The 70,841-nt window shown below is 37.0% G+C and overlaps 7 protein-coding genes, 1 long non-coding RNA gene and 2 pseudogenes across 17 annotated transcripts in view; 4 read left to right on the top strand and 6 right to left on the bottom strand.

Annotated features, from left to right (window-relative positions):
* Positions 1-5,271, bottom strand: part of LOC144552948 (uncharacterized) — a 5,982-nt gene extending 711 nt beyond the window's left edge. The window contains exons 1-6 of one of the 6 annotated variants that reach the window (XM_078300997.1): positions 4,881-5,271; positions 3,378-3,468; positions 2,611-2,984; positions 1,880-2,137; positions 1,336-1,586; positions 201-473 (exon numbers count right to left, since the gene is read on the bottom strand). In XM_078300997.1, coding sequence (XP_078157123.1) covers positions 201-473; positions 1,336-1,586; positions 1,880-2,137; positions 2,611-2,950 — 1,122 coding nt within the window. In that variant the 5' untranslated portion in view covers positions 2,951-2,984; positions 3,378-3,468; positions 4,881-5,271. Of the gene's footprint in view, positions 1-200; positions 474-1,335; positions 1,587-1,879; positions 2,138-2,610; positions 4,189-4,880 lie in introns of those variants that run through there. The other 5 variants (XM_078300996.1, XM_078300995.1, XM_078300998.1 and 2 more) reach the window with 5 other exon arrangements.
* Positions 5,272-20,302: 15,031 nt separating this feature from the next.
* LOC144552953 (uncharacterized) lies at positions 20,303-21,799 on the top strand. Its single transcript, XM_078301004.1, has 2 exons — positions 20,303-20,958; positions 21,406-21,799. Exons 1-2 carry the CDS (start codon positions 20,312-20,314, stop codon positions 21,596-21,598), a joined length of 840 nt encoding a protein of 279 aa, XP_078157130.1. The 5' UTR covers positions 20,303-20,311; the 3' UTR covers positions 21,599-21,799.
* A 138-nt stretch (positions 21,800-21,937) lies between these two features.
* On the top strand, positions 21,938-23,209 carry LOC144553211 (uncharacterized). Its single transcript, XM_078301310.1, has one exon. The coding sequence runs from the start codon at positions 21,938-21,940 to the stop codon at positions 23,207-23,209; it is 1,272 nt and encodes a 423-aa protein (XP_078157436.1).
* Positions 23,210-25,581: 2,372 nt separating this feature from the next.
* LOC144552949 (uncharacterized) lies at positions 25,582-30,748 on the bottom strand (annotated as a pseudogene). Its single transcript, XR_013511282.1, has 6 exons — positions 30,399-30,748; positions 29,625-29,993; positions 28,079-28,336; positions 27,536-27,786; positions 26,493-26,765; positions 25,582-26,200 (listed from the first exon to the last, which is right to left on the bottom strand). The product of XR_013511282.1 is annotated as an uncharacterized LOC144552949 (transcript).
* A 4,585-nt stretch (positions 30,749-35,333) lies between these two features.
* On the top strand, positions 35,334-36,151 carry LOC144552957 (uncharacterized). The gene is made up of 2 exons (XR_013511284.1): positions 35,334-35,471; positions 35,758-36,151. It is a non-coding gene; the product is annotated as an uncharacterized LOC144552957 (long non-coding RNA).
* A 942-nt stretch (positions 36,152-37,093) lies between these two features.
* LOC144552954 (ankyrin repeat-containing protein ITN1-like) lies at positions 37,094-37,691 on the bottom strand. The gene has a single exon (XM_078301005.1). It carries the CDS (start codon positions 37,654-37,656, stop codon positions 37,114-37,116), a length of 543 nt encoding a protein of 180 aa, XP_078157131.1. The 5' UTR covers positions 37,657-37,691; the 3' UTR covers positions 37,094-37,113.
* Positions 37,692-37,927: 236 nt separating this feature from the next.
* Positions 37,928-40,622, bottom strand: LOC144552952 (uncharacterized). Of its 2 annotated transcripts, none has more exons than XM_078301002.1 (4): positions 40,261-40,622; positions 39,529-39,786; positions 38,986-39,236; positions 37,928-38,217 (listed from the first exon to the last, which is right to left on the bottom strand). In XM_078301002.1, exons 1-4 carry the CDS (start codon positions 40,598-40,600, stop codon positions 37,933-37,935), a joined length of 1,134 nt encoding a protein of 377 aa, XP_078157128.1. In that variant the 5' UTR covers positions 40,601-40,622; the 3' UTR covers positions 37,928-37,932. The 2 variants fall into 2 exon arrangements, with proteins under 2 accessions (XP_078157128.1, XP_078157129.1); XM_078301003.1 differs by having other exon boundaries at positions 38,076-38,927.
* A 4,755-nt stretch (positions 40,623-45,377) lies between these two features.
* Positions 45,378-50,479, top strand: LOC144552950 (protein ACCELERATED CELL DEATH 6-like). 2 transcript variants are annotated; one of them, XM_078301000.1, is made up of 6 exons: positions 45,378-45,462; positions 45,941-46,313; positions 47,869-48,087; positions 48,403-48,629; positions 49,261-49,539; positions 49,834-50,479. In XM_078301000.1, the coding sequence occupies exons 2-6, from the start codon at positions 45,974-45,976 to the stop codon at positions 50,377-50,379; spliced, it is 1,611 nt and encodes a 536-aa protein (XP_078157126.1). In that variant the 5' UTR covers positions 45,378-45,462; positions 45,941-45,973; the 3' UTR covers positions 50,380-50,479. The 2 variants fall into 2 exon arrangements, with proteins under 2 accessions (XP_078157126.1, XP_078157127.1); XM_078301001.1 differs by lacking the exon at positions 45,378-45,462 and having other exon boundaries at positions 45,562-46,313.
* Positions 50,480-58,202: 7,723 nt separating this feature from the next.
* Positions 58,203-59,695, bottom strand: LOC144552935 (aspartic proteinase nepenthesin-1 pseudogene; annotated as a pseudogene).
* Positions 59,696-59,940: 245 nt separating this feature from the next.
* On the bottom strand, positions 59,941-63,196 carry LOC144552936 (GDT1-like protein 2, chloroplastic). Of its 2 annotated transcripts, none has more exons than XM_078300979.1 (10): positions 62,945-63,196; positions 62,716-62,854; positions 62,229-62,412; positions 62,099-62,146; positions 61,905-62,001; positions 61,609-61,772; positions 60,914-60,979; positions 60,772-60,822; positions 60,568-60,672; positions 59,941-60,228 (listed from the first exon to the last, which is right to left on the bottom strand). In XM_078300979.1, the coding sequence occupies exons 1-10, from the start codon at positions 63,075-63,077 to the stop codon at positions 60,163-60,165; spliced, it is 1,053 nt and encodes a 350-aa protein (XP_078157105.1). In that variant the 5' UTR covers positions 63,078-63,196; the 3' UTR covers positions 59,941-60,162. The 2 variants fall into 2 exon arrangements, with proteins under 2 accessions (XP_078157105.1, XP_078157106.1); XM_078300980.1 differs by having other exon boundaries at positions 60,772-60,819; positions 60,910-60,979; positions 62,945-63,153.
* Positions 63,197-70,841: the final 7,645 nt, after the last annotated feature.

Here is a 70,841-nt window from a genome sequence, read left to right as displayed (position 1 = left end):
GATTTCAGAGTGATAAATTTATATTACAACAAAGTGCAATTGAAATGTGTTGTATAATCACAAATATTTGATAAAAAAAAATCCTCTTTAGTTAAATGGCTATTGGATGAGAAGTTCCCAGTTTTTGAAAGTTTCTGTCAATTCGATATAAAGAAACGGCATGCTGAGCATATATAATGTGGTACTCACTAGAGTATTACCTCATACGTGTTTGCTTCAACCATCTCAATCACACTTCGAGCAGTTTGCCCCTTCTGGTTTAGCAAACAAGGGTTAACCCTTCTGTCCCTGAGAAGCAACAGAGATGATTGTATCCTTGATTGCTTAGCTGCAAGATGCAATGGTGTATTTCCATCAAAATCTTGATGGTTTATGATCTCCTCTGGCTGTATGAGTTTTAACAGACATTTGAGTGAACCGAATTTCCCTTTGTGGACTGCAACATGGAGTGCATTCCCACCATCCTGTCCGAACTGTTAAGCATAACGAAATGACATGTCTCTTCAATAATTAACACACTGCAGATTTTATTGTACATAGGGTAATTTGAAAGATATGTAGATAATTCCTATATAATTTGCTAGCAATTTATCTTCTCATTTTCATTTTGTTTTCATATAAACCTTACATGCAACTTTTATTTGGTAAATGAAAATCATAACAGGTGTTTTGCCTGCTACTTGAAAAAAAAAGTAAAAAAAAAAATGACATGTCAACAACCATATATTCCTACCATCGGGTCCAAATTGTGATTGATAGAGTGCATAGGCTATGAATGTTTAGCTTGTATGCGGATTTGTAGTTGTAACTAATTTGACAGCCACTGTCAAATCTTTCAAAAAAAAAAAGTCCAAATTGTGAAGTGAACTTCCCTTGTTTAGATTTGTGTTAATTTAGAAATTTAGTTTTCAAACCTCTAAAATTCTGAATTTAGTCTAGCTTGTTGTAAAATACTACTCAAATCTAGTCCCTGTGTCGACACCCCTAGTCTATACTAAATGGTAGGTCCATACGCTTGTGAATTTTCCAATAAGAGTAAAATTAGGGTTTATTTTATTAGCACTTGACCACATTCAAGGGGAAAAAGAAAAGACAAATGGAGCTCACGCAAGATTAAGTCTCAAGCTTTTGCTACTAATGACTGTGGCTTGTGAGGTACCCATACGAGATTGGGACCCAAAAGGATATCTTAAGAGTATATAGAAAACTTAATCCCATATCACCCAGACACCCAGGCTTTTTAGATATCATGCTCCAGAAACAAATTTCCAATGAATACTGTGAAGAACAAAATGTCAAAAAAAAAAAGTAATAATAATAAAATAAGCATGGTACCTGCTCTGCTGTATCAGGACAATGTTTAAGGATTGCCTTGATTGCTGATTTGGAACCATACTGGACTGCCACATGGAGTGGGGGTAGACCCCAGTAATTGTTGTCGTATGCAAGAGTTGAATCATTTGCTATTAGCATCTCCACCATTTTCGCATTGTCATTTTGCGCTGCATAGTGGAGTGCATTGCTTCCATCACAATCCACTTGCTTCACAAAGTCACTCCTCTGGGACAGCAGCATCTCCACTATTTCTGAAATCAGGTTCATCGTACAAGTTATTTTAATTCTCATAATTTTATGTAATGTAAATTATGATATAATTATGGGTAAAAATAAGATAGGTTAGGGCAGGTTGAAGTGGCATGTTGTTCTTGATTGGGTACTTTTGTCTCAAGTTCAGGTTATCTTAAGTCTCAGTTCATTTTAGTTCAGGTCATTCAGGTTTGGCAGTTTTGGTATTGAGTCCATAATTGTGAAGGCATCAAGCATTTTAGATTATTACCATTCCTCAAAGAAACTTATAAAGGCTATAATTTATACTAACTGATATGACCGCCAACCACCGCTTGGTGAAGTGGCGACCCTGTACCAGAAACAGCTGGTTGAGTTTCCTCTTCCTTCTCAACCCATGGTTGTTTCAGTATCTCTTTTACCACCATTGCCATGCCTTCCCGTGCAGCTATATGTAATGGAGACTCTTTCCTTTCATTGAGCATATGGCCCACATTAGGGTTTGCCTCTAAAATCCTCAGGGCCACTTCAGATTTTCCATGTGTCACTGCCTCATGTAACGCAGTATTACCTGTTGTTATCACCAACATATATATTTTGTAAAGTTAGAAATATATAGGTTATTCACCATAAGAGAAGTAACCAAATAGAGCCAAGTTCTGTTCCGATAACAATGTATGGTGTGCAACTTTGCATGACATATGGGCACGACACTGGGGACTGATACAGTTATACTCTTCACAGATCATGTACATGCTCATGGACTATTCTCCCACATAAGGATAATTTATAACATAGTCCTAAAATAGCATGATAGAGACATAATCTGTAGAGACTCTTGTTATTTCATACAACGGTCCTGTAAAATAGCTACAATACCAGTGGGCCTTTGCAGTATTCTCGTATACAATTGCTGCAAGGTAGTCCCTTATAGGCATAGTTAAGAAGTCTGGTAATGCGGTAGCATATATATCCACAGTTATATGATGCATTTAAAGAAAATATATGTGGGAAATAAGCAATTTCGAGGTTTTATTGCATTACCTATCTTATTTCCTGCTGTAAGTGGACCATCTTCTTCAGATTCAAGATCAATTGGCCATTCCAAGGAATAACTTATCAGCAGATCTGCAACTTCTATTTTACCAAATTTTGAAGCAATATGCAGAGGTGTGTCACCGTCTATGTTCTTTTCAAGCATAAGTGTCTCGCATTCTCTGAGGATTCTTTCAGCAATGTGTCGGTGACCAAGGCGTGCTGCAATGTGCAATGCTGTGTTTTGTTGAGGAGTTCTGGAGAGAAGGGCTTTTGGGTCAGCTGTCAGTTTATACTTCAGCAGTTCCAGATTGCCTTGTGTCACTGCCTTGTGCAGTGCCGGATCCATAATTTAGTTTCTGGAGCTTCCTTATTTAGCTTTACTAATGGAAAAAAAAAGCAACAAGTTATGTAATGGTGATTCCTGAAGAAGTTTATAGTTAGCTCACTGCATAAATAATAGTGTAACAAGCAAGATAATGATTTTTGCAAATTTGCAAGTAATATGGTTAGGTTAACAGTCATGTCCTATCAAAATGCAAGGCTTTGCAAGATGTTGAGTGCATCCAATATAATAAATAAGATGGTGATTATAAGATGCGAGAACAAGGCATTTATATGTATCTTGATCATATATATCTGATAAAAGTTAAAGAAGCTATTAGCCAAATAAATATAAAAATAAATCACACTAAAACATAAAAGAAGAAAACATTCACCTAGGAAGTTGTGGAAAGAAGCTAGTGTTTGTCTAGAGATTGTACAGGATGAGTTACCTTTTCAAGGCCTACACCACATGTGAATAATGCATTCCTTGTCATAGTCACTTGGCATCTACTTTAGCCCCATGGATGGTACATCATATTCCTTTCCAAAATGGGTTAAGTATCAGAATGTATTATTCTGATGTCAAAATTGTAGCAAGCATGTCGCATCTACATTTTCCATTTAGTTCAGACAATTGTGGTGGGTCATTACCAGTGGAATCTAGATGATTTTATTATTATTCTTTTTTTCTTTCAAACCAAATGGGGTGGTCTATAGAGGTGAAAACGGAGCGGATAATGCTGATACCAAATCTGTATCCGCCTTTCAATGAGTGGATACGAATACAGATACAGATAGTAAACGGATGTCAAAATTCAAAACCAAATCCGGCTTAAACGGATACGGATACGGAGCGGATAATCTACGAATACGGATACGAAACAAATAATTGTCAGATAATCGAGTCGTTTGAATAATCCACTAATATAATATAATACAAATATATAATCAAAACATACTTTATTTTTAATAATAATAAAAAGAAAAAGAAAAGTACCCATGAGATCTGAAAACGGAGCTGAGTTGGCATCATTCTAATAAATCAAAAGATGTGAAACTGGGAAACAAGTTTAAATTAAAAAAAAGAAAAAGAAACTGGGAAACAAGTACTGCTGTAACGGAGTTAGGAAATTTCAAAGCAAAAATCAAACATGGGAGGCAGCAACACGTGGGACTCAGTCAGTCAGACAGCGGAGAATTTAACAAAAATGAAGTCTGTTCCGGTTTTGAGATATATTGTACATTTAGTCCCACAAAGGTATTAGAATATAAGCCCATGACTTTATAACTATTTGCTTCAGCCTTGAGAAGTAATAACCCAATGAAAGCTGTACTTGAGAACTTTCTGATCCGGATAGTGCGGATATCCGCTCCGTTTCAAAATAGCTTCCGAATCGGTTTTCTGGGTTTTTGAGTTGTATTCAATAATTATCCGCATCCTATCCGTTGAGTTATCCGGATCCGATTATCCAAATTCGGATCTGGTCCAAATACGGAGCGGATTCGGTCGGAATTTGGTTTCTGAGTTGTATTCAATAATTATCCGCATCCTATCTGTTGAGTTATCCGGATCCGATTATCCAAATTCGGATCTGGTCTAAATACGGAGCAGATTCGGTCGGAAAATCCGCTCCGAATTTACCGGATCCATTTCACCCCTACTGGTCTATGTTTGTATGCTTTTAAGATTAACAAAGACAATTCAGTTAAAATCAAATTCTATTTTTTTATACTCTAACATGTATTAGAGGCCTTTGCCAATTGTAAAACTATGTTTTTAATTCCTGAAATTTTAATGACGCCCATAACCAGTAAATCCTTTTTTCTTAAAATCCCAAATTCAAATTTCACAATGTCTTGTATTTCTTTTTTCTCTATCCAAATAAAAATAATACGTACAACTGGAGTCTCAAGTCTCAATGAAATTTGGTAGGGTGCATAGCATAGATTACCTGTGACCACAGCTCTTTCCAACACTCGTCAGAGATCTGAACGCCTCCAGTCTCTTTACTGACCAATCCTCTTCCATCAACATCACAACCTACTTCCACATCTAGTGTCACCTAACCCTGACGACTCCTGGCCTTGATTCGCACAGGTACTAATTTGCCTCTCTTCTTGGCTGATCCTGATGTATCTAAAAACCGCGTGCCTTGTTTTGCTCGGCTCCGCTGCCACCACCTCATCAAAGGACTGAGATACCAAGATCTGTCGCTCACGCCGCCCCCGCATTGATCTCAGCTTTAACAACGTGCTCGCTCACATCATCTCTCACTTTCGGATCCAATTCTTTCCTTCAGCATCCGCATAACACTTTACTATCGCAAGTTCGATAAGTCTCAGATCGGAATAAAAACTAGTGGTTTGCTAACGGGTTACCCGTGACCCGTTCCGGGTAACCTGTTAGGGGTAACGGGTAGGGCGGGTAGACGGGTAGGACGGGTACGGGTACAACCCGCAACGGGTAGACGGGTAGTTTTTCCAAAACCACTACCCTACCCGTTTATTACCCGTACCCGTTGCGGGTTGACGGGTACGGTTATCCCGGGTACGGGCGGGTTTTTTTTTTTTTTTCTTTTCTGTTTTTTTCTGAATTTTTATGCTTTGAGATTCGTGCCAAGTTAAAAGACATCCCAGATGGAGTTTAGATATAGGGGTCCGTTTTGAGATTCATGCCAAATTAAAATTGATGACTCAGATCTCATTCTACAAAGTCAGGTATTGCACTGGATCTGAATTCTATAGGGTGCCGCCAAAAAAATTTTGAAATTCAAATTTGTAATGGGTCAGGTACGGGTACGGGTAGACGGGTACGGGTAGGCGGGTACAGGTTGGCGGGTAGACGGGTACGGGTTGGCGGGTAGACGGGTACGGGTACAACGGGTTTTTTTCAAAATTATGTTGTCCGGTCCGTTTATTACCCGTACCCGTCTACCCGTCTACCCGTTTGTACCCGGGCAACGGGTACGGGTACCACGGGTAACGGGTACGGGCCGGGCAAAACGGGTTCAACCCCTAACGGGTTTAGCAAACCACTAATAAAAACTAACAACGATAGAGTTCAATTCAATGGAAATAAATATTCGGAATTGAATTTTGTTTAATTTAATTTAGGGAGCACCTAGATATCCCCGTAATAATTTCTCATTTATTCTCCGATCATTAACTACTTTAATAAATATTAACAGCTTAGGAGGACTACTTACTAATTGAGGACCACCTAATATTTGAAAGATTTTACAACTGGCACGCACAAGTATTCACCTATAATGCATCAAGTATTCATCTATAACACATCAAGTATTTAAAAAAAAATAGATATATTTTTAGAGGTGAGTGTTTTTTTTCTCTGTTCAATCTAACTAATATTTCTGATAATCTGTAAGGAATTTTGCAAATCTAAAATCACAAAATTTTTTTAACACAATTTTATCTTTCAAATGAGATCCATGATGACATACTTTCGAGTTGTCCGTTGCACAAGTATTCATATCTCGTCACGCAAGTATTCATATCTAAGATATCAAGTATTCATTCATATACGTTGAAGTATTCATATCTAAGATATCAAGTACGTATTCATTCATATACATCTATTTTTTTTTCAAAATTTTTTTTTATGTCATTTCTTAGTAATAAAAAATAGTTGCCACATGTTTCATTATCAAAACAAAAATAACCTATCAAAATTTATAGATCATTGAATTGAAATGTTACAAAAAAAATAGAAACAATGTTTAAAAGAAACAAAACATACTTTATTGAAGTATTTGTTGGGTTTTTGACGGTTCAAACCCATTGATTTAGCTTAAGGTGCGGAAAAAGTAAAACAAAAATTTTTACATCTACCTTAAGCTACGGATTAAATGAATCAGGATAATCCATTTAATCCTATTTACAGATCTACTCCATAATTGATTTTCTAAAGCTTTAAATCTACTTATCAATTAAATAGATTAATATAACATGTTTATACCTTATTTCCAAATCACAGTTGGAATGCAGACCGAGCGAGAAGAGCTACACCAGGGAAGGAATCGACTCGGAGTATCACACATGTGATACCTCTATCGGTTATCCACCAGGACTAACCGGAGAGCGGTTTATTTCTTCTGCCAGAAATACTATAAACCGCGGAATTCTGCAGAAACACTATTCACCGAAATAGGGACAAATTAAATATATTTAAGACTCCAAGTTATTCCGTTTCACTTAAAAGCAAAACAAGAAATACCGCAGAGCTTGCAAAAATATATTTTTCCGAATCTCGTAATAACCGAAACTGGGGAAGAGAGAAACGAAGTAATCAGATTAACATGTGAATTAGTAAGTTTTCTCTCTACCCTCACCCCTTTATTTATAGTGTTTTGAGGAGATTCGCAAAAGACCGAAATACCTCTCAAAACAAATCTATTTACCAAAAACCCTTGACACCTCATCTTTTATTATGTGAAAAGACCAAAATACCCCTTCCACACCCTTCCACACTCTTCTCCATGCTTCTACACCCTAAGGTGTCATGCAAGGTGGCATAGGTGTGAAATGACCATTTTGCCCTTGGCCCATTAAGGCATGAATAGTAAAAGGCTTTGATTTTGGGCTTTGACTTTGGGCTTTTAATTTTAATTAAGGCTTTGATTATTTTGGGCTTTTAAACCCATAATTCAAATCCATAATTAACAAATTAAAATCCAAATTAAATATATATAATTGTCATATACAATTATATTTCTTTTCGGTTGTTGTTCGGTAACTTTTATACAACGTAACGTGTACGTTTATAAATTAACCGTTGTTTCTGCTTGTCATTCTAAATGACATTTATAATTTAATTATATCACGTATAATTAATTATAACCATCTTAATATTAATTATAATCAATTTATAATTAATCAGTAAGATTCTCCGAGTAGTTCCTATATGGTGTGACCCAATAGGATCTGTGTTATGTTGGTAAACAGAGTTAAAACTGTTTTAACTTCTATAATCATGAGTGGTATCTGGCAACACACCATGACCATCCAATTACACAGATGATGCTGTACTGTACAATATCACGATCCAGTAAACTATTTACTTGTGTCAGTTCTTTTGTCTCATAGCTATCAGATTAGTTTCAAGGTAGATGTGTGTCATCCTTGCAAACTTAATCTTTTCTTGATCTTGAGCAAATTATCAAATATAATTACTCTTGTAATTATACCGCATGCAAATAATCTAACTCTACCAAGGGGCCCAGTGATGCTATAGCTCGTATAGAGATACGAGGGACAATAATACTTTTGGTAGACTATCACTTCCTCAGCTAAGCTATACATATGGGAATGCTACCGTTATGACTGCTTTTTACGGACAGCGGTAGATAGCAATCACACATACATATTTCTCAGTGGGAACGATAAATACCTCATACTTTAGAACGTGACACTGAATGAAAACATAAATGATACGAACACAATTCTATTTAATGTCTCATTCGGGGTCTGTCAAATACCATGTTCCTAGAACATGTATCTATGTGATTAAAATGACATCTTGTGTCAGGTGGTTTGTAAAACTTAACCATCTTTTAATCCACATATTAACCTTATAGCGGTAATTAGTGTTCCTGCTAATTACCTTGGTCAGTGACTATTTAAGAGTATATATCATCTATATTATGGAGTTTCACAATTTCAGTCATGAACTCGAAATGATCCATAAATGCAATAACACTCAAGGCAACAAAATGATAAACATTCAATTCATGAACAAAGCTTTATGATAAATTATCGTATTATTGACTTCTAGATTATTACAAACTAACAGTATTCATACATATATTTTAAAGTATTCATAAATAAGATATTAAGTATTCATATCTAAGATATTAAGTATTCATATCTAAGACATCAAGTATTTATTCATATACATCTATTTTTTCAAAATTTATTTTTTCTATCATTTCTTAGTACTTAGTACACACTGCTCTAATTCATGAACCTAACTCCTAATCATAATAATTAAAGTTTTGATAACTACATCTCTAAGTATTGATATATATGCAAAAGAAATGTTATTATGTAAAAAACTAATTCTTCCTGATATAATTGTTTCACATTGCACCAGTTTTGCAAGTGTTCAAGCATTCATACATATATTTATAAACAAAAATATACATACATATAATATGTAAAATATTCACACCATCTAAATAATCACGAAAGCACTATACATTATTCAAAGTATTCAAATTAAGAACCAAAATTATTAATAACAAATAATTGTTAATTCGGTGTCATTGATACAATAGAGGCTAGTACAATCACAAAATAACAAATAACCAAAAAAAAATTAACACACGCCTTCAAATTCTAGAACAAATCATATAAAATAAACTAACATTAAAATCTTCATACGAATGAACTGGAACTTATTCTGCAATTCATTTAATATTATTTATGATATCAAATTTGACCTCTGCGAGGCGATTATGTGAAAACTCTGACGGCGGCCTCCTCTTCTTCTTTGAAGGCCGGCCTTCCACCTTTCCTCTCCCTCTTTATCTATTTCTGCTCCCTTCGCTCTCACTTCCTCCTACTTACTACAATCCCTCTCATCACCAACTTCATCACCAACCCCTCTCTACACTTGCTACCATGGCATTATACTATCCCTTCATTGAGCAAACCCCTCTCCAGACACATGCCTACTTTCTTTCTACCCCCCACCATGAATTACTACTGAACGATGTGGATCACACACTTCTAGTCTTCTTCCATAGAACAACCCCAAACAGAGACATCACCCAGGTTCAGTGTTACCTGGTTGAGATGTATGAAGGACAGCTGGTGGACTACCTAGCAATCCACCGCTCGCCCTTTGAGCTCCTTGTCTGGTTGTCGCAGTTTCTCCGTCGATACGAGGTAATTGAGGACATGCTGCTCTGGGCGGTCCAGAGATCAATGAGGGTATCCCCTGGGAAGATGATGAGTGGACGCACTCCCCAACTCCCTTTAACCTTCATCTCAGAATCCACAACTACCCACTGACCTGCTGGCACCCCCATTACTTCCATCTTCTGGTCTCAGGCTTAGGCACCCTCTCTATGTGGCTAGGGAAAACACCCGAGGAAGGGAATGAGCAACCTTACGAATAGTTGTCCAAACATATGACCCGGTTCTCTTGCCTCATTCTTTTGTTGTCAACCTCGATAACAAATGGCGTCGGTGTCTGGTTTCACTGGTTGGATGGGAGATCAGCGGTGACCCACCTAATTGTTATGATGGTCCTTGTCAGGATGAGGATAGAGCAAAGGAGGTATAGGCCGGGGGAAGATACGGCAATAAGAAGCAATGTGATTCAAGCACACCATATTTTTTGGCAAGCTGCGGTGGCCAGAGAGGCGCGGCGATACAGGTACTCCATGAAAGAGCTTCCTGGTTTACGGGAGTACCTAGTAAACCAAGTCCAAATGTTCCTCTTTCTGATTCGCTGTCGCTACCGGACACCTCTTTTCTGTTCCTAGGAAGACTCAAAGGATCCCCTATGGCGAGTTTGATGTGCCCAATTTTGTGGTCCATGTGTTTCCTAAGTATTGTTAACGCTCGTTATGATACACAAAATGCTACTTCACCATCTAAGAAACGATGGGACCCCCGAAATGTTCCCCTACTATCATCCTTTCTCCAGGCCTGCATATACATGCTCAACAGACCTCTGCAAACTGTCACGCAGACCACAAGCATGGCCTTGGACTAGATAAAACAAGCAAAAAAATGAGAAGCGAAAATCTCTTACTAACCTAAATCCTCCTGGCCCTCTTTCTCCACTACAAAAAGCCCAAAAGCCCATTAAATCTAAGAAAATATAGAATCCATCCCAACCATCCATTCTTGGACCGCCACCTATAGTTAAACCACTCCCAGTTACTCCAAATCCCTGTCTCGCAATACAAACCTTCAAATCACCACCTTCAGCTTTTCTCTCACTCTTCCTAATACCAAATACACACTCCCCTAAGCATCCAAAATCAGGACCTCTATCAAACCTTTCTATGGCTTCCTCTAGTAAGCAAAGCCCAACAATGGAGAAGAGTGATGAAGATCTCATTCGCAAATTTGCTACTATGCATATTAAAGAGGAGGCCTCTACTTCGGCTGTAATTATCCCCATTCAAGCTGTCCACAGCAGACAATGAGACCTTTGTCTGATGATAAGGGTATGCACAGATAGGTTAGTTTTTGAGTCCCAGTTTGAGAATCTCATGAGACGGCTATCGGGTCTTCAGCCAAAGGCGACCTTCACCTCAGTAGATAAGGGTGTTTTTCTGATCGAGCTCGCCAACAAAAGGGAGGTCGATACAATTCTTAAACAAGGGGCCGTGGTTTTACAGACAGGATTTGGTGGCTGTCACCACGTGCCAATCTCCAGAACAAATGACTAAGGATCATGTAAAGAAGGGGGAGTTGTGGGTCCAGTTTCACAATGCACCACTTGAAGCACTCAACGAAGATGGGATAAATCTCCTAACGGGTCCAGTTGGTGACATGATATATGATCCGATAATTATCAGATCAGGTGGGAAGGGGGTATTGAGGGTTAAGATCCAATTTAACATTGATGAACCGCTTAAGGATAAGGTTAGACTAAAGCATCCCTCCTTTGGTCTTCTTACAGCCCACGTAGTGTATGAAAGGCTGGGAAGGGTGTGTCTATTCTGTGGAGAACTTGGTCATGAGATAACGGGTTGTTCTGACAGGATCCGCTTAGCACGAATCAAAAGACAAATGGAGAATTCTGATAGGCCTGAGTTGGATAACATACTCAAGCCCACAAGAGGTATAAGTGGATTGTCAATGCTATGCAGCTGCCGACTTAGGGTGAAGAGAACTCACCTAAGCAGGCTGCAAGTCAAGGGGGTGCGGGTCTGAAAAGGAATCTTGATGAAACCATGGGAGAGACAGTAAGACAGCAAAGGCAGGAGGAGGGCTTTGGCAATGAAGTTGTTCTAGAAGAGTCTCAAGACAGGTTAGTCCTCACTTATAACAAAAAGGCAAAGGCGACAAGGCCTCACTCGTTGCTGGAACGATGAATACCATATTCTCTTGGAATTATCGTGGAAGCAGAGGGGAAGCGACAATTCCGACACTCCGGCAGTACCTTCAATGTACAGGGGCAGAATTAGCGTTCATTTCCGAGACCAAATGTTCAAAAAAACAAGTAATAAAAAGAATAGCGAAATTGCCTCTTACAAATAATGAGACTGTCGCCTCTAAGGGCCTGGGAGGCGAACTTTGGTTGTTATGGAATGACTCAATCTCTGTTAAAATCATAGAGGTCTTGGAGTTTTTTTTATAGTTGCGGTCATACAAAATGATCCAATCATTGCCCCGTGGATGTTCATCGGGGTATATGGGAATTGTGTGGATCAACAAAACAATAACATCTGGGCCTGAATTGAGTTTCATATCACTAATTCGGGATATCCAATTTGCTCGGTGGGGGATTTCAATGCCCTTCTACATCTGGATGAGAAGAAGGGGGGGGGGGATCGTTCCTTCAAAAAGAAAAATAGAAATTTCTGGGATGTTGTGCATAAGGCAGGACTAATAGATTTGGGGTATGGTGGACCAGCGTATACGTGGGCTAATAATCAGAAGGGAAAGAAGTTGATCCTTGAGAGGTTAGATAGAGGCATGACTACCCTTGCTTGGATTCACGTATTCCCTAATTCTCGTGTTATGCATCTGCCTAACTTCCAAAGTGACCATCTTCCCATTTTAATCAGAACAAGCAAAAACCAAAAAAAGAAGCAGAAACCATTTCGGGTTGAGCAGTGGTGGCTGCAAGACCCAGAATTCAAAAATGTTTGTGCTAGGGCAGTGGAGGAGGGGAGTATAGGCTGGAGCAGAACCTGTTCTAGGTTGAGAAAAGAAGTGAGGGGATGGACTGAAGGGTCAAATGACCCAAACAAATAATTGAAGATCATTGAAGAGAGACTCAATTATCTACTCAATTCTCAGCAAACTGAAGAAGTCAGGACCCAAATCGAAAAATTGCAAGCTAATCATGCGAAATACTTAGTGGCTCAGGAAACCTATTGGATGCAGAGAGCGAGACAAAACTGGGCGGTGCAAGGAGACTCAAACACTATATTTTTCCATGCGAGCACAATTATCAGAAGGAGAAGAAATAATATCGCAGCTGTTCTAAAAGAAACTGGAGACTAGGCGGTGGAGGAGAAAGAGGTGCGCCATGAATTTACTAGCCATTTAAAAGTGTTTATCTTGCAGGTAGCCCATTTGGTGTACAAGGCCCAATTGAGATCCTGTTACATATAAGGAGGGAAATAAACCCAATTGCACATGAGGCTAGAACAGGCCTGGACAGAAGGCCCACTAATGATGAAATCAAAAAGGCGGTCTTTGATCTAGGCCCTTTGAAGGCCCCTGGCCCGGATGGAGTCACGACGGTTTTAGTGCAGCAATGCTGGGATTCTTTCGGCCTTGTCATTCTAAAAGAAGTCTCTCAATTCTTCCTAACGGGGACAATGGAGGAGTCTTTTGTGCACTCAAATCTAACACTGGTGCCCAAGGTTGCGGGTGCAACAAAGGTGTCTGACTACTGCCTGATTAGCATTTGCAACGTCATCTACAAGGTGATTTCTAAGCTGATAGCGAGGAAGATGCAACCATGGATAGATTTTCTAATCTCCAAATCACAAACTGCATTTGTGTCTGGGAGGGAAATCTCCGAGAATATCATCCTTCTCCGAGAAATCCTTCACAGCTTCAAGTCGTGCAAAAATGGTGACGGAGAATTTATCCTCAAGGCAGACCTTGCAAAGGCCTTCGATAAGGTAAATTGGGAATACCTTTTCTCTTTGCTTCCAATCTATGGGTTCCCTCCAATGATGTGCAATTGGATTAAAGCATGTGTCACCTCTTCTAAATTCACAATTTTGTTTGATGGAAAAGGAGATTGATTCATTAAGCTTACAAGGGGACTACGGCAGGGATGTGCCATGTCACCCTATCTCTTCATTATCTCAATGGATCCATTATCCAGATGGTTGGATGCAAGTAGGAGATTGGGCTGCATAACAGGTGTTAGGTTGACGAGAACGGCAAGCCCTGTCACTAACTCAATGTTTGCTGATGACCTATTATTGATGGGGGCACTGTCAGGGGGTGAAATAGAGGAATTTGATAACATCTTAAAAGGTTTCTGTGAGCTATCGGTTATGGAGTTGAACCCGAATAAGTCAAAGGCATGGTTCAATAGGGATTCTAGATAACAAGATATGGATGCCTTCTTAATCAGGTTCAAAGTCAAGCTGGCAGATGAAAATGAGAGATACTTGGGCTGCCCGGTAAAAACCAATTGTGATACGGACTTTGACTACATAGTTGAGAATTTTCAGAATAGACTCAACTCATGGAAATCAAACCTCCTGTCACAGGCAAGCCATTTAGCACTCATAAAATCTGTGATGGAAGGTCTTTCAATCTATGCTATGGGTACGATTATCTTCCCGACTAAGGTGATCAAGAAATTTAATGCCATAGTACGGAATTTTTTCTGGGGGTCTACTGAAGACAAGAAACGTATGCCGTATGTGGCATGGGACAAGATTACAACTCCTAAAGGGATGGGAGGGCTTGGTCTCAGGAGTTTGAAGGAATTAAACCAAGTTCTAATGATGAAAAATGCTTGGAAAGTGGTTGTAGGAAGTCAATGCTTATGGGTCATCCTAATTCAGGCAAAGTATTATCCTAGAGGGTCTTTTTTCACTACATGTAGGAAAAATAATTGCTCAAAGCTATGGAAATAGCTCTTGGACCAAAGGGAACTATTGAGCTCACATCTGGCATGGGCAATTGGGGACGACACTAACATTCCTATTTTTTCACAACCTTGGTTTCCCCAGTGGAAGGCTTTCAAGGCTGCTGACGCAAATCAGAGAGGAATGAAGGTTAGTGAACTCATAGATCTAACTACTCACAACTGGGATTTTCAAGCTTTACAGTCCCTTTTTGGATTCTCCGTTGCACTCTCTGTGGCTACCAATGAGGTCATAAGGCCTATTCAACTGCCAGCAGAAGACCATCTCCTCTTTACCTATGCCAAGGATGGTAAATTCTCCACTAAGAAGGCATACCAAATGATAAGGGGAGATCAGCCTGTAAATGGGGAAAAGGAGTTCTGGAACTGGTTGTGGGGTCATAAAGGGCTCCTACCAAAATTCAAGCTGTTTATTTGGAAGTGTTGTTTTAAAGCGATACTGGTTCAGGCAGTTCTGGCAAGAAGGATGCCTCATCTATCCCCTCTGTGCACAATATGTAATCAGGAGGATGAAATAGTGGTGCATGCTCTATTCATATGTCAATTTGCCAGATCAGCTTGGTTGGCGTCGCCCTTGAGCATCAGGTCAGATGAACTTATTGGAGACCTACCTGACATTGTCAATGTCATGAGAAAGCAGTTAGATGATCAGTAGTTCCTAAACTTCATGGCTATAGTGTGGGCAGTATGGAGAAGCCGTAATGATTTCCTATATTTTGGTAAGCGACAATCAATACTGGTGTGCAAAGATTACTGGAATAGAGCAATGGAGGACTCTACAATCTGAAACAGGGGTGCTGATACACTGGTAAGAACTATTCAACCAGGTCAGGAGGTTGGGGACAGCATCTCCCAGGGTACACAACTGTTATGAGGAGGTCTCAGCTGCTATGTAGATGGGTCTTGGGATGAGGAAGGGAGAGCTGGTATTGGTGTATTTTTGATCAAAGATGGTGCCACTGTTGTTTGGAGGTCAACACCAATTACAGCGATTAACCCCACCCATGCTGAAGCTTAGGTTGTGCTTACAGGTCTCCACTGTATAATGCAATCAAATGAGGAAGGTGTTGTCTACTCAGATTCATTGGAGATAGTTAATGCCCTTTTTCAAAGGCTGCCCAATATACCGGATTGGAGAGCTAGTAAGGAAATTTGGGATGCTTGGAGGATTCTGATTAGTTTCCCTTCTGTTCGGATTATGCATAGATCAAGAGAGGATGATTTTATACAAATTGCTCATGGTCTAGCTAATGGGGGTAGAGTTAGAGGATTAGATAGACAGGGTATTGGTGTACCAATTTGTTTTGAAGAGTTGTAGTTTTGTAATAGGCCTATGGGCTGTAAGGAAAGCAAAAAAAAAAATCTTCATACAAACAACTCTGAGTCTAAACTGTGGAGGCACAAAAGATTCATGTTGATTTTCTTCTCCTTCGAGTTCAGAGGTCTGAATCTTACACAATCTGTTACATTTAACATTTTCACTTTCCAATTTCTTTGCAATTTAAATATATCTTGAAAAACTGAAGCGATTACTAACAAGTGCCTAAAGAGAAAATAAGGATAAAGTAACTTTACAAGTAAACTGGTTTGTACGTGAGTTTGAACTGGTACCAAATTGTAATTACCAGATTTTGTGAAGTAACTTTAGAAGGTGAAATTAGGATAATATTAAAAAACAACAAGTAATACATATGCAATTTTTCAATCAAGGCACTGCTAGCTTTAATTAGAACTCACCGCACCGAATCAGGTATACCGACCTTTTTAATTGGATGATAACATGTAATTGTCTTGATCGGACCTACTTTCGTGGATTTGAATTGGGAAGGTAGCCAGTGTAAGCTGCTGTCACGTCGATGCCTATTGTGATCTGACAGTGCCACTGGATGAGGTTGAGAAGGGAAGCTGTTTCATCGGACTGGAGGCACAGGAGCGGAGAGCCTCGATTCTGTTTGTTTTAACGCCTTTAGCTTTAGTCTTCTTTGTTTAAAGTTAATATGAACAATTACTTCTCTGAGGCGGGGGTCTGGCACTGTTTCTTGTCAAAACTTGCACCATGCGCTTTTTCCGTCATGCAGGATTGGATGTAATCTCCAACTAGCATAATACTAGAGGTTATCTGGTCCAGTATTGTACCAGTTGGATACCTACAATAGGCAGCAATGTCCAGTTTTGATTTCAGTCCATAAAATCCTAAAAGGTGAAAGCAAAAACGTATAACCACATCCAATATTTTAGCTACAAAATTAGCTAACACATGCACACTATTGGTAGCTTAATCAGATCAAAACTTAATTTTGAATAACCTGATGGGACCTCACTCATATAAAAACCAGAATCAAAGAATTAATCTAGTGAATAACACTGGTGTCTGGACTGGCGCATGAAATCAGAGAAATTTCACATGAATCTTAGTGTGAGATGAATCATTTAAGCAAACCTCATACCACAAAATAAAAAGTGTGAAATTGAAATATGGTAAATAAAAAATATTAACTTGTAGTATGATCATGAATTAAGAGAAATAAACAATAGACATCAATTATAATGTCATGAATCAGTTCTCTCTAAGTTTCTACTTTTGTAGACAAGTAAACAAGGAATACTTTGTTTGCTTTTTAAGATAAGAAACTAAGGATCTCAGGTACATTATGTTTGAAGCTATTTAAGTTGAAATAGACCCCCTGAATTTCTAATCTCAAATCAATCCAAAGTTATATAACATCAGTTAATCCTAGTAGAGCTTTGCTACATGAAAGCCAGTAATACTAATCGTCAATCGCCATAATCGCCATAATTACATCCCCCGAACTCCGTCTTTTCTTCATTTTTCTTCATTTTTTGCAATCTAACGCCGAGCAAACACAGTAACTTGATTCTAGATGTATTTTATTCTCTTTATGTTCAAAATACAAGATATTTGGCTTTATTTCATGATGAAAACTAGATGAATGTGTATATAATTTATGTCTATCAATAATAACTGCATATTATCAATTCCTTTGGAAAATCCGGGTACCCATGAAGATCAGGATATTTATTTGGCTAATGAGGGCTAATAAAATCCTTAATTCATCAGGTTCTGAATCTGGTTCTTGATTCACACAGGAACTAATTTGCCTTTCTCCTTAGCCGATCCTGATGTATCTGAAAACTGCGTGCCTTGTTGTGTTGGCTCCGCTGCCACCACCTCCTTGAATTCGTATCCTCTGTATTAACTCAAAAGGGAATTTTTGAGTTAATCAATCTTGACTATCCAATATGTTTTAAAATTCGTGCAGACTAAATTCGCACTAAAGGACTCCTATATATATCTTAAGCAGGGACTAGATTAGCTCTGTTTAAAATCTGACGGTTGAGATTTATTAACTCAAAAGTTTTTTTTTTCCACAGAGGATACACATTCCCACCTCCTCAAAGGACCGAGATACCAAAATCTCAACTCTGACAACGCGCTCGCTCACTGTCTCTATAACTTTCGGATCCAATTATTTTCTTCAGCATCCGCATAACTCTACTATCACAAGTTCGATTAAGTCTTAGATCGGAATAAAAACTAACAACGACGATGGAGTTCAATTAAATGGAAAATATATATTCGGAATTGAATTTTGTTGAGTTTGATTCAATGGAGAATACATATTCTGAATTAAATTTTGTTCCTCCCTATAAATAAAATGAAAGATTTCAGGGACCTGTTTATATTTTGGCTGCCCACTTGCCCAGTACAATTATTCATGTATATAATTGATTTTTTTTTGTTATAAAATTAGTCTTACTCGTAATCTAGTCTGAGGTACTTTCTCTCGCCTAGAATGTATAAAATTAGTTTTACTTTGGATATAAAAAAATTATACACAATTAAAGCATAGAAGTACTACAACATTATAATATAAGTAGAGCTAGAATGTTTTTAAGTTCATTAAGTTTCTTGGCAAGTTTAATTTCGATATCTAACATATTGATTTTAAATGAGAATTTCAAATCATTGGAACTCATATATTTTCAAATAATGTATTTAATTATATGTCAAATTTATAAATTATCGAATTAGTTTTGTATAAAGTCAAGCGACGAACAAATAATAAAAAATGAACGTTTTCAACTTATAAAGTTTTTTTTTCACCGCTTAACTTTATACTAAATTATATCCATAATTTATATATTTAAATTGTAATCACATTATCACTTGAATTAAATAGATTTTAACAATTTGAATTTGTTATTTAAATTTTTTTCGATATATTTTGGAGTTAAAAGCTTATTAATTTTTTGAGCTCAATAACACCTGCTTCTACTCGCAATAATATTTCATAATTTATATACTTTCGAGGCCCAATGAAAAGTTACAGTAAATGTCAGAAAATTTTCTGAATGTTTCTGTAACTGAACTTCATAATTTTCTGAATGTTAACGTCCAGTCAAATGGACCGATTTTTTTTATTAATAGGAAAAATAAAAATAAAATATCGATAATAGGGTACAATTTTGTAAAATTTCAAAAAAATAGGAAGAACGTTATGGTTTATAACATCCAAGACATTTTAGCTGGATGTTATAAACCATAGCGTTCAGTTAATTTGATCGTTAATGATAACTAATTAATCAAAAACACTGTAGTTGGATGTTATGGTCCATAACATCTAGCTACAGTTTTTTTTTCTATAATTTGCAATATTTTTTGAAATTAAACCTCACTTTTTGCAACACTAACAAAAATGAAAGAAGCATTGAATTTTCACATTGGTGAGTTTAATTAGTTCAACGGCTTTTCTTTTATGTTTTAAATCAAATTTTGGTATATTGATCTTGTGCGAAAAATTTCACCTTTCATTATGCTCATCAAATTTTAGTAGCTTTACAGATCTGATTATATTTTTATTGTTCTTGTGACTATGAAATAATTTTATGGATCTTAGAGAATTCACTATATTTTCATGAAAACTTTCTTGCGTTATGATTTAGATTGTATTAGTTTCAAATATTTCACCTCAGATTAAGGTTATTTTATTTGTTATCAAAGAAAAAAATTAGAGGAAATTTGACCTATTACTTAACAGTTACCTACCTGTACTTTTGTACCAGTATTTGTTGGTCCAATTTTACTTGCTAGCACTATCATTTTATTTTATACTTTACAATAATAGCGACCGTGCATTTTGTATATACAATAATAGCGACCGTGCATTTTATACTTTACAATAATAGCGACCGTACAATAATAGCACTATCCAATTTTACTGCTGATTATATATACAATGCCGTGCATTTTGTATTAACTTTTTCTTAAATTCTGCACGGTAGGAGCATTAGAGAGAGATATAAATAATGTATATGTTGCTGTTACTATCAGTCCACTTGGGCTTCTGTAAAAAACTTTCTTATGAATCAAAATGTAGGATGGCAAGTTGCCACCCTACCCTAAAAAAAAATACAATAATAGCGACCAGATTTTATGTTAAAATTATACCAGAAATTTGAAGTTATTTTACCGGTCTATACCGAAAATCAGGTAACATTAATTGTCATATACATATATAGCTAGATGAGCTGAGCATGTATTTGGCCTCTACTGACGACAGTGAAGATGAAGAAAATGATTTAGACCCTGAGGCCAAGAAGCAAGCGACCAGAGAAAAATTCCTTTCCATTTTGAATTCTGGAAACAACTCAGAGAAGAGTGAGGGGGGAGATAAAGAGGGTGACATGGAGATCACCTTCAACACTGATCTCGAGGCACTTGGTAGAAAGATCGTGGAAAACAAAGACAAGTCAGAAGAGACTGTTTGGGAGGCTGTTCTGAGGAAGCAGAAGGAGAAGAAGAAAGCTCGAAAGATGTCCCAATCCATGCAAGATAACAATGATGATGATGATGATTTCTTTATGGAAGAGCCGACAGAGAAAAAGGTTAAAGAGAAGGCCAAGAGGAAGGATAAAGGTAAGAGGAGAGAGGAAGTCGAGGAGACAGGAGCTGCAACTCAGGCAGAGCTGGAGTTGCTATTGGCAGGTGACGAAGATAAGAAGAGTGAGAAGAAGGGGTATAACATGAAACGGCTAAAGGCAAAGGGCAAGAAAGGAAAGAAAGAAATCAATGACGTTGATGATAAATTTCCTTATGTTAACGTTAAAGCTGATCCAAGATTCAGTGCTTTGGTTAACTCCCATGAGTTCGCGTTGGATCCCACTGATCCTCAGTACAAGAGGTATTATATTTTTTTTCTGGCTGTCAAAGTCTGTTCAAGAAAATGCACTTCATTTTTTTTTTTTTAATTTTCATGTATTTTATTTTGACCTTTCCGTTGGCTGTCAAGGATAGTTTAAGGCCCTGTTTAGCAGTAAAAAGAAAATTACTGTTCACGTGGGAAAAAAAAATCACTTGGACTGAATATTTTTTTTTCCTCACATAAACAGTAAAAATCAGTTCAAAACTTTTGATTCCTATTCCTTATTGGGCTACCGAACAGGGCCTAAGTGTAGTGGGGGTGAAGGGCCGGTCTGTCAAAATAATAAAATTGTTTTTTCAGATAGCAATATCTTAACGTGCAGTAAATGATCGATATGTTTTCAGAAATTATCTAAGCTTCTGCCTTTTTTGTTGTGAGCTCATTAGATGGGACTTAATTAAATAATTGTTTTTTTCATTACAACAGGACACCGGCATATCTAAGAGAGAAGTTTACAAACCCTAAAAAGACTGGTAAGAAAGGAGCGAAGCATGTTGATGGACTGGAAAATCCGGAGAATAGAAAGGTAGATCATGTATCTACTGAAAAAACTTCGTCAAAGAAACATGAGCTGTCAGCTGCCATTAGGTCGGTCATGAAAAACCTTCCCAAGTCATAGTATTAACGGTTAGTAATTCCTAAAATGCCCCTTGGTCAAATTTTGTTAGTGCCATGTCAGCATCTCTTTATTTTAAGGTATCATCCTTGTTCGGTTGACATGGCAATAAATTTTGTAATCTTAGGGAACTGTTTATTACGGATGAGTGTGTATTGAGGAAAAGTTATTTCTTTATCTGAGCTACGGTTCACTTTTGTAGCATGTTTTAATTTGTGTAAGTTAGGATAGTGCACTTTGGACTCACAATGGGCCAGATTAATGAGGGCGAAATATCTGCCAAGGAGTGCACTTTGGACCTCTAAAAGAACTTATCTGTGTTCCGTGTTCTGGAGAGGGATAATGGGCCTAAGGGAGAAGCTGTTATCCATGCTCAGGTGGGAAATTGGGAATGGTGCTATATGCGATGCTGTTGGAGAACCCTGGTGTGAAGGATTGGTGCAACTGGCTGAGTTAGATTACCACAGGACCAGATGTAAAGTCAAGGATCTGGTGCGTGAGGAATCAGGGGTATGGGATATGGAGAAACTGATGAACTTATTTGGACTTGTGGGGAGTATCCTGATTGCTACCACGGTGCCGTGTCCAGAAGAGGGAAAGGGTGACGACAGACTCATATTCAAACTGACAGCAAATGGCTCATACTCAGTCAAGAAGGCCTATGCAAACCTTGCTGGCAATGATTGTGTAAGAGATGACGACCAGCGCAAATTCTGGAATTGGATCTGGAAAAAAGGGAATATACTGCCACGCATCCGCCTGTTCCTATGGAAGGCTGTACAAAATGCACTGCCTCTGTCAGCCACCTTAGCATCCAGATTCAATTGTGACTCAAGCTGTGCTACGTGCGGAGAACAAGGGGAAAATGCTAAACATATGCTATTCACATGCCCATTTGCCCGAGGATGCTGGTTTAGCAGTCCGTTATGCCTACGATCTGATCTGGTCTGGGAGAGGTTGCAACAGGACTATATGGGGATGCTCGAACAAATGACGGAGGAACAGTGGACAATGTTTGCCAATGTGGCATGGGCAATATTGGGGGGAAAGCAAGTATCCATCCGGGATTTCCATAAATACCTGGGGGAGGTTAATATGGAGACCAAAATCAGGATTAGTGGGCGTTTTATACAGAAAGGATGGACAGTGCAGGTGGAGGAATTTAGCTTGGAATATTTATGTCAAACTGATGGGTCCTGGGAAGAGCCATGGCAGGGTGGAATAGGTGTGGTGCTTACAAAAAGGGAGGAGCTCCTACTACATTTATCCAAAAAGGTTAGAGCTTGTAGTCCCCTGCAGGCAGAAGCAATGGCACTCATTGAGGCAATTAAGGAGGTACAAGGATTGGGGATGCAAAGCTGCCTTTTCCTATCGGATTGCAAATCACTGGTGGATATGGTATCCAATTTTGACCCACCACTTGAAGCTGATTGGAGAGCTTTCGAGGAGATCCACCAGTTATGGCTTTTCTTTAGATCGAATGCTTCCTTTCGGTGTCAGCACCGGCAGAGGAATCACAATAAATTGGCGGATTACTTGGCTAAGTCGGGTCGGGTAAACAATTGGGAAAGTTCGGGACATACGTTCCCTCTGTACTGGGACTGGTATGGATAGGCTATTTTGATAAGGGTAGACTCTTTTATTTGTTTGTCTTTTTTCTCCAAAAATTATATGTCTCTGTGAAATGCATATGATGCAAACTAGGTGATAGAAAGAGGCATGGATGTAACAAGCCTACGGGCGTTGAAAGAATGAAAAAAAAAAAAAAAAAAAAAAAAAAAGTTAGGATAGTGGGCTGGTATTAAATTTGTTATCACTCCTTGACATAAATTGCCTGTAAAACTATAATTTATATTAAGCCTTCCTATGATATGATGTCTCATGATTATTCATATATAAGCCTTGATTATTTGTGTCATATAGATCTAAGGGTCAATAACCCTAAATTGATCCAGTTTAGTGGTTGATAATACAGAAATAAGATCAAAGTTTTTTTTTTTTTGGCGCGCTTTAAGTTCCTCATCCTATAAGTTACCAGATATGGCTGTATTGATATCTCAGCTGTTGCGTTCAAATTTGATTTTGCAATTTAGATATTTTGTATTTACTATTTACTCTCTGCGATTATAATGTGTAGTTAGCTAAATGGTACAGGTATTCTTGCTTTTGTTCATCATAATTGTTTTGATTGTCATCTTGAGCTTGTAAAAATGTATACAAATGTAGATAATTTTTAGACGTTGATTTTTCAACTTATTGATTCATATCAAAGCTAAATCAAAATGTAATAATTTTTTATGGGCACATAGAGAAAATAACATAGATTACATCTAACGGTTTTATTTTGACGTTTAAATTTTAAACTTTGACTTATTAAAGTTTTTAAAAATGGAGACATGATGGAGGCACAAAAAATGAAGGCATTTGAACTCTCCTCATATAAGATATTGCTAGATTTGAAGCCTCGCGATATTGCTAACTTTTATAAACACGCAACTTATATTTAGCAAGTTGAATAGTTGAATTTTACACTTAAAAATATATATATAGGATAAGGCTAAGGTGCCATGGGTTGCATAGAGACTTACGGTGCTACAGTAAAATATTCGAGTTTTCAAAATTCAAATGGTCGATCCGAACCGTTCATCTTGTTCTCCATATTAATATGTATTTGGAGATCAAATTTTACATTTTTTGAAATTTTTTTATTATTTTTCTCGATTGATAGAAAATCAAATATTTGAATGGTGCATAATTTTTTTAGATCAACTGATGGTCTTGTGACCCTACATTTACCATTAATATTGAATTTGAGATGTACATATATATATATAACCATAGTTCCAGAAATCGACCGATTCCGAGTCAACTCGGAATTGGTCATGTCTGATCCGAGTTTCTCGTCTGTGCGAGTTTTTCGGTAAAACTCGAATGAACAGTGCTTGACTAGGCCAAGTTTTCTGATTTTCTGGCCGAGTTTACACCGAGTCAGGCCGAGTTACACCGAGTTGAGCCGATTCCGGCCGAGTCATACTAACCTGGACTGAGTCGGCTGTGCTGTCGTAGGTCGAGCAATCGGCGCTATTGTAGGCTGCACTGTGCTGTCGAGCATTCGTAGGTCGAGCAATCGGCTGCGCTGTACTGTCCATTCAATTTTAATCGGCGCTGTCCATTCGATTTCAATTAATTGGCGCAGAAATATCAGTTGGCGGAGGAGTTCGAGTCCCATTCAATTTTAATGGGAGAAGGAAATGAGTACGCAGTACGCACGCGGAGAAGGAAATGAGAAAGGGGTCATTTCGGTGGGGTCAGCTGATCAGTGAAGTGTAGAAGAGAAAGAATTTAAGATGGGGGTGGGGCCATCTGTCATAGAATTAGAAGGGAGGAATAAATCAAGGAATCGTGTCATCTTTGGTGCCGTAAGACACTGAATTAAATATTATGTATCCAATTGTTTCATTGAACCGTTAATTCTATTCATTTTAATAAAACGTTAATAAGAAATTTTCATTCTAAGCTAATTTGTTAGCTATTTGTTTCATTAGATTTGAAAGTTCTATTTATAATTACGTTTGTGTTTTCTATTGACATGTTTCGATTTTAATTAATCAAATTTGTTTTACACCACTTTTGTATAAAGTTGAAATATTTTTAACAATTGTTTTTAATTAATGATGTTGTACGTTGGGTTTAATCTAGCCAGCTCGGCATAGCTTCTGACAATAAAAGTGTGTTATATTTGTAATGTTTGTAATACATTATATAATTACTGGATTATTTGAATGTAATATTTTATCTTAATTAACATACTTTTTACAAATTATTTTTATCAATTTTTTCTTATTTTTTGGCTACAAAACAAGCTTCTGCTAAAAAAATCCGAGTTACCGATCCGATTTTTCCGATTCCGGCCGATTCATCCGATTCTGATTCCACGGTAAAAGATCTGATTCCGATTCTGATTCCGATTCCGAGTTTCAGAACCATGTATATAACCATATGATGCGTACCGTTTCCTTTTATTAAAAAAACGCAGCAAGAGAGATTTACACAAAAATACCCTACAAAGGAACAAACAGAACCTCGAGACCAAGTATAAGCCAAACCACGATAGGAGTACTGCACCCAATCAATATCACCACAATCGACAACCATCTACACTCTGGCTCGACTATGAGATACACTGCAGTCATGAGTGAAACAATCATGGGACAGACATGCTACAACAGTAAGTCGATGGCCCCACTTCAGTTGATGCAGTTTAAACTTCACGGGGTCTCGCCAAGCCCAAATGAAACAGAACACAACAACTAGAGCACTGCACATAGCAATTGTATTGGATATAATAAAGGGTTTGAATGCGGGTTTTTTACCAAGAATGGCAAAGCCTGTTGTTTGGTTGTAGCCACCGGGCATGGTAAACACGGCTGCGAAGGTGACAGTTGCAATTAGAACTGCAACAAGTGTATATGTTTGTACACTTAGTTTGAAAAATTCATCGGGTGATTTCTTCCTTCCAAAGGATTTTGAAGATGGAACTGGAGGTAGTTGTTGCTTCTTGCATCTCTTTGCTTCTTGTTTCTTTAGTTCTCTCCAAACATACATCTAATTAAAAATGAATTAATGGTCTTTAATTAGGAATGATAATAAAAAAACAGAAGTAATATTTAAGAAGTAGGATGAACAGGTGAGTTTCAAAGATTTCAGAGTGATAAATTTATATTACAACAAAGTGCAATTGAAATGTGTTGTATAATCACAAATATTTGGTATTAAAAACTTCTTTTGTTAAATGGTTATTGGATGAGAAGTTCCCAGTTTTTGAAAGTTTCTGTCAATTTGATATAAAGAAACGGCATGCTGAGCATAGATAATGCGGTACTCACTAGAGTATTACCTCATACGTGTTTGCTTCAAGCATCTCAATCACACTTCGAGCAGTTTGCCCCTTCTGGTTTAGCAAACAAGGGTTAACCCTTCTGTCCCTGAGAAGCAACAGAGATGATTGTATCCTTGATTGCTTAGCTGCAAGATGCAATGGTGTATTTCCATCAAAATCTTGATGGTTTATGATCTCCTCTGGCTGTATGAGTTTTAACAGACATTTAAGTGAACCGAATTTCCCTTTGTGGACTGCAACATGGATTGCATTCCCACCGTCCTGTCCGAACTGTTAAGCATAACGAAATGACGCCTCTTCAATAATTAGCACACTGCAGATTTTATTGTACATAGGGTAATTTGAAAGATATGTAGGGAATTCCTATATAATTTGCTAGCAATTCATCTTCTTCTCATTTTCATTTTGTTTTCATATAAACCTTACATGCAACTTTTATTTGGTAAATGAAAATCATAATAGGTGTTTTGCCTGCTACTTGAAAAAAAAGTAAAAAAAAAAAAAATGACATGCCAATAACCATATATTCCTACAATCAGGTCCAAATTGTGATTGATAGAGTGCATAGGCTATGAATGTTTAGCTTGTATGCGGATTTGTAGTTGTAACTAATTTGACAGCCCCTGTCAAATCTTTCAAAAAAAAAGGTCCAAATTGTGAAGTGAACTTCCCTTATTTAGATTTGTGTTAATTTAGAAATTTAGTTTTCAAACCTCTAAAATTCTGAATTTAGTCTAGCTTGTTGTAAAATTAGAAACCTACTACTCAAATCTAGTCCTTGTGTCGACACCCCTAGTCTATACTAAACAGTAGGTCGATACGCTTGTGAATTGTCCAATCAGAGTAAAATTAGGGTTTATTTTATTAGCACTTGACCACACATCAAACTTTCAAAGGGAAAAAGAAAAGACAAATGGAGCTCAATCAAGATTATGTCTCAAGCTTTGCTACTAACTACTGTGGCTTGTGAGGTACACATACGAGATTGGGAACCAAAAGGATATCTTAAGAAAGTAATAATAATAAAATAAGCATGCTACCTGCTCTGCTGTATCAGGACAATGTTTAAGGATTGCCTTGATTGCTGATTTGGAACCATACTGGACTGACACATGGAGTGGGGGTTGACCCCAGTAATTGTTGTCATATGCAAGACTTGGATCCTTAGCTATTAGCATCTCCACCATTTTTGCATTGTCATTTTGCGCAGCATAGTGGAGTGCATTGCTTCCATCACCATCCATTTGCTTCACAAAGTCACTCCTCAGGGACAGCAGCATCTCCACTATTTCTGAAATCAGGTTCATAGTACAAGTTATTTTAATTCTCATAATTTTATGTAATGTAAATTATGATATAATTATGGGTAAAAATAAGGCAGGTTTGGGCAGGTTGAAGTGGCATGTTGTTCTTGATTGGGTACTTTGTCTCAAGTTCAGGTTATCTCAAGTCTCCGTTCATTTTAGTTCAGGTCATTCAGGTTTGGCAGTTTTGGTATTGAGTCCATAATTGTGAAGGCATCAAGCATTTTGGATCATTACCATTCCTCGAAGAAACTTATAAAGGCTATAATTTATACTAACTGATATGACCGCCAACCACTGCTTGGTGAAGTGGCGACCCTGTACCAGAAACAGCTGGTTGAGTTTCCTCTTCCTTCTCAACCCATGGTTGTTTCAGTATCTCTTTCACCACCATTGCCATGCCTTCCCGTGCAGCTATATGTAATGGAGACTCTTTCCTTTCATTGAGCATATGGCCCACATTAGGGTTTGCCTCTAATATCCTCAGGGCCACTTCAGATCTTCCATGTGTCACCGCCTCATGTAATGCAGTATTACCTGTTGTTATCACCAACATATATATTTTCTAAAGTTAGAAATATATAGGTTATTCACCATAAGAGAAGTAACGAAATAGAGCCAAGTTCTGTTCCGATAACAATGTATGGTGTGCAACTTTGCATGACATATGGGCACGACACTGGGGACTGATACAGTTATACTCTTCACAGATCATGGACATGCTCATGGACTATTCTCCCACATAAGGATAATTTATAACATAGTCCTAAAATAGCATGATAGAGACATAATCTGTAGAGACTCTTGTTAATTGTTATTTCATACAACGGTCCTGTAAAATAGCCACAATACCACTGGGCCTTTGCAGTATTCTCGTATACAATTGCTGCAAGGTAGTCCCTTATAGGCATAATTAAGAATTCTGGTACTGCGGTAGCATATATATATATATATATCCACAGTTATATGATGCATTTAAAGAAAATATATGTGGGAAATAAGCAATTTCGAGGTTTTATTCATGGTTCTGAAACTTGGATTCGGAATCGGAATCGGATACTTGACCGTGGAATTGGAATCGGATGAATCGGCTGGAATCGGAAGAATCGGATCGGAAACTCGGATTTAGTCGGCAAAAGATTGTTTGTAGCCAAAAAAGAGAGCAAACAAATGGTAAAAAAATAATTTTGATTCCTAACAATAATAAATATATAGAAGAAAAATAGATAAAGAAAAGGAAATAAAAATGAGTTAAAAAACATTAAAAAAAATAATTCAAAAGCAAATGTTAAATGTCAAAAACTATGAAATGGATCTATCCAATGAAAACTGAAATGGAGAGGACAAGAAAACGGTTTCTGTCCAAAAAATACTCCTTGCGCTCGTTGATTACTTATGCTAGACAGATTTCATTAAATCTTACATGTGGCCCCCATCTCCCATTTGTTTCGTTGCTCCTGGTTCACCTTGAATCAACATATTTTTCTATTACTATACTTATTGAACTTGTACACCGAGTCTATTTAAAATATATTTATTGAACCTTTCTTCTCCACAGGTCCTTCGTATTTTCTTCCCAAATCAACGAGGTTTCTTTCCGATAAACTCAAATTGACGTAAAAAAAAAAAACATAATCGGCCCGCACTTGTGAGAATCGGTTCGGAATCGGTCAAAAATCGCCTAACTCGGTCCAAAAATAGGATAAGTCGGCCGAGTCAAGCACTGTTCATCCGATTTTTGCTCAAAAACTCGCATAGGCGCTAGACTCGGGTGAAACTCGACCCGTCCCGTCCGATTTTTCGAACCATATTTTTATTGCATTACCTATCTTATTTCCTGCTGTAAGTGGACCATCTTCTTCAGATTCAAGTTCAATTGGCCATTCCAAGGAATAATTTATCAGCTGATCTGCAACTTCTATTTTACCAAATTTTGAAGCAATGTGCAGAGGTGTGTCACCGTCTATGTTCTTTTCAAGCATAAGTGTCTCGCATTCTCTGAGGATTCTTTCAGCAATGTGTCGGTGACCAAGGCGTGCTGCAATGTGCAATGCAGTGTTTTGTTGAGGAGTTCTGGAGAGAAGGGCTTTTGGGTCAGCTGTCAGTTTATACTTCAGCAGTTCCAGATTGCCTTGTGTCACTGCCTTGTGCAATGCCGGATCCATAATTTAGTTTCTGGAGCTTCCTTATTTAGCTTTACTAATGGAAAAAAAAAGCAACAAGTTATGTAATGGTGATTCCTGAAGAAATTTATAGTTACCTCACTGCATAAATAATAATAGTGTAACAATCAAGATAATGATTTTTGCAAATTTGCAAGTAATATGGTTAGGTTAACAGTCATGTCCTGTCAAAATGCAAGGCTTTACAAGATGTTGAGTGCATCCAATATAATAAATAAGATGGTGATTATAAGATGCAATAACAAGGCATTTATATATGTATCTTGACTATATATATATCTGATAAAAGTTAAAGAAGCTATTAGCCAAATAAATATAAAAATAAATCACACTAAAACATAAAAGAAGAAAACGTTCACCTAGGAAGTTGTGGAAAGAAGCTAGTGTTTGTCTGGAGATTGTACAGAGAGAGTTACCTTTTCAAGGCCTACACCACATGTGAATAATGCATTCCTTGTCACAGTCACTTGGCATCTACTTTTGCCCCATGGATGGTACATCATATTCCTTTCCAAAATCGGTTTAGTATCAGAATGTATTATTCTTATGTCCAAATTGGAGCGAGCATGTCGCATCTACATTTTCTTTTTAGTTCAGACAATTGTGGTGGGTCATTACTAGTGGAATCTAGAGGATTTTATTATTATTCTTTTTTTCTTCCAAATCAAATGGGGTGATCTATGTTTGTATGCTTTTAAGATTAACAAAGACAATTCAGTTAAAATCAAATTCTATTTTTTTATACTCTAACATGTATTAGAGGCCTAAGCTTTGTATAATTTATATAATTTGACATATAATTAAGAGGAGGGTTCAAATGCCTCCATTTTTTGTGCCTCCATCATGTCTCCATTTTTAAAAACTTAAATAACTCAAAGTTTAAAACTTAAATGTCAAAATAAAACTGTTAGATGTAATCTATGTTATTTTATTTATGTGCTCATAAAAAATTATCACATTTTGATTTTGCTTTTATATGAATTAATAAGTTGAAAAATCAACGTCTAGAAATTATCCACATTTGTATACATTTTTACAAGCTCAAGATAACAATCAAAACAAAGTTGAAATGCCATAATTTTTTTACATGTGCATAGATAAAATGATATAGTTCATATCCAACGGTTTTATTTTGAATTTTAAGATTTAAATTTTGAGTTATTAAAGTTTTTAAAAATGGAGGCATGATGGAGGCACAAAAAATGGAGGCATTTGAACCCTCCTCTATAATTAAATACATTATTTGAAAATATATCAGTTCTAATGATTTGAAGTTCTCATTTATAATCAACATGTTGGATATCGAAATTAAGCTTGCCGAGAAACTTAATGAGCTTAAAAACATTCTAGCTGTACTTATATTATAATGTTGTATTACTTCTATGCTTTAATTGTGTATAATTTTTTATACGTATATCCAAAGTAAGACTAATTTTACGAGTAAGACAAATTTTATAACAAAAAAAAAATCAATTATATAAATGAATAATTGTTCTGGGCAAGTGGGCAGACAAATTTACAAATTTTATGTAAATATTGATGAATGGGAAATTGGTACCAGATTGGTACAGGGACGGAGGATTGTTGAATTCGAGCATGCTGATTTGCAGCCATTTCCTATTATTATATACTTTGGTACATCCACGAAAATAGTATGAACTGCAGTGCATGCAAATAAATGGACATCATATCCTTGCAACTAATAACCCACGTAATAAGTTAATCATCTTACCATGCTAATAGTCAGGTGGGACCCACGTAAAATTGCCTTGCTAATAGTCAGGTGAGACCCACGTAAAATTGCCTTGCTAATAGTTAGGTGGGACCCATGTTTCCTTGCCTTGCATAAAGTCAGGTGGGACCAACGTGAGTTAGCCTTGCATATAAATAGGTGGGACCCACGAGTGTTAACCTTGCAAATACTACAAATGGGGTCAACTCTGAAAGTATTAGCATGCGTACTTGTTGCAAGGGTAGTCACATGCAACACGTCGAAAAATAGTTGTTGCATGGGTGTCCTTGCAAATACTTAGTAGTTGTAAGGAAGGTAGTTGTGACGGTACAGTTGCAAGGGTAAGTGCATGCAACAAGCCTTTTTGGACTTGTTGCAAGGGTATTTTCATGCAACAAGCCATTTTCAGATGCATTCAATAAACTCCGATTCTAGTAGTGAAATCTTTCATTTTATTTATAGGGAGGAACAAAATTTAAATCAGAATATGTATTATCCATTGAATTAAACTCAACAAAATTCAATTCCGAATATATATTTTCCATTCAATTGAACTCTATCGTTGTTGTTTTTTATTCCGATCTGAGACTTAATCGAACTTGCGATAGTAGAGTTATGCGGATGATGAAGGAAAGAATTGGATCCAAAAGTGAGAGAGATGGTGAGCGAGCGCGTTGTTAGAGTTGAGATCCAATGCGTGGGTGGCGTGAGCGATAGATCTTGGTATCTCAGTCCTTTGAGGTGGTGGGAATGCGTATCCTCTGCATTAACTAAAAAAAGATCTTTTGAGTTAATGAATCTCCACCGTCTTCCCTGCTTATGCTATAGGGGTCCATCTGCACGAATTTTAAAACAGATTGGATAGTCAAAATTGATTAACTCAGAAGATTCCTTTTGAGTTAATGCAGAGGATACGAATTCAGTGAGGTGGTGGCAGCGGAGCTAAGCAAAACAAGGCACACAGTTTTCAGATACATCAGGATTGGCTAAGGAGAAAGGCAAATTAGTTCCTGTGCGAATCAAGGCCAGGAGTCGTCAGGGTTAGGTGACACTAGATGTGGAAGTAAGTTGTGGTGATGATGGAAGAGGATTGGTCAGTAAAGAGACTAGAGGCGTTCAGATCTCTGACGAGTGTCAGAAAGAGCTGTGTTCACTAATCTATGCTATGCATCCAGCACCCTACCAAATTTCATTGAGACCTGAGACTCCAGTTGTGTATTATTTTTATTCGGATAGAGAAAAAGGAAATACAAGACATTGTGAAATTTGAATTAGGGATTTAAAAAAAAAAAAATTTACAGGTTATGGGCGTCATTAAAATATTGGAGTAAAATATTGGAGTAAAATTGGAGAAAAAGAGAGAGAAAAGGCATGGCCGACCTCGACCAGATAATATACAGAGGCAACTTTGTGCTGGAGCAATGTATATTGGTGTTAGCAAGTAGAGTAGTATTGGCTTGGCCGCTTGAGACGACAAACAAGAGGTATATATGCTCTAGTATTTTATAATGACAATGTTGAATTGTTTGCATGCTTATGTACCACAATCGAATTCTATTACTTCCTTCAAGAAAGAGAAGTAAATCAGCACTGTATTTTAAGCTCTTTGATTGACTGACAAGCAGCTGATTGAGGACATTGGACAGGAAATATGATAAGACTTGAGACTCCTGTTGTACAATTGTCAGTATTATTTTTTTGGGGGGAAGGTCATTAGCTTTTATATATACCTACTAATTGATAAAAAAAAACATATTTATAAGGAGCCAAGTGACTCTAATTCATAAATCTACTTCTTTATTCTCACAAACTCCTCTTACTCAAAATTACTCTAGTCACTCTTAATCATCCTCTAAATTCTTAGTATTCTAATCCTACTTATATATACTAATAATCACTCTAATACCTTAATTCTATTTCGCTCCACGACCGAATCCGCTGTTTCTACCGCCACCGCAATCCAACTACCGGATCTAATCACCGTTGCGCTCTAATCGAGACGAGGATTCCACTCTCCGAGCTCCAACGATATCATGCTCTCGGCTCCACTCAGCTCAGCTCTCTCTCCTCTCCCTCATTCTCCTCTCCGCTCAAGGAGGTATAGACGAGAGAGAGGGGAGAGTATCATTGTGTCAGAGGTAAAAACTCGAAGAGGAGAGGTGTGGAGTGAAAGAAAGCGGCTAAGTAGATCTATCGTTGTGTCATTGGAGAGCGGATTTGGTCGTGGAGCGAGATAGAAAATGATTTAGACCCTGAGGCCAAGAAGCAAGCGATTGGAGAAAAATTCCTTTCCCTTTTGAATGCTGGAAACAACTCAGACTTAGAGAAGAGTGAGGGGGGAGATAAAGAGGGTGACACGGAGATAACCTTCAACATGGATCTCAAGGCACTTGGTAAAAAGATCGTGGAAAACCAAGACAAGTTCAAAGAGACTGTTTGGGAGTCGATTCTGAGGAAGCAGAAGGAGAAGAAGAAAGCTCGAAAGATGTCCCAATCCATGCAAGCTAATGATGATGATGATGATGATGATCTGTATGATGATCATGGTAATGATTATGCCAGTGATGATGATGTTTTTTTATGGAAGAGCTGACAAAGAAAAAGGTTAAAGAGAAGGCCAAGAGAAATGATAAAGGTAAGAGGAAAGATGAAGTCGAGGAGACAGGAGCGGCAACTCAGGCAGAGTTGGAGTTGCTGTTGGATTTATTGCCAACCTCGTTGGATTTAATGTCAACATTGACCATATATGTAATCTAATTATGGATTGTTTACTGTCATATATGATTGTCAATTAAAGTGATCAAATAAAATAATAAACAATTAATATATTCATTAAGATGTGGTTCATAAATGTGTAGAACAATTTAGGCAAAGATCAAATCATTGATGGACTGATTCTGAAATTTGCAATTAAGGAAATTGATTCTCCAGCTGCTGCATGGATTTTGATGCAGTTGCATGCTTATGCACGTTTCTTGTAAGTTGGCATGTGGCAATAAAATCGGTTTGGGGTTAGGATTTGACAATATGTCGACTTTACATCTCTATATATAAGGATTGGTCCCCAAGGCACAAGGTAACCAATAAAAGCACAGAAACTGAACATATGTTTTTCTCTTAAGAAAAATACAGTTATGTGTGCCTTATCTTCTTCTTCCACCATCAAAGAATAAATAAGATAAATCCATTAGAAAAATTTGGAGATGATTTCTCAAGGGTCACACCTTGCTATCTTGGAAGACTTATTCCTCGACTCGATGACAAAATGTGAGAAGGACTTCTTGCCATTAAAGACTTGTCTCGTGCTCACGGAGACGGCTTGCTCTGCTATGGCTTTGGATAATCTATGAAAAATGGCATGGAATCAGGTATTATGTTCCGCACTTAAGATTTATATTTTGGATCTCTTTGACATAGGACGATCCTTAGGTTAAGGTGGGGAACTGTTTCTTCTTCTCCGGAGTGTAAGTGTTTGACTCCTAGATGAGATGTAATTGTTTGATCTCTAGATAAGGCGTAATTGTTTGGCCTTTATGATTCTCCAATAGTTTCTATTGGCAGGTGATGAAGATAAGAAGAGTAAGAAGAAGGGGTATAACATGAAATGGTTAAAGGCAAAGGGCAGGAAAGGAAAGAAAGAAATAAATGATGTTGACGATAAATTTCCTGATGTTAATCTTAGAGCTGATCCAAGATTCAGTGCTTTGGTTAATTCCCACGAGTTCGCATTGGATCCAACTGATCCTCAGTACAAGAGGTACTATTCTTTTTTTTTCTGGCGTCTGTTCCATAAAATGCACTTCATTTGTTTTTATTTTCATGTAATTTATTTTGACCTTCCCATTGGCCGTCAAGGATAGTTTAAGTGTAGTGGGGGTGAAGGGCCAGTCGGTCAAAATAATAAAATTGTTATTTTAGATAGCAATATTTCAACGTGCAGTAAATGATCGATATGTTTTCGGGAATTATATAAGCTTCTGCCTTTTTGTTGTGAGCTTATTAGATGGGGCTTGATTAAATATTTGTTTTTTTCATTGCAATAGGACACCGGCATATCTAAGAGAGAAGTTTAAAAACCCTAAAAAGACTGGTAAGAAAGGAGCGAAGCATGTTGATGCACTGGAAAATCCGGAGAATAGAAATGTAGATCACGTATCTACTGAAAAAACTTCGTCAAAGAAACATGAGCTGTCAGCTTCCATTAGGTCGGTCATGAAAAACCTTCCCAAGTCATAGAATTAACTGTTAGTAATTCCTAAAATGCCCCTTGTTCAAATTTTGTTAGTGCCATGTCAGCATCTCTTTATTTTAAGGTATCATCCTTGTTCGGTTGACATGGCAATAAATTTTGTAATCTTAGGGAATTATTTATTATGGATGAGTGTGTATTGAGGAAAAGTTATTTCTTTATCTGAGCTACGATTCACTTTTGTAGCATGCTTTAATCTGTGTAAGTTAGGATAGTGAGGGTATTAAAATCATAGTAGGAAATATCGGCCGATACGTATCGGTATCGGCCTATCCCGATCCGATCATGAGCTGATCCTCACGTAGCAAATTATAAAGAAAAAGGAAAAAAAAATCCTGATCCTAGGCCGATCCTAAGCCGATACCGATCTGATACCGCGATCTCATATCGGTATCGGCCGGGACCGATCCCGATCCTGATACCGATAATTCCTACTATATGTATTAAATGTGTTATCACTCCTTGACATACATTGCCTATAAAACTATAATTTATATTAAGCCTTCTTATGATATGATGATGTCTCATGATTATTCATATATAAGCCTTGATTATTTGTGTCATATAGATCTATGGGTCAATAACCCTAAATTGATCCAGTTTAGTGGTTGATAATACAGAAATAAGATCAAAGTTTTTTTTTTTTTTTTTTTTTTGGCGTGCTTTAAGTTCCTCATCCTACAAGTTACCAGAAATGGCTGTATTGATATCCCAGCTGTTGAGTTCAAATTTGATTTTGCAATTTAGATATTTTGTATTTACTATATTTTCTTTGAGATTATAATGTGTAGTTAGCTAATGGTACAGGTATTCTTGCTTTTGTTCATCATAATAGCTAAAATGAATGATAAATTGTAGACATCATCCAAATATAAGATATTGCTAGGTGTGAAGCCTCGTGATACTTCTAACTGCTATAAACACACAACTTACATTTGGCGAGTTGAATAGTTGAATTTTACACTTAAAAACAAAATATAAAAAGTTACAGTTTACAAATGCGCTTCTGGGTGGTCTGTGACCCTACATTTACTATTAATATTGAATTTGAGATGGACATATATATATATATATATAACCATATAATGCGTACAGTTTCCTTTTATAAAAAGAAAACGCATGCAGCAAGAGAGATTTACACAAAAATATCCTACATAGGAATAAACAGAGCCTCGGCACCAAGTATAAGCCAAACCCCGATAGGAAAACTGCACCCAATCAATATCCCCACAATGGACAACCATCTCGGCATTGGCTCAACTACGAGATACACTGCATTCATGACTGAGATAATCATGGACAGACATGCTAGAACAGTAAGTCGATGGATCCACTTCTGTTTATACAATTTGAACATCACCGGGTCGTGTGGAATCCAAATGAAACAGAACATCACAATAAGGGCACTGCACATAGCAATTGAATTGGATATAACAAAGGGTTTGAATGCGGGTTTGTTACCAAGAATGGCAAAGCCTTTCATTTGGTCGTAACCACCAGGCATGGTAAAGAAGGCTGCGAAGGTGACAGTTGCAATTAGAGCTGCAACAAGTGTATATGTTTCTACACTTAGTTCGAAATAGTCATTGGGTGTTTTCTTCCTCCCAAAGGATTTTGAAGATGGACCTGGAGATAGTTGTTGCTTATTGCATCTCTTTGCTTCTTGTTTCTTTAGTTCTAACCAAACATACATCTAATTAAAAATGAATTAATGGTCTTTAATTAGGAATGATAATAAAAAACAAAAGTTATATTTTAGTAGGATGAACAGGTGAGTTTCAAAGATTTCAGAGTGATAAATTTATATTACAACAAAGTGCAATTGAGATGTGTTGTATAATCACAAATATTTCATATTAAAAACCTCTTTTGTTAAATGGCTATTGGATGAGAAGTTTCCAGTTTTTGAAAGTTTCTGTCAATTTGATATAAAGAAAGGGCATGTTGAGCATAGATAATGCGGTACTCACTAGAGTATTACCTCATACGTGTTTCCTTCAAGGATCTCAATCAGACTTCGAGCAGTTTGCCCCTTATGGTTTAGCAAACAAGGGTTAACCCTTCTGTCCCTGAGAAGCAACAGAGATGATTGTATCCTTGATTGCTTAGCTGCAAGATGCAATGGTGTATTTCCATCAAAATCTTGATGGTTTATGATCTCCTCTGGCTGTATGAGTTTTAACAGACATTTGAGTGAACCGAATTTCCCTTTGTGGACTGCAACATGGAGTGCATTCCCACTGTCCTTTCCGAACTGTTAAGCATAACAAAATGACATATCCCTTCAATAATTAACACACTGCAGATTTTATGGTACATAGGGGAATTTGAAAGATATGTAGAGAATGCCTATATAATTTGCTAGCAATTCATCTTCTTCTCATTTTCATTTTATTTTCATATAAACCTTACATGCAACTTTTATTTGGTAAATGAAAATCATAATAGGTGTTTTGCCTGCTACTTGAAAAAAAAGTTTAAAAAAAAAAATGACATGTCAATAACCATATATTCCTACCATCAGGTCCAAATTGCGAAGTGAACTTCCCTTATTTAGATTTGTGTTAATTTAGAAATTTAATTTTCAAACCTCTAAAATTCTGAATTTAGTCTAGCTTGTTGTAAAATTAGAAACCTACTACTCAAATCTAGTCCCTGTGTCGACACCCCTAGTCTATACTAAACGGTAGGTCCATATGCTTGTGAATTGTCCAATCAGAGTAAAATTATGGTTTATTTTATTAGCACTTGACCACACATCAAACTTTCAAGGTGAAAAAGAAAAGACAAATGGAGCTCAATCAAGATTATGTCTCAAGCTTTTGCTACTAACTACTGTGGCTTGTGAGGTACACATACGAGATTGGGAACCAAAAGGATATCTTAAGAGTATATAAAAAACTGAATCCCATATCACCCAGGCTTTTCAGATATCATGCTCCAGAAACAAGTTTCCAATGAATACTGTAAATAACAAAATGTCAAAAGAAAGAAAGTAATAATAATAAAATAAGCATGCTACCTGCTCTGCTGTATCAGGACAATGTTTAAGGATTGCCTTGATTGCTGATTTGGAACCATACTGGACTGCCACATGGAGTGGGGGTTGGCCCAAGTAATTGTTGTCATATGCAAGACATGGATCCTTAGCTATTAGCATCTCCACCATTTTTGCATTGTCATTTTGTGCAGCATAGTGGAGTGTATTGCTTCCCTCACCATCCACTTGCTTCACAAAGTCACTCCTCAGGGACAGCAGCATCTCCACTATTTCTGAAATCAGGTTCATAGTACAAGTTATTTTAATTCTCGTAATTTTATGTAATGTAAATTATGATATAATTATGGGTAAAAGTAAGAGAGGTTAGGGCAGGTTGAAGTGGCATGTTGTTCTTGATTGGGTACTTTGTCTCAAGTTCAGGTTATCTCAAGTCTCAGTTCATTTTAGTTCAGGTCATTCAGGTTTGGCAGTTTTGGTATTGAGTCCATAATTGTGAAGGCATCAAGCATTTTGGATCATTACCATTCCTCGAAGAAACTTATAAAGGCTATAATTTATACTAACTGATATGACCGCCAACCACCGCTTGGTGAAGTGGCGACCCTGTACCAGAAACAGCTGGTTGAGTTTCCTCTTCCTTCTCAACCCATGGTTGTTTCAGTATCTCTTTCACCACCATTGCCATGCCTTCCCGTGCAGCTATATGTAATGGAGACTCTTTCCTTTCATTGAGCATATGGCCCACATTAGGGTTTGCCTCTAATATCCTCAGGGCCACTTCAGATCTTCCATGTGTCACCGCCTCATGTAATGCAGTATTACCTGTTGTTATCACCAACATATATATTTTCTAAAGTTAGAAATATATAGGTTATTCACCATAAGAGAAGTAACGAAATAGAGCCAAGTTCTGTTCCGATAACAATGTACGGTGTGCAACTTTGCATGACATATGGGCACGACACTGATACAGTTATACACTTATACTCTTCACAGATCATGTACATGCTCATGGACTATTCTCCCACATAAGGATAATTTATAACATAGTCCTAAAATAGCATGATAGAGACATAATCTGTAGAGACTCTTGTTATTTCATACAACGGTCCTGTAAAATAGCCACAATACCACTGGGCCTTTGCAGTATTCTCGTATACAATTGCTGCAAGGTAGTCCCTTATAGGCATAGTTAAGAAGTCTGGTACTGCGGTAGCATATATATCCACAGTTATATGATGCATTTAAAGTAAATATATGTAAGAAATAAGTAATTTTGAGGTTTTATTGCATTACCTAACTTATTTCGTGCTGTAAGTGGACCATCTTCTTCAGATTCAAGATCAATTGGCCATTCCAAGGAATAATTTATCAGCAGACCTATAACTTCTATTTTACCAAATTTTGAAGCAATGTGCAGAGGTGTGTCACCGTCTCTGTTCTTTTCAAGCATAAGTGTCTCGCATTCTTTGAGGATTCTTTCAGCAATGTATTGGTGACCAAGGCGTGCTGCAAGGTGCAATGCTGTGTTTTGTTGAGGAGTTCTGGAGAGAAGGGCTTTTGGGTCAACTGTCAGTTTATACTTCAGCAGTTCCAGATTGCCTTGTTTCACTGCCTTGTGCAGTGCCGGATCCATAATTTATTTTCTGGAGCTTCCTTATTTAGCTTTACTAATGGAAAAAAAAAGCAACAAGTTATGTAATGGTGATTCCTGAAGAAATTTATAGTTAGCTCACTGCATAAATAATAGTGTAACAAGCAAGATAATGATTTTTGCAAATTTGCAAGTAATATGGTTAGGTTAACAGTCACGTCCTATCAAAATGCAAGGCTTTGCAAGATGTTGAGTGCATCCAATATAATAAATAAGATGCAAGAACAAGGCATTTATATGTATCTTGATCATATATATCTGATAAAAGTTAAAAAAGCTATTAGCCAAATAAATGTAAAAATAAATAATAGTAAAAAATAAAAGAAGAAAACATTCACCTACGAAGTTGTGGAAAGAAGGTAGTGTTTGTCTGGACTCTGGAGATTGTACAGAGAGACCTTTTCAAGGCCTACACTACATGTGAATAATGCATTCCTTGTCACAAATCACTTGGCATCTGCTTTTGCCCCATGGAAGGTACATCATATTCCTTTCCAAAATGGGTTTAGTATCAGAATGTATTATTCTTATGTCAAAATTGGAGCAAGCATGTGGCATCCACATTTTCTTTTTAGTTCAGACAATTGTGGTGGGTCATTACTAGTGGAATCTAGAGGATTTTATTATTATTATTCTTTTTTTCTTCCAAATCAAATGGGGTGATCTATGTTTGTATGCTTTTAAGATTAACAAAGACAATTCAGTTAAAATCAAATCCTATTTTTTTATACTCTAACATGTATTAGAGGCCTAAGCTTTGTATAATTTATATAATTTGACATATAATTAGATACATTATTTGAAAATATATCAGTTCTAATGATTTGAAGTTCTCGTTTAAAATCAACATGTTGGATATCCAAAGTAAGACTAATTTTATAACAAAAAAAAAATCAATTATATAAATGAATAATTGTACTGGGCAAGTGGCAACCAAAATATAAACAGCTCCCTGAAATCTTTCATTTTATTTATAGGGAGGAACAAAATTTAATTCAGAATATATATTCTCTATTGAATTAAACTCAACAAAATTCAATTCCGAATATATATTTTCCATTCAATTGAACTCTATCGTTGTTAGTTTTTGATAGGCCCATGTAAACAAGGCCTTAGAAGAATAGATATGAGTCATGAATAACCCGGCCTTGAATCCTGCAAAGGGCTAGGCCGGGACTAAGAATAAGACCCCATCCCCAATCAATCCAACATAACAAAGGCCCAAGGCCTGCTCAAGATGATCTCGGACGAGCGAGATAGGCTCAAAGTCAGGCCCGCCCGAAAAGCTCTTTCGGCAGGACGAAACAACGACATCCACAGGAACATCGCATAGGACAATTATGCGGGGTCAACCCACCTTCATGCGGACTCTGATATTCCTGACAACGCGGAATGATTGTCAGAATATGATCTATATAAGCCCCAAATCCCGAGGTATTAGGGGCTGGACTTTTGGACAATTAAAGGTACCAACAGGTTAGAGTACGAGTACCTCCACAATTACCCTAAGTTCCCATCGCGAGACTCGAACCAGACTCTCCGAGTCGGGACGAGTCAAGCCGCCGAAATCACCAATACGTTACGGTCTCGTCCTCCGGGACTTGATCCGTATCAGTTTTTATTCCGATCTGAGACTTAATCGAACTTGCAATAGTAGAGTTATGCGGATGCTAAAGGAAAGAATTGGATCCGAAAGTGAGAGAGATGGGAGCGGCGTGAGCAACAGATCTCGGTATCTCGGTCCTTCCGAATTTTTTATTAGTAGAAAATAAATAAATAAAATATCGAAAAAGGGGATGGCTTTTGAGTTTTATCGATCTATAGGTAAATTGGAACAAATTTTTCTATCGAAAGGATGTGATCAATTATTCTATACGGCTTTCTTTAATCTATCCTACCAGATTAGTTGCTAATTTCGCTTAGCAGAAATTTTTTTTTTTGGATGGGATAGATTATCCCGTCCAGTACTGTAGCATTTTTAAATTTTTTTTTTTCATTATCTAAGATGAAACCAAAAACGAAAAAAAAGAGAGCTACAGTACCGGACGGAATTATCTATCCCATCCAAAAAATATTTTTTTTCTACTAAATGAAATTAGTGGAGCACTAATATGGACGGAATAGTTAATCCTGTCCAGAACACCGTAGCTGAACGGAATAAACCATTCCGATCTACCTATATAGGATAAAACTCAAAAGCCATCCCCTTTTCCGATATTTTTTTTTTTTTGTTAATAAAAAATTCGGCTTGGCCGTTCGAGAAGGTGGGAATGTGTATCCTCTGCATTAACTAAAAAATAATTTTTTGAGTTAATGAATTTCAACCATCTGATTTAAACAGAACTAATTTAACTCGAAAGATTTCCCTTTGGAGTTAATGCAGAGGATACAAATCGAGGAGGTGGTGGCAGCGGAGCCGAGCAAAAAACAAGGCACGCAGTTTTCAGATACATCAGGATCGGCTAAGGAGAAAGGCAAATTAGTTCCTGTGCGAATCAAGGCCAGGAGTCGTCAGGGTTAGGTTTCACTAGATGTGGAAGTAGGTTGTGGTGATGATGGAAGAGGATTGGTCAGTAAAGAGACTGGAGGCGTTCAGATCTCTGACGAGTGTCGGAAAGAGCTGTGTTAATTCTATGCACCCTACCAAATTTCATTAGACTTGAGACTCCAGTTGTACGTATTATTTTTATTCGGATAGAGGAAAAGGAAATACAAGACATTGTGAAATTTGAATTAGGGATTTAAAAAAAAAGGATTTACAGGTTATGGGCGTCATTAAAATATTGGAGTAAAATTGGAGAAAAAGAGAGAGAAAAGGCATGGCCGACCTCGACCAGATAATATACAGAGGCAACTTTGTACTGGAGCAATGTATATTGGTGTTAGCAAGTAGAGCAGTATTGGCTTGGCCGCTTGAGACAACAAACAAGGTATATATGCTCTAGTATTTTATAATGATGATGTTGAATTGTTTGCATGCTTAGGTACCACAATCGAATTCTATTACTTCCTGCAAGAAAGAGAAGTGAATCAGCACTGTATTTTAAGCTCTTTGATTGACTGACAAGCAGCTGATTGAGGACATTGGACAGGAAATTTGATAAGACTTGAGACTCCAGTTGTACAATTGTCAGTATTATTTTTTTGGGGGGAAGGTCATTGGCTTTTATATATACCTAATAATTGATAAAAAAAACATATTTATAAGGAGCCAAGTGACTCTAATTCATAAATCTACTTCTTTATTCTCACAAAATCCTCTTACTCAAAATTACTCTAGTCACTCTTAATCACCCTCTAAATTCTTAGTATTCTAATCCTACTTGTATATGCTAATAATCACTCTAATATCTTAATCCCATCTCGCTCCACGACCGAATCTGCACTTTCCACCGTCACCGCAATCCGACGACCGGATCTACTCACCGTTGCGCTCTAATCGAGATAAGGATTCCACTCTCTAAGCTCCAACGATATCATGCTCTCGGCTCCCCTCAGCTTGGCTCTCTCTCCTCTCCCTCATTCTCCTCTCCGCTCAAAGAGGTATAGACGAGAGAGAGGGGAGAATATCATTGTGTCGGAGGTGAAAACTCGAAGAGGAGAGGTGTGGAGTGAAAGAAAGCGGCTAAGAAGATCTAACATTGTGTCGCTAGAGAGCCACCGGCAAAAGTTTATCTATGTAGATAAACTGTTACTAGTGGTGGATTCCCAATCGTCAGTATTTGTTTTATTATTCTGATGGAGAAGAGGAAATTTAACAGACTGTGAATTTTGAATTAGAGATTAACAAAAAATGGCATTTACACATTGTGTGCGGCATTAAAATTGAGGAGAAATCATGAATATTGTCTTACAATTGGCAAATACCAGCTTAGGAATATGATGTACCTGTTATTTATTAGAAGTAAATAAAACATGTAATATTCTGCAAGGCCTATTAGCAAAACAAAATAACTACCAAAATAAGCCAAACATGCTTGCTCCAAATTTCGCATCAGAATAATACATTCTGATTCTTAACCCTTCTTCATAGGGAATATGATATACCATCCTTGGGGCAAAAGTAGATGCCAAGGGATGGAGTAAAGAAAGGCATTACGCGCATGTGTTGTGTACGACTGATAAAAAAAGGTAACTCTTTCAGTACCATCTCTAGAAAAAGAAAATACAAGAGATTTTGAATTTTATATTAGGGATTAACAAAAAAGTGGCATTTACACATTCTGTCAGTCATTAAAATTTTCTCAGAAATTATGAATATTGCCTCTACAATTGGCAAATACCAACTTAGGAATATGATGTACCTGTTATTTATTAGAAATTAAAAATGCAATATTCTGCAAGGCCTATTAGCAAAACAAAATTAACTACCAAAATAAAACAGAGGCTTGTGCATCATTTAATAGATGGCGCAATTACGGACACCTTGCACTGGATCAATGAGAAGTAACAAGTGACAGCGAATGGCACAAGGAGCCACAAATTTAAATGGTCTAGCGGCTTAGACCATAGAATTTGTAATTTTATTTTTAGCTGGAGTTTTTTGCCATTCGGTATTAGTTTGAAGTTTGAATTTTAATGTAACCTATTGTATTGTTTTGATCATTTGATCTTTTCTTATCAATATAATTGTTGGCAGATACCTGCTAACCTTAAAAAAAAAAAAAACTACCAAAATAAGCCCGACATGCTTGCTCCAAATTTCGCATCAGAATAATACATTCTGATTCTTAACCCTTCTTCATAGGGAATATGATATACCATCCTTCGGGCAAAAGTAGATGCCAAGGGATGGTGTAAAGAAAGGCATTACTCGCATGTGTTGTGTACAACTTATAATAAAGGTAACTCTTTCAGTACCATCTCTAGACAAACACAAGCTTCATCCAGAGCTTCGTAGGTGATTGTCTGTTTTTTTTTTTTTTTTTTAATATGTTTTAGTTAGATTTGTTTATGTCTATTTTTTTTTTTAAAACCTTGGCAGCGGCTGCAATATATATGTCTATTTTGCTATTAGCTTCTTTAACGGTTATCATATATATTATATATATGATCAAGCTACATTCAAATACCTTGCTCTTGGCTTCATACACCGTATAATCACAATTTTTATTATATGCAACATCTTGCAATGCCATGCATTTAGATCATAGTTAATGAAATTGATGAATAACTGCAAGGACAACTGTGAACTGATCCATATTACTTACAATTTACAAAGAGCATTATCTTGTTCGTTACACTATTATTATTTGGAGTAAGCTAACTATAAACCTCAGGACTTGCCATTAAATAACTTGTTGCTCTTTTTGTTTCAATTAGTAACGATAAATAAGGAATCTCCAGAAATTGATTATGGATTCGGCATTGCTGAAGGCAGTAACTGAAGACAATCTGCAACAGTTAAAGCTTATGCTGACAGCTAACCCAAAAATACTTCTCTCCAGAACTCGTGAGCAAAATACAGCATTACACATTGCAGCACGCCACGGTCACCACCACTTTGCTGGAAGAATCCTCAGAGAATGCGAGACTCTTATTCTTGAAAAGAACATAGACGGTGACACACCTCTACACATTGCTTCAAAATACGGTAAAATGAAAGTCGTGGATCTGCTGATAAAATATTCGGTGGAATGGCCAATTGATATTACATCTGAAGAAGAGGGTCCACTTACAGCAAAAAATAAGCTAGGTAATTAATGCAATAACTTTAAAATTAGCTCTTCCCATATATATTTTCTTTACTAGCAGAATAGAAACCCTGGATATATACACCACCACTGTACCCGACTGCTTCAGTATGCCTATCAGGGTTTACCTACTTGCCTTGAAGCAATTGTAAACTGGTATTGCTGGAAAGGCCGAGCGATATTGTGGTTATTGTACACAGGACGTTTTTATGATATAACAAGAGTCTCTAAAAAGTATACAGCAGTTAGTGCTGAACTTTTGGTACAATCCTTAGAGGGACACTACTTGGGGATCATGCAAGTTATGTCTGTTCATGCCATTTTAGTACTATGTTGTAAATTATCGTTATTTGTTTCAATAGTCCATGAGCACGTACATGAGCTGAGAAGAGTGTATCAGTCAGAGGCAGAGGCAGGCTTTCAAGTTATGGGGGTCAAACACAAACAAAAATTTATAGGGGTCAATTGAACAACGCCCACAGTATTTTTCTGTGTATGGGGGTCAGTTGACCCCCATTTGCCTCACATATATCCACCACTGGTGTCAGTCTCCTGTGTCATGCACACCATGCATTATATTCATAGTAGGAAAAATCGGTATCGGGATCGGGATCGGTCCCGGCCGATACCGATACGGGATCGGGGTATCGGCCGGTATTGGCCGATTCGAATCGGAAAATCGGACTTTTTGATTAGAAGCTTGTTTTACACTAAAAATGAGGAAAAAATTGATAAAAAAATTAATTTGTCAATAATTTATGTTTAGATAAATAATTACAATCAAATAATCCATTAATACAATATAATAAATAAATAGATATCATTATTGAATACATAAATAGTAATAGACATTAAGCTAAAAAAACAAAATCAGATTTAGGAATTTCTTTATTGAATACATAAATAGGTATCATTAATGGCCCAAATCCAATTGATGAAAATAATCCCTACATCTCCCAACACTAAAACTGAAAAGAAAAAAAAAACTGATGAACAGTGAACCCCAATCAGTGCCACTGCCAGCGGACCCCAACTTCTCTTTAACACTCTGACTGAATAGCCCCACTCAAGTTCTCCCTTGTTAAACCAGACAAGTGGGCCTTTTCATTCTGACAATGGGATCGTGAAATAATCCTTCTTCTCCAATTAGCTTTTGACCCAGTCAAAATTGCATATTTCATCCCCAAATCCAATTTGAAGTCGTAGGCTCGTAGCACTTCGTTTTTTTTTGTGAAAATTCGCTCCAAATCGTGAGAATCAACGTCAATAATCGCTCCACAGTAGAAGAATCGACGAAAAATCGCTTGATTCGGCCAATTTGAACCAGTTTTTGGCTGAAAATCGCACACCGAGGAAATCGGGCCAAAATCGGATCGGCAACGGCCGATACCGATCCGTATCGGCCGATTCGGATCGGTATCGGCCGATTATTCCTACTATGATTATATTGTTATCAGAACAGGATTTGGCTCTATTTGTTTCCTTCTCTTATGGTGAATAACCTATATATTCCAAGCATTAGAAAACATAAATTCCATATCTTTTTACTGACTACAGGTAATACTGCGTTACATGAGGCGGTGATATATGGAAAATCTAAAGTGGCCCTGAAGCTATTAGAGGCAAAACCTGATGTGGGCCATATGGTCAATATATGTAAACAGTCTCCATTACATTTAGCTGCACGGGAAGGTATGGAAATGGTGGTGAAAGAGATGCTCCAACAGTCATGGGTTAAGAATGAGAAGGAAGAGGAAACTCCAACAGCTGATTCTGGTAATTTATAAGTTTCTGTGAGGTTCAGGAATAAACTCATAATCCTAAATGCTGGAAGTTTCCCAAATTATTGACTCAATATCCAAAACTGCTAAACCTGAATGACCTGCACCCTTGACAACCCAAACCAAGATGAACTGAGACTTGGAATAACCACAACTTGAGAAAAAGTGAACCCAAATTACCTATCAACTGAACAATATGCAACTTCAACCTGGTCTAACCTATCCGGTAGTTACATTTATTTTTATGTCACAATTTACATCACACAAAATCATGAGAATTAAATAACATGTACTATGAACCTGATTCCAGAAAGGGGTGGCTTAGGGAAGCACGTGGATAATAAAAAAAACAATGCACTCCACTATGCGGCACAGAGTAACAGTGCAAAAATGGTAGAGATTCTAATAGCTAAGGATCTAACTCTTGCATATGACAACAATTACTGGGGTCAACCCCCACTCCATGTGGCTGTTGAGTATGGTTCCAAATCAGCGATCAAGGCAATTCTTAAACATTATCCTGACACAGCAGAGCAGGTGGCGTCCTTAATTCCTTATTTGTTTTTTTTTTTTTAAATATTCATTGGAAACTTGTTTCTGGAGCATGATGTCGGAAAATCATGGCAAATAAGGGATTAAGATTTCCATGTCTTAAATCTCCGTTTGGCTCCATTTAAAGCTATTTTTATTTTTTAACTCGAGTCCCAATCTGGTATATATATGTATTTCTCACTCTCAGGTAACACTAGTTAATAGCAGAAGCTTGAGACCCAATGTTGATTGTGTTTTGTTAGTTTTTTTTTCATTGAAATGTTTTTTTTTTTCTTTTTCAAGAAACCGAGTGTGATGTTTTTTTTTCACATGTCAATTTGTATACTATACAGCTTGGACCTGATGGTAGGAATGCATATGGTTATTGACATGTCATTTTATTTTATTTTATGTTATTTGAAGTAGCAGGCAAACACTTTGCCGCAAAACACCTTTTATTATTTTCAAGAACGAAAATAAAAGTTACGGAGAAGGCATATCGGAAAATAAAATGAAAATGAGAAACAAGAACAATTTCTAGCAAATTATATACATATTTTTTAAATTCGCTCATGTAAAATGAAATTTGGGGGTGTGTTTATTACTGAGATCCATGTCATTTTGCTATGTTTAACAGGTCCAAAATGACGGTGGTAATGCCCTCCACATCGCAGTCAAGAATGGGAAATTTGGCTCACTCAAATCTCTGTTGAAACACATAAAACCAGAGGAGATCATAAACCATAAAGATCACGATGGAAATACCCCATTGCATCTTGCAGCCAAGCTATCAAGGATACAATCCTCTCTGTTGCTTCTTCGAGACAAAAGGGTTAACCCTTGTTTGTTAAACAAGGAGGGCCAAACTGCTCGATGCGTGATTGAGAGGCTTGAAGTTAAAGCAAACATATATGAGGTATTAATCTAGTGAGTACCACATTATTTACACTCACATGCCCTTTCTATTTATCAAATTGACAGCAAATTTCAAAACTGGGAACTTCTCGTTTAATGGCCATTTAACAAAAGAGGTTCTCCATACCAAATGTTTGTAATGATATAAATAATACAAGTATAACAAATCTAATTTGCACTTTGTTGTAATATGAATTTATTACTCTGAAATATTGGAAACTAATCTATTTATTCTGCTTCTTACATATAACTGTTATTTCTTTTCCCTAATTAAAGACCATTCCTTTTATATTAGATGTATGTTTGGGAGGAGCTAAAGAAACAAGAAAAAAAGAGATGCCAGAATCAACAATTACCGCGAGTTGCATCTGATAGATTCACTGCATGGAAGAAAAAAACATCTACTGAATATTTCGAACTAACTGTACAAACATATACACTTGTTGCAGCTCTAATTGCAACCGTCACCTTCGCAGCCTTCTTTACCATGCCCGGTGGCTACGACCAAACGAAAGGCTTTGCCATTCTTGGTAACAAACCCGCATTCAAACCCTTTGTTATATCCAATACAATTGCTATGTGCAGTGCTCTTGTTGTGATGTTCTGTTTCATTTGGGCTTCACGAGACCCTTTGAGATTCAAACTGTATAAACTGAAGTGGGGCCATCGACTTACTATTCTAGCATGTCTGTCCATGATTGTCTCAGTCATGGCTGCAGTGTATCTCGTTGTCGAGCCAAAGTCGAGGTGGTTGCCAATTGTAGTGATATTGATTGGGTGCAGTACTCCGATTGGGGTTGGGCTTATACTTGGTCTTGAGGTTCTGCATGTTCCTCTGTAGGATACTTTTGCTGCTTTTGGGTAAATACCTATTGCTGGTCTTAATTTGTCAAAAAGAAAACTGGATCACAAATCAATTTTAATGGAATTGTAGGACCACAGACCATCCAGATACATGTTTAAAAAGTGGAACTCATATATCTTGTTTTTAAGGGAAAAAAAAATCAACTATTCAACTCGCTAATTGTTAGTCGCATGTAAGCAAAAACAATATATTTAGAAGGCCTGAAATTGGTTCCTATATGTACTAAAAAAAGGTTTGTTTTTTCTAACAAACTAGCCAGCTATGTAAATGATCACAATAAATATGGTGTTAATGTGGGCACCTTTTCTCACGTTTTGCCGAATTTTTTTTTTTTTTTTTCCCTCCAACCATATTTGATTCTTACCAAAAAAAATTACAACCACGCATTTTTGTCATTTTATCCCCCGAGAGTATTAATTGGGCACACACTTAATATATATTTATAAAACGAGACAACAGACCAGTACTGACTTCATCGGATTCGTAAGAGGAAAAGTAACAGAGGCACATCAAACTAATTAGCAATTTTAGTTTGCTATTGATTTAGTAGCCAAAATAGTTAGTTTCAGTTTTCTGGTAATCCAAAATCTCAATTATGAAGCTGGGATAAATGTCAGACCTGATTTATTTACTTCAGCGTGCTGCAGTTGACCAACAGCAGAAAAAAACGATGAAGCACTGTCAAGAAATGACACTTCAATAAATTAAAAGCATGGTTTGGAAACTAGGCCCAGTCCGAGTTGACTCGACCGAGTCAACTCGGTATCAGTCGGGTTCGATCTGAGTTTCATCTGAGTCTCGTATTCATGCAATTTTTTCATCAAAACTCAATTGAACAGTGTTTGACTCAAGTTGAGTTATATGATTTTCTGGTCGAGTCAGTCCGAGTCAACCCGAGTCAAACCGACATTTTACTTCTTTTTTTTCTTTTTTCTTCTGGTAGTTGTTAATCTGTGATTTCAAATCACAGAAAGAAAAAAAAATCAAATTATGTAAATAGAATTTGAACTAGAAAAAAACTTAACACATACCAAAATAATTCTGTGCTAAATTTATGCTGCTAATGTAATCTTGTTTTTATATGAATAAATTATGGAACTGAATCCTCTGCCCCCCATTCATTTTGACCAATCTCCAATTGACACGTGGCATATCTTTTTAATTAAATTATTTTTCTAATAAAAGCTGTAGCTTTGTATATTTCTTTCTCTGATGTCTTCAACTTCCAAATTCAGAAAAATTAAGGATCTATTTGTAAATTTCCTCCTTGAATTTAGTCAATTTCTAATTGAGACATGACATACCTTTTCAATTAAATTTTTTTTATAGAAAGTTGTAGCATGCACATTTTTTTTACCATGTCTCTTTCACCTTTCAAATTCATCCGTGAGAAATTTTTTCCAAAGCTTAAGCAATCTGTGACAAAACTTTTTGAGTTGAATCAATTTGCAAAATATTTTACTTGTAAGTTATTTTTTTATTTTTTTGGTTGTAAATTCTAGATTTTAAAATTTGGCTATATTTTGTGTTGCAAAACTAGAAGTAGAACCGATTAGGTGAAAACTAAAAGTAACCAAAAAAATAAATATTTAAAAAAAAAATAGCAGCTCAAGCTATAAATTGTCAGATTTCCAAAAACCTGAAAAATCATGAAAAACAAGTAAAAATATAAAAAGAAAAAAAATATGATCTCACCAGCTTGTAATGAAACTACAAAAAATTAAAACATGTGCTTCCTTCTTACATTACAATATTACAAAACTGAAAATCAGTCTACATTACAATATTACAAAAAACTAAATGCTTGGAATCTAAAATAAAAGCAAAACCTTCTACTCTTTTTCAAGGCCCGTTTAAAAGACTCATGCCCTGTCCCTTTCCTGTTTTGTTCAAAATCAAATAAAGTAGGGGCTAAACGGCATATTTCCTCCATGCTTCTGAAAGATATGCCACGTGTCAATTGGAGATTGGTCAAAATGAATGGGGGGGCAGGAAAATCCTGCCCTCTATGGGGCAGAGGATTCGGTTCCATAAATTATAGCTAGCTTAAAAGGTGTGTTCTATTTGTAATGTTTATATTATATTATATAATTAGTGGATTATTTGAGTATGATTATTTGTAATAATTATATTATAAATTATATTATATAATTAGTAGATTAGATTAGATTATATTAGATTATATAATATTTTGTCAAGTAGAACTAGGGTGTTCTTAATTAAGCTCACTAAAGTGTTTGGTGAGCTTAACTCCAAAATTCATCAAATCGGTTTTAAATGATGAATCCGAACCGTTGGAACCCACCTATCTTACTAGTGATGCGTCTACATATGAAAATTTTAAACATTCGAATTAATTTAGTATAAAGTCAATCGGTCAAAATTAAAATGTTAATAAATTAATTTTAGTGCATTCATTTTTTGAATGTTTTTTGACCGCTTGATTTTATACTAAATTAATTTGAATATTTAAAATTTTCACATGTAGACGCATCACTAGTAAGATAGGTGGGTTCCAACGGTTCAGATTCATCATTTGAAACCGATTTGATGAATTTTGGAGTTAAGCTCACCAAACACTTTAGTGAGCTTAATTAAGAACACCCTAGTTGTACTCTATTTTGTCTATATAGTTTTCCTACAAATTATTATTTTTTTACCAATTTTTTTCTATATTTTAACTACAAAATAATTTTTTGTGAAAAAAATTCGAGTTTCCAATCTGATTCTTTCAATTCCGGCCGATTTATCTGATTCCGATTCCGAGTTTAAGAACCATAACTAAAAGACTACATTGATTCCTTAGGTAAAGCTCTCCATCCCGTAGAACCATGGCCAGGTACTATTTTCCTTGTCTAAGCTTCTCCTATCTTCTTATTCTTCTTTCTCTTGCCGCGACCTTAGCTATAAATCAGAGTATCCTTGATGGCCATCCAACTTAGAAAACCGCCCAGAATGGAAGCCCCATTTAGAGTCTGTCATGGTGACTATTCAGAACAACTCCACATAGGTACCTCGCCTCGTGTATTGAATGCAGAGATCGACATGTGAAGTAATCTGATCTGGACACAATGCAAGCCATGCAATCCCTGCTTCAAGCAACTCAACCCATTGTTCGACCCGTCACAATCAGCCTCCTTCACCAAGCTCTCTTGTAGTAGTCCACAGTGCAATAAACAATATACCGATGGAAGCATGAGTTGTGTGAACAATTAGTGTGAATATGATTACATTTAAGTCGGGTATTGCAGTAGTACCAGGAATTACTTTCGGGCAGTGTTTTAAAATGCGGTCGCATATGCGTATGCGGTCGGCAGCCGTGCTCAGAATGCCCATGCCGTTTTTTCATGCGGCCGCATATGCGGTCCAAATATGCGTTATGCGGATTAAAAATGCGGCCATGCGGTCCGAATATGCAGTCATGCGGTCTAAATATGCGGCCATGCGGACTGAAATATGCGGCCATGCAGTTTTTCCATGCGGTTTTGATAATTTGATTGTATTTTCATTAAAATTTATATTAAAAAAGTCAAAAAATTATTGTTGGTTATGTTATTATGTGAAAATAAATTCAAATATATAAATATGAATATATATATATATATATATATACGTGAATTTTTATTTAAAAATCCGCATATATAAATCCGCATGAAAATCCGCATATGCGGTATGCCACTCCTTCCGCATGCATGAACAAAACGGCATTTTAAAACACTGCTTTCGGGTGATTATGGTGGTTCATCAAGTATTTTGGGGCTTGCCAGAGGAAACCTATCTCTTGTTTCTCAACTCATGGTTTTGGAAAAAATTCTCGTATTTGTCTCCAATCTGACACGAGAAAGACAAACCCTCATCTTTTTTTCTGGTTCATATGCGACCATAAAAGGAGGCTCAGTGTAATCGACTCCGCTTGCTAAGTACAATGTACCTGTTCTGTATATTTTCTTAGCCTAACTGGAATCACAGTTGGCTCAGTGTACATACCAGTTCAAAATATCCCTTTTAGATTGAAAACCAATGCGACACTGGTTGAATCGGGAACGACATTCTCATTACTAATACAGCTAATCAAAACAAGTGAAGAGAGCTTGTATTGAACAAATAAACTACCCCTTGTTGATCCCACAGGAGGAAAAATCGGAATCGGAATTTGGTGAATCGGTCAAAATCGGCTGTATCGAATCGAAAACTCAAATATTTTTGGTAGAAGTTTGTTTTGTACTCAGTTTGATTTGGAATTTGGATTTAGACTTAATTTGAATTTATTTAAGCCTATAAGGACTTGTTTGTGATTATAGAAAATCGCCAGACGATTTATTGGATTATAAAACAAAGGAAAAATACAAGAAAAAAGGGAGAGGTGATAATGTCACCAGAAGAAAAGATAGCAAGTGTATCATGTTCATTCACCTGACTGGAATTAAACAAAACAGTATATACCTGCTCAAAGTAAGCCACTTCAGATCAAGCTTGCCACTATGAAACAAATAAATTATTTTAGTCAAATCAGAAAAAAAGACAAAAATGCTCAATCCGTGATTAAATAAACTGAATATAGTACAAATTACAAAACTTATATTATACATATAATTATAGTTATGTATTCTAACAACAGGTAGTATGGTGTGGTGGTAGTTATGGTTGATAAATAAGAGGTCCTCGGTTCAATTCACGCACGAGGAATTGTTTTTTGAAGGGTGGTATATGCGTGGCTTACGGTAGACCAAGTGTACAGATTTCTGTGAGGAATGTTTTGGCCGAATTTTATTGGAATCGGATCTTTTCGACTGACATATGATGAAAAAATCACCTAGTGTGTTACTCGGCCTGAAATCAGATCGGTATAACCTGATTTCAATCCGGATCGGCCGATTTTGATCCAAAACGACTGATTTTTCCTTCTATGGTTGATCCTATGAAAATTCTAGGATTTGGTGAATGGCTTGGAAAATCGGCCGAGTCAAGGGCGAGCCGATCATTACCTGATTTTGGTGGCTGGTGATTTTCGTGCATAATTTCAAAGGAAACGACCGACTTTTTTTTTCCTGAAAAATCGGTGAAATTGTTGAATCGCTGCAAATCTTGCCGATTATGATTAGAAGTCCAGAACTACGATTTTCATCGATTTGTTTCGCAAAACTTATATGTAAACACAATATTATATTTATTGCTAAGACTACATTGATACCAGTAACAGAAATGTGTTTTTTTTTTTGTGATAAAAATCAGAAATATGTTAGAATGCTTCTGCGGATGAACTGACACAGTGACAACTATTGAGCCATAAACAAACAATAAAGAGTCAGTGTCATTTCAACCTATATAACGCCAACTCTAAAACCTATCAAATCGACTTCAAATGGTGAATTCAAACAGTTCAAACCGATCTACTTCATTAGTTGTGCATTTATATGCAAAATTTATAACTTTTTGAATTTATTTAGTATTAAGTCAAGTGGTCAAATATGTGAGTTTTTAAGTTAATTTTAATACATTCATTTTTTAATATTTTTACCGCTTGATTTGATACTAAAATAACTTGAAAATATAAAAAAAAATTGTATGTAAACGCATCACTCATAATGTAAATTGGTTTGAACGGTTTGGATTAGTCGTTCGAAGTCGATTTGATGTGTAAAACCCTATTTTTAAGCCAAAATAGCAAAATGTAAGAAGAAAGGGTTGTCAAATCAGCCGGTGCAATGTATACGGAACTTTTTCCTTAGACGTTCTAGGGTTTTACTAGATGTGATAGGACATTTATGATTACTAGAGTACAACCAAATCAGCAGGAGGTATCAACCAGGATTAGTGGTTTGCAACTCGGGCGGGTACGGGTATCCCGGGTATACCCGTCTCGGTACGGGTATAATCGGATACAAGGGTATTCGGGTACGGGTATGGCGGGTATAATTTTCAAAACCCATACCCTACCCGTCCTATACCCTTACCCGTGTACCCTTGACGGGTAAGGCGGGTACAGGTACGGGTAGGGCGGGTACGGGTAGGGCGGGTACGGATATTTTTTTTTATTTTTTATTTTTGCTGTTTTTTTTCTGGTTTTTTCTGGTTTTTCTTGATTTTTTCTGGTTTTTTTTCTGATTTTTTTGGGGGGAAAAATCAAATTTTTTGAATTTTGAACTGTGATGAACAGTACTCGGGTATACGGGTATGGGTACTCGGGTAGTCGGGTACGGGTTTAGTCGAGTACGGGTTAACTCGGGTAGGGTAAACTCGGGTATTGGTCTAAAATAACGGGTCCGGTCCGGTTTTTGCCCGTACCCGCGTACCCGAGTACCCGAGTACCCGACCCATACCCGGGCTCGGGCACGGATACCCTATCTGGCGGGTACGGGCGGGTACGGGCGGGTATACCCTTAACGGGTTTTATTCAACCTCTAACCAGGATCCAAAATTTCTAACAGCTACTAACCAAGGTGAGTTCCCAAGGAATAACAGCAGATTTATTTCCATAATTTCAACGGAATGAACTCTAACGTTTTTCTTAGATTTTGAATTTATGTTCTCTATTGTCGATATTTTTTTATTTTCCTATAAATAAAAAAATCGGCAATTTTTGGGCATTTTCTTATTTCATATTTATTTCTTAAGATTTCGGTATTTTTTGTCCAAGTACTAATTAATTTTTCCTTCTCCCAATCAAAAGATTCGATTTACTTATTATTTATAAACTTAGATTTTTGATGGCCTAGTTTTCAATGTTGTGCCAAACGAACTGTTATTAGAAACTTACACAAATAAAAATATAAAATAATTCAGTATCAATAAAACATTTTTATTAGTTTCTTATCTTCATTTAAATTAGACCGATTTTAATGATTCTAAAATTTAATTTATGATCTATATTTTATTTTTGTAAAATACATCATCCATAAAAATGTATTTTTAATTCTGAGATGGGTTACGGTGAGTTGCGAAGTAAAGCAACTATTTTACTTTATGATCATATTTTGCGATTTTAAAGTTCAAAACGTCGATCCGAACCGTTCATCTTGTTCTTCATATTGAAATGTGCTTGGAGACCAAATTTTACATTTTTTTTGGATTTTTGTTTACTATTTATTAAGCAATTTTGAAAGTCGCTGATCTGATGGTCCAGAAAATTTTACTGTTTACTGTTCACAGCAAAACAGCAATTTTAAAAAATGCTTAATAAATAGTAAACAAATTTAAAAAAATGTAAAATTTGGTCTCCAAGCACATTTCAATATGGATTAAACATCTAACGGTTCGGATCAGTTGTTTAGACTTTCAAAATAAAAATACGGCGTGAAGTAGAAATGCATTTTACTTCGCAACTCACTGTAGCCCATCTCTTTTAATTCTAATATGTAATATGTTATTTTTCTTGGTTTTTCTAATATGAGTGAGAATCCATCAGGCCATCTGTTTAGTGTTGGATGTTTGTATTATATTATATATTAGTAAATTATTTGAGTATATTTTTTTGTCTTAACATAATTTGTCGACAACACCCAAAAAAATATTTTTTGAATAAAAGACAATATTTTTTTTGTTTTTTTTTTCCAAATAACTAATTTGATTCGGTTGATTCTTATTGATACATCCCTATTCTAATTCCTATTCAGATATATTTATGTAGAGGAACAAGTTGAGTTAGTTAACAGAAAGAAAGATTTCATTTATATTGTCATGAAATTCATATAATTTAAATAATGCAATGAAATCGTATAGAATTGTACACCTCTCTCTCTCTTTTTTTCTTCTGAAAGACGAATTATACACTTCTCAAAATAATTTTTTTGTGGCCGGGTCATAAGTGATGAATGGACACCATGACGCTATAAAACCGATCGTGCTTGGCACAATCATCAAAATAATAAAACAATAAAGAAATGGAACTATCCAACGTTAACTATCTACAACTTGCTGCACACAGCAGGCTCAAAGGAGAGCATCCCTTTCTGCATATCATACAGTATATTCATATTTTGCTGCTGCATGTTACCCAAGATTGATATGCCTCTTGTGCCAACCATTCCGAGACAAAGCAACTTACTCGCCGTATCTTCCACCATGTAATTCTCTATCGGCAAGTCCATATCTGCACCGGCGAAATGAAATATCATTTTCGGAATGTTCACTGATTTAATGCCTCCTTCTGGCAAGGTGAAGCAAAGACTCAGCCCAAGGCTGGTCCCACTCGCTTGTGGCAACTTGATTCGTGACATGAATGCTCGCGTCACCATTATAAAAGCTCTCTCCTCCAATGCAGTTACAGTCGTGCCCGAGTCTATGATTAACCCACCGCCTCCCTCTTGTGTCAATTGGAACACACCTGGTGGTATTGGAAGAAGAGCTTCACCGACAGTGATCCCTTGTAAGGAGAGGTAATAGAAGGAACTCATAGGTGAACCAGTTGGGTTAGGCATGAATGGTGTTGATTTGCTGGCATTACTAGTAATGTTAGCCCAGGAACCGAGGAGGAGAATGCTTGAGCCTTTGTTATGAATTGAGTTGAAGCAATACGAGAATTTTGTTACATTTAGCTGAGATACTAGTGACAAAGCACCACGCCCCATGCCTACAATCCCACTCGAGTTATCGGTTGCCCCGACATTGTTGGTTCCACACCCAAACCCGACATTGGGAATCTTGACTGAGTTATCAGCTCCGAAGGAGAACGTCTCAAAACCCATTAAACCTTTTGTTGAACTACCATCACCATACGAGTATTCATAGTCACATTGAGAATTACACACAGATTTTGGCAAAGCCTTGCAGAGGGAAGAAGAACATGGAATCTTAGAGAATGTAGTCGAATTGTCTGGTGTGAATATAGGGTTTGGTTGTGAGAAGCATGCAATGCAAGGGCTGCACTGGGTCCAGATGAGGTCGCTTCCGGTGTCTAAAATGGCTGACATGAGCATAGGCGGAGTCCCGATGGATATATCTATTACATATGATGCTGTGCTAGCATGACAACCTGCACTGAAATTATTTGAGGGACCAAGGCTAGCGAGGTTGGAGACACGTTTTAGACTGCGATGTGTGGCTCGACGAATAAGCTCAGACCTCGAGAAATAAGTGGTTGAGTCGACATACTTGAGCTCAAGACGTGCACCATGCCAGCTAGAGGTTAGAAAGGGTAGAAGGAAGAGCAAGAAAATGGTAAGAGGTTGTACAAGAGACATGGTTTGTGAGGGAAAGAGATGATTAGATGGTGATTTGGCCTGGTTTAAATATCATAGTACTGTTACAACGAATGAGAAAGATTATTTGATAGTTTCAAATGCATTAGTACATAGATGGCACCAGGATAGATAAACAAGAGAATAATTGACTTGACAATGCAAGCTATGATGGCAATGTGGATAGCACGTATAAATGTAGGTTGGCTAATTTGACGCGAGCGTGAATTAATAAGATTTTTGGAACTTGATTGGACATGAATGTTATAAATGATTAATGCTTTATATATTCATATTCTCCATGAAATACTTGATTTGCCCGGAAACCATTGATCTTTTAAATATTCTCCACGAAATGGTATACATCCAATCAAAACCATTGAATATAATTTATGATCCATGGTTTATTGTTCTGTTTATTTTTTATACGTATTAAACGTAAATACAGGATTAATGATGTCTTTGTGATACATCCAAACTACAAGCCCTAATTACAAAAAGAGACTGAGACTGCAACTGCAACAAATCTATCTAATTTATTACAGGATAAAAAAAAAAATTATTCCAATGTACAATGAAAGCACTAGAAAACACCAAGAAGAGTAGCGGCAGCAAAGATCAAGAACAAGATTCCTCCCAAGAACCCAACCTGTCCAACAAGAAATTCAAAACAAAGTTCTTCAACCATAAAAGAAAGTCCATTTCTTTAATTGCCATTATTTTGTGACCAGTTTACAAGTTCATACTAACATCCATCTAAACATGGGCTCAAAATCCCTTGGTATTACTACCAAGCTAAATAAATCATCAAGTAGGAATGAATTGTTTTAATTTATTTATTTCATTTTCTTTTATATTTTTCCTATAGTGTTACGAGGGAATTTTAACTTTCTTGTTTACTTAGGGTTCAAGTACTATTTCTTCCTGACAAATTGGCTCAAGTACCATTGCCATTGCCAAATTTATATTTGAACATAAAATTGCATACCAGTTTCTCAGAGATATAATTGGCCAGAAATGCACCCCCTAAGATGGCAACAGAAGTGGCTATGAGGTGTCCAGCTATGGCCCCACTTGCAACCCCAAAAGGAGACTGCAAGGCACAAAGAAATAAATAATTGATGAAACGGCAATCAGACTCTGCTTCGAAGAAAAAACATTCACTTGAGCTTAACTTCACTTAAGAATATACCTGAGCAGCACCCAGAGCAATGGTTGCGAGCATAGATCGGTCTCCCCACTCCTACAAATTGTGTTTTTGCATGATCCATTAGGAAATGATTCAAAACACTAACTCTAAAAGTAGCAAGTTAGCATCATAAAAAAAAACCAACCGCAAAAAAGATAAGGCTGAAGGACTCCCAAACTATTTCTGCAGGATTTGTCAGCTTCTTTGCTGTCTGCCGAAATTTAAACAAAATAAAAAATACATCACATATGTATCTGTGAAAACTTGAGAGGCACCGCAATAGGCCATCACAGAAAGAGAGGAAAACTAGCCCAAAGGTTTCCATTTCCATTTTTCTCTACTGGGTTACCCCATTCCTTTACTTAACCATGTGCTCCAGAAGTGGGTACACAAGGGGAGGGGAGGGAAGGGGAGGAGTGACCAGACCTGACCAGCCCATGTTTACTTGCTCCAGGATACTAATTTTGAGGGGGAGAGATGGGGAGAGGAGCTGAACTCTATATACAAATTATTCAAATTTTGTAACCCTCAAATCCCATTCATTTCTGAGGAGGTAAACTCTTTACACTGCACCTCTCCCCTCCCCTCCCCTCCCTTTCCCATCTCATGAAATTTCTGAAACACAGTGTGCTTTTCCAGTTTTCTATTATCTTTTAATGGTAATAATACCAAAATCCCATTCATTTAACCAAGTCTGGAATATCCAGACAAGAAGTATCTGAAACCTCAAATGGGCCGAATGTCGATATGGCCCAACCTGCATGATGCAGGACCTAAGTTTCACCTGAACCTGATTTGACCAGTGCAATTGGTTTTGAAACCTTTAATTGTAATTGTTACCTTTTCTTTAACGAGTTCCTCTGCTTCTACAAACTCACCCAGTTGCTCCGAATTCTCAATACTATCCTTGCTTGAGTTGGAAGGAAGCTCCCATGCATCTTTTATTGATTTTAGACCGAAGAATGTAAGGAGAGCCACAGCTGCATACTCACCAATAGGCAATGCTGCATTTAAATAAGAACACACCCCAGTTCAGTTCCCTTATGAGAGAGGAAAAAAAAAAGACGGTGGATTAACAAAAAATTAATAATGAGTTACTCGGCTTAATTAAGACAATGAGAGAAAGAGAGATGTACTGGTCTGAAATTGGGAGGGTACAGATTGAAAAATGCGGCCAATGACAACAGACAAGATTGTCATTAGTGAAAGAGCGCCCATTGATCCAAGTAGCACCTGACCATTATTACAAATTAAATAATTTTATTTTTCTTTTGTTCAGATAAAAGCAACGTACTAGCTTTTTCGTTTAATACGGGAAAAAGAAGTTTACCAGAGCTCTCTTGTACTGCATGGCCAATAGTGCGGCAATAAAGAATGTCTATGACACAACAAAAAATTAGTTTTACTAAACTTGCTCTAACTGTAGATTCTATTAGAAAAAATGTTACAAGTTACTGTACCTTATCGCCAATTTCAGAGACAGAAATCAAAGTAAAAGCAGCAGTAAATCCAGATTTGGAAACAGCATCTATAACAGTAGATGGCCCCCCTTTCAGGGAAACAATCAGTGCAAATGCAACAGCGCTGACAGCAAGTACCCCAGCTGTAGAAAGTGGGTATGGAATTCCTGGGGGTGGTACCAATCTGAATTTTAAAGAATTACGTCAGTTCGACTGTTTGACCACCTTTTCGGGTTTAGTTCAACAAAAGAAATAAACTGAGACAAGAATTTTCTTTTTTCAGACAAAATGCCTGTAGGCTGACTGACGATTTGGTTAATTCTACATAATGAGTTATGATTACATATGTTAAAAAGAGAGAGTTATGACTACATATGTAAGTAAAATTACCAGGCTATTTAAGTAAATTGACACATGAATTGCAAGGGGGGGAGGGGGCGTTGTTGCAATAAAATAAACAAACAATTCATAAACGCAAAGTATTAACTGATTAGAAGAAGTAGAGGCATCAGAAGAGTCGTCGCCATGGCTGCCTCCTTCAAAGCTACCTGTTCCCACATTCGAAGCTTGTGCTCTGACGTCACACAGCTCCCATTTCAACTTTCCTGTGCATCTTCCATATCTTACTAAATTAAGAAAAGTAAAATTAGTCAACCAAATTTAGAACTAGAAGCAATCGCACACTCTCTCAGACTAACAGTTCACTGGTAGTATACCGTGACGGAGGTGACGAAGGGATAAAGAGGGGCCAGGTCGAAGAGGGGGAGAGAGGAGGCGGGGCCTACTGACAGTGGATCTAATCTGCCAGCTGTCAGCCTGTAAAGGGAAGTGCGTCAGAGATAGGTCCATCTCTCTAGGAGTCCACCCTGCTCTTCTCTTGAGAGGGGAGGAGAGAACTCACAACGGGAGATAAAAAGCAACATCTCTATTAGTCTAGTTTGTTCTAGCTAAGATGCTCGCAGATTTGGAAATCTAATCGCCTACAGTAAATCAAATTTTTAGTTTAGATCTGGACCGTTATATCTGTTTTAGCACAGATGTTAAAGTACCACGTACATTCCATCTTTTCCCGGATTGGCCCAGATTTTTATTATACTGTTCTGATATAAACCCAATATTTGAGTTACTTTAGATGATCAGTTCTCGGGGTTTTGCTGATGGAGTGCGTATCCTCTGAGATATCTCAAATTTTGTGTGACCGACGTGTCAAGTGCCTACTCGGGCCTGATGTAGGGTCAGTATTATGTGTGCTTTGAGATTCGTGCAGAACGTATTTAAACGGTTGGGATTTTCCGTAAAGTCACGCAAAGTTTGAGATATCTCAGAGGTTACGAATTCTTTGCTGATGTGTATCCTTTTCAATCGAGAGTCCGACACGCGCATTTGTTGATGGCGGGTACAAATCCGCGGAAAAGTGGGTGGGTTAAAGAGTTTGGTTACTAAACCCGCTTCTTGACCGCCGGGTCTGGCCTTTTAAGGCCTGTTCGGCCTTTATTGATGGACTACCAAGTTCTATTTCGTAGTTTGACAGACTGAATGTATGTTACTACCGAAATTAAGCCTAGTTGATCCAACATCTGATTTCCATATTATATGATTTATCCCATTAAAAAACCATCAGGGACATCTCCATTTTATTTTATTTTATTCGTCAAGAAAATAAAATGAAGTATATGCCTCTATATTTCATGAATTAATAAAAGAAATTATAATTGAGCACGTACTTGAAACCTTTTGTTGCTATTTCTCTCTAACACGTTGGGTAAATAAGAAATTATAATCGACTAGTTCTCTTGATTTTGATTTATTGTGAAAATTTATTTATTAGAAAAATCTGTAGTTCATAATTACTGATTAACTTTTATTTGTTAAATATATATATATTTTTAGTTAATAAATTTGTTACGGAAATTTTATATACTTATTTTTTACGAATGTATAGATAATGTATGTAGATTCCGATATGTTCTGGCATGTATATTTAAAGGGCCCCGTGCATTCCATCTCAGACTAGATTGGTTGGAATTCTCATCAGATTGTTCAGATCTAAACTCAAATTTTAGGTTTCTTTAGAGGATCCTGACCCGGTCCTGGATAAGCAACCGTCTAATTTAATCAACTGGTCTAATCCGACCTATCTAACTTAAAAAATAACGGATTTATATTTTATATTCGTCTAATTATGAATTAAATTCAATTAACTTGACATATAAATACAGACAAAGCTTGATCAATTCGATCCGTACACATCTGATCTACAATTAGACGGCATGAATTAAGAAATAATGTTAAGTTGTCTATTTTTGTTAACTCAAATGTCCTACCAAATTGCAAAACATTACAATATTTGATAGGTGTAATATTGAGCTTCTTTGTCAAACTTTTGCCTTCATATTTAGATGCAACAATCAACAAATAGAGACAATCATAATAGGCAAATTGAAAATTAATTGTAGGCTTGGTCAATAGAAAGTCTACTAGCTGGTGTCTAGATGTGTAATTATAACTTTGGTATCCTAATACATACAAAATAAAATAATCAAGTTCCTTACATTCTATATCAATAACAAAATTTTCAGCTGATCGATGCACCTATTAGATTTTTGCAAATTAAAACACCCGTTTCTTTTGGCCTGTATGAGTTCTGCTATTAGCTTTTGCACCTGCTCTGTACCACAATTGAATTGGAACGGGTGAAGGCAATTGAGCATCGCAGTATGAATTGTGAGAAATAAGAACAATTTAGTACACTGTGAGTGGGATCTTTAGAAACAAATTCCCACTATGCCCTTGTTAATGACTGGAAATGTGAAACAGGAAATTGAACACCAATCACTTGTAAGCTGAACTAATATAATAATTAACTGGCGCACAACTTCACCACGACTGTGACAGCACCATTACAGTCGGCAAAACTTGTATATTTCTTTGTTTACCAACAGCTGCACCAACTCCTGATTCTCTCCTCTAAATGCAAAATCCCTTTACCAAAAGATGCACCACCGCATCGGATCCACAGCGGTCCGGTCGGACGAGGATAGACCCTCTGATCTGCCTCCAGTGGTCCTGATCGACAGAGAGAAAAAACAGAGGATCAAGATCTCGATCTATTTCGTGACATGGTGGTCTCTGAATGTGGTGTTCAACATATACAACAAGAAGGTACTGAATGCATTTCCATTCCCTTGGCTTACTTCAACTCTTTCTCTGGCAACCGGGTCCCTCATCATGTTGGTCTCGTGGGCAACCCATATTGCAGAGGCCCCAAAGACTGACTGATTTAATTTAGAGAACACAGGACTCCCAGAAAATCCCTTCCCTCCCTCAATTTTATTTATCAGAAAAAAATCAGAGTTTTACACAGTTTTTCTTTTCTCTGTTATATCTTTGTACATAGCGCCTATGCCTATATTTATCTTTGTTTCTCCTTATCTATATTTAGAAATTACAATTCAATAATTACAATACAATCAATCACAGATCCTATTACATCTCATCTAATTTATATACGAATTTTTGGAGATTGCCTTCCTGCATATATCTTTCCTTGTTTGTTCCTTCCATGCTGGTTATGTGACAGCTTGTAAATCCGACACCCTCCCTCAAGTTGGCACATACATATCCTTCATTCCTAGCTTATTAACTGTTTCACTGAAAATTCTACTTACTACAGGTTTAGTTAATATATCTGCAAGTTGTTCATTTGATCGCACAAACGGCAAAGATATAACTTTAGTCTCTAACTTCTCTTTAACGAAATGCCAGTCAATTTCAACATGCTTCATTCGATCATGTTGCACCGGGTTGTGGGCAATATCTATAGATGCCTTGTTATCACAAAATAATTTCATTTCGGATTCTGGCTCAAATCCTAATTCAGTTAAGAATCCTTTAATCCATAGGAGTTCGCAAATTGCTTTAACCATCCCTCTGAATTCTGATTCTGCACTTGACAGAGACACCACATTTTGTTTCTTCGATCTCCATGTGACCAAGTTTCCCCCCACAAATGTGAAATAACCTGCCGTTGATCTTCTGTCCATAGTACATCCTGCCCAATCTGCATCACTGTATGCAGATACTTGAAGATGTGAATTTCTTCTAAACACTATACCTTTCCCGGGTGTGCCCTTCAAATATCTGAGAATTCTCATTACTGCTTCTAGATGCTCTTCCTTGGGAGAGTGCATGAATTGACTCACTATGCTTACGGCATACGCAATGTCGGGTCTTGTGTGGGCCAAGTAAATCAACTTACCCACAAGTCTCTGATATCTGTCTACATTGGTGGGTGTATGATCCGTGTAGGCTTCTAACTTCAAGTTTGGAGTCATGGGTGTATCAACCGGCTTGCAATCTAGCATTCCTGTTTCACATAAAAGATCAAGTATATATTTTCTTTGTGACAAATATATTCCTTCTTTATCCCGGGTTACCTCTATTCCCAGAAAGTATTTTAACCCACCCAAATTTTTCATCTCAAATTCTTTGAACAACCTTTCCTCTAATTCTCGTATTCCCTCTTGATCACTTCCTGTTATGATCATGTCATCAACATAAATTATAAGAACAACAATTTTTCCATAGCTCTTCTTGTAGAACATTGTGTGATCTGAGTTGCTTTGGGTATAACCATATCCCCTCATGGCCTGACTAAACCGCCCGAACCATGCCCGTGGTGATTGTTTTAACCCATATAGCGCTTTCTTCAGTTTACATACTTTACCCGTCATGTTCGGTGGTTGGTAACCTGGCGGCATTTCCATGTAGATATCCTCCTCTAATTCACCATGGAGGAATGCATTTTTCACATCAAACTGATGCAGTGGCCATTCTAAATTTGCTGCAATAGATAGAATGACTCTAACGGAGTCACCTCCGGCTGAAAATATCCATTGTGGTCCCAATCAATTCGCATGTGTCTTAAGGCTCGTGAGAAACTGAAGCATATCTCGGAGTCACCTCCGGCTGAAAATAACCCACTATTCGCACGGTGGGACATTGAAGATATTGTGGTCAAAGGGTGGATTTGTAACTCACTCGACAAGAATCTCTACGGCAAGTTCCTGAGATATCCAACGGCCAAGGAGGTGTGGGAAGCAATAGCCACAACCTTCTATGACGGAAGCGATGCTGCTCAGGTATATGATTTAAACAAAAAGGTGAACAAAACCAAACAAGCCGGTAGGTCTGTAGAAGAGTACTATAATGAACTTCAAGACCTATGGTTAGAAATAGACTTCCGACGTCCAAATCCAACGGAGTGCACAGCCGATATAGAAAAGTTTAACAAATTTTTACAAGAATCAAGAGTGTACTCCTTCTTGGATGGGCTTGATGATAAATTCGACAACGAACGAGCAAACGTGCTGCAAATGACCCCGTTTCCTACCCTTGAACAAGCCTTTGCTCGGGTAAGGAAGGAGGCTACTCGGCAGGATGTGATGAACACAGGTGTTGAGGCCGAACCACAGCTATCTGTTGCTATGTACTCAAAGGGACACAAAGGTATTGACAAATCTCATTTAAAATGTACTCATTGTGGTATGACAAAGCACACAAAAGATCAGTGCTTCAAATTGGTGGGCTACCCGGACTGGTTCAAAGACCGGCGCAAGGAGAAGGGAAGTTGGTCGGGAAGAGGACATGCCGCTGTAGCACGAGCAGACCTGGCACACGTACCAGAAACCAACCACCAGGGTGCTGGCACGGGTCCTGGGGGCGCTGGCATCACCTCTTCACTTGGTGCTGGGCCATCAGCGAGTCTCCTAGGCACAGGCACATGGTACCGGGCTCCAGCCGAACAGCCTGGTACACACCACTTAGAGGCAAGCAGCAGTGGTACTGGCAATGGAATTCAAGGTGCAGGTAATAATTCAAACTCCATCCCATCAGGAGGTGACCCCAACAAAGGATCGGCCAGTGCCTATGTAGCATATCAAGAAGGTACAGGTAATGGTTCAGGTAATAATAATATTACATGGAAAAATTATAATGAATGGGTATTAGATACAGGGGCTACAGACCATATGACGTTTGATAAAAATGACCTCTTGAATTTTAAACCACCTAGAAAAACCGGTATTGTTAATGCAAATAGTATATGCTATCCTGTTAGTACAGCAGGAGATGTAAAATTATGTCCAAACCTGACACTCCATAATACATTAGTTGTACCATCTTTATCCTCCAAACTAGTATCAGTAGGCCAATTGACAAAGGAACTAAATTGCATGGTCAACATATTTCCTGATCATTGTGTATTTCAGGATATCAAAACCAGGGAAATTTTGGGCCGTGGTACTAGGAGAGGCGGGTTGTATTATCTTGATGGTTTGAAGACAGGAGAAGCATTACTTACTACAGACTCGAAGGAGAGAGAAACTGAAATTTTATTATGGCACAAAAGATTAGGTCATCCATCGCTAGGGTACATGAAAAAACTTTGTCCTCAGTTATTTAATTACAATTGTGAGAGAATTTTGTGTGAGACTTGTATTAAGGCCAAAAGTCACCGGTCTACTTATCTGCTAAGTAATACTAAAGCATTAGCTCCATTTGATTTAATTCATACTGACGTATGGGGACCATCCCCAATAATTTCAAAAACTGGTTATCGATGGTATATAATATTTGTTGATGATTTTTCAAGACTAACATGGTTGTATTTATTAAAAACCAAAGAACATGTAAAAGACATATTTAGAATATTTATAACTATGATTAGAACACAATTTGAGAAAAATATCAAAGTAATTAGAAGTGATAATGGAACAGAATATATGAATCGAGAGGTGCAAGAAATACTTCAAAATAATGGCATAGTACATGAGACATCATGTGTAGGAACGCCTCAACAAAATGGCATTGCAGAACGAAAAAATAGGCATATACTTGAAATTACGAGATCTCTTTTAATTGAAACTAATGTACCAAACATATTTTGGGATAATGCGATTACGTTTGCTGTATACCTCATGAACCGAATGCCAACCCAAGTCAATCATTTTAAAACACCTTTACAAGTTTTTTCTGCACACTTAAAAATTAATTCGATTTTGAATCTACCTCCAAAAATTTTTGGGTGTACAGCCTATGTTCATCTTCAAAAACAATATCGATCAAAACTTGAGCCAAGAGCGGAAAAATGTATTTTTTTAGGAATGGGTCAAAATCAAAAAGGATATAAATGTTATAGTCCAAATACAAAAAAAAATTTCACCACCATGGATGTAGATTTTATAGAACATGAACCGTATTTTAAATTTCCACAAAATCCAATTCAGGGGGAGCGGGTAAATACATCTGAGGAAGAATTGAATTTTGATTTTTTAGATTTCACAAGATATCATGATATAGTAACCTTATCTACCCCTGTATTATATCAAACTCACCAAACTGAAAATAATTCGGAGGAAGAGATAAACCAGGACATAAATAATGAAAATGAAATAAATCACTTGGAGAGAAACGACAACACTGAAGACCAACAAGAGATGATAATACAACCCGCCGATGATCCAACACGGTCTGGTTCTCCTAACGAGGTAAGTTCTTCTAACCAAATATTTACTTTACCACAAAGAACAAATAGAGGAAAACCACCAAAACGGTATGTACCTGAAGATGGGACAAGCACAGAATTGTATCCAATTGCAAAATATACAACAACAAATCATTTGACAGAACCTTTAAAGGGATTTGTGAACCAAATATCATCAGTAACAGTACCAAAAACTCTGGAAGAAGCCATAACAGACATAAAGTGGAGAGAAGCAATGAACGAAGAAATGAGTGCAGTACTGAAAAATAATACCTGGGAAGTCACCAATTTACCTGATGACAAGAGAGTCGTGGGTTGTAAATGGGTGTATACTGTAAAATACAATGCACAAGGAAAGGTAGAAAGATACAAGGCGAGACTAGTTGCAAAAGGATATACCCAAACATATGGAATTGATTTTCAAGAAACCTTTTCTCCGGTTGCTAAGTTGAACTCCGTTAGAGTCATTCTATCTATTGCAGCAAATTTAGAATGGCCACTGCATCAGTTTGATGTGAAAAATGCATTCCTCCATGGTGAATTAGAGGAGGATATCTACATGAAAATGCCGCAGAGATTCTTGTCGAGTGAGTTACAAATCCACCCTTTGACCACAGTATCTTCAATGTCCCACCGTGCGAATAGTGGGTTATTTTCAGCCGGAGGTGACTCCGAGATATGCTTCAGTTTCTCACGAGCCTTAAGACACATGCGAATTGATTGGGACCACAATGGATAATTCTTTCCATCGAGCTTTATGGGTATTAGGTTTGTATGCAAGGTTGGTTCATGGGTTGCAACTGGAGTTTGTGGTGGTGGAATATGGGACTGTTGCATAGCTAGTAATTGATCTTGCTGTAGAGTAATTAGTTGTGTTAGTTTCTCAATTAGAGTATTAGTTTCGGCCATGGTGCTGTTACCAGAGTCGTTTCTGGCAGCGATTTTGTTTGGAAGAAAGGGCTAGCTAGATCTCACCAAGGCTCTGATACCATGATTTAATTTAGAGAACACAGGACTCCCAGAAAATACCTTCCCTCCCTCAATTTTATTTATCAGAAAAAAATCAGAGT

The sequence above is a fragment of the Carex rostrata genome, chromosome 4, assembly GCF_964058835.1.
Source record: "Carex rostrata chromosome 4, lpCarRost1.2, whole genome shotgun sequence".
In the NCBI taxonomy this organism is placed as follows: domain Eukaryota; kingdom Viridiplantae; phylum Streptophyta; class Magnoliopsida; order Poales; family Cyperaceae; genus Carex; species Carex rostrata.
This window is presented reverse-complemented; position numbering and strand designations above follow the sequence as displayed.

Excerpts from the sequence above, each read along its gene's own strand:
- LOC144552953 (XM_078301004.1), top strand. The coding sequence starts at position 20,312 with ATGTATTTGGCCTCTACTGACGACAGTGAAGATGAAGAAAATGATTTA. Across the intron at positions 20,959-21,405 it reads ACTGATCCTCAGTACAAGAG|GACACCGGCATATCTAAGAG; the intron begins GTATTATATTTT and ends TCATTACAACAG.
- LOC144553211 (XM_078301310.1), top strand. The coding sequence starts at position 21,938 with ATGGGCCTAAGGGAGAAGCTGTTATCCATGCTCAGGTGGGAAATTGGG.
- LOC144552954 (XM_078301005.1), bottom strand. The coding sequence starts at position 37,656 with ATGTATGTTTGGTTAGAACTAAAGAAACAAGAAGCAAAGAGATGCAAT.
- LOC144552952 (XM_078301002.1), bottom strand. The coding sequence starts at position 40,600 with ATGGATCCGGCACTGCACAAGGCAGTGAAACAAGGCAATCTGGAACTG. Across the intron at positions 39,237-39,528 it reads GGTGGTTGGCGGTCATATCA|AAATAGTGGAGATGCTGCTG; the intron begins GTTAGTATAAAT and ends ACCTGATTTCAG. Across the intron at positions 38,218-38,985 it reads GTCCTGATACAGCAGAGCAG|TTCGGAAAGGACAGTGGGAA; the intron begins GTAGCATGCTTA and ends TATGCTTAACAG.
- LOC144552950 (XM_078301000.1), top strand. The coding sequence starts at position 45,974 with ATGGATTCGGCATTGCTGAAGGCAGTAACTGAAGACAATCTGCAACAG. Across the intron at positions 48,088-48,402 it reads AACTCCAACAGCTGATTCTG|AAAGGGGTGGCTTAGGGAAG; the intron begins GTAATTTATAAG and ends ACCTGATTCCAG. Across the intron at positions 48,630-49,260 it reads ATCCTGACACAGCAGAGCAG|GTCCAAAATGACGGTGGTAA; the intron begins GTGGCGTCCTTA and ends TATGTTTAACAG.
- LOC144552936 (XM_078300979.1), bottom strand. The coding sequence starts at position 63,077 with ATGGACCTATCTCTGACGCACTTCCCTTTACAGGCTGACAGCTGGCAG. Across the intron at positions 62,002-62,098 it reads TGCAGTACAAGAGAGCTCTG|GTGCTACTTGGATCAATGGG; the intron begins GTAAACTTCTTT and ends AATAATGGTCAG. Across the intron at positions 60,823-60,913 it reads TCAGCCTTATCTTTTTTGCG|GAGTGGGGAGACCGATCTAT; the intron begins GTTGGTTTTTTT and ends CACAATTTGTAG.